The following is a 55,132-nucleotide window of genomic DNA, read 5'->3' as shown; positions in this document are numbered from 1 at the left end:
CAAGTACAGAGACAAGTATCTTCTTGGCCTGGTCATTAGGAATGGCAGATGGGATTAATTTTCTGTGGAGGAAATTATATCAACACGGATATTGGGAGAGGTCATTTAGCATTTGACAGTTGTATTTTTGCTTTTTTGTGACAGGTTTGATGTTGTGTAAGACACTGTGAATCTTTTGGAAGGAGAAGTAGTAGTATTATTAAAATTGCTTAGCCTGGGAGTGTTAGGCTACTTTGGGAAAGACTCTTCTGTCAGGTCTCAGCACAGACACTGCTGACTCAGACTTTTTGCAGAGGACGTGCAATTCACCTACCTCCCCTGACAGTAACACTTTTGTTACACAGTGGGTAACACATTTCCTCTGACAGTAACACTTTTGCTTAAATAGCTGATATTTCATCAAACATCTTTGTTTCTGATATTCACTTGGTTCTGTTACACAATTCCTGGGTCTTCTAAGTGTAAGATGCTACATAATAAACTTCATAAAATTGGTACTTCTTATCATAAAAAACCTAAGTAGAAGAGAACTAATAGTTCATTGTGGTCTCAATTTTCAATTACATTCTGGGGCAAAAAAAAACCACCTTGGTTTTAATAACTATATTCTCTCCTCAGCAATACTGATGTAGCAGAGCTCCAAGAGAAAGCCACCCAGAGACATGTTGAGACATACTGACATTACCACTGCTACTCCAGGACTGCTGAAGTGGTAACCTTTATTGCAGTGGCAGGCAGATTCAGTGATTAATATGAAAACAAGGAGGCAAAAAACCCCAGTGACTGTGGAAGCACAATTGATACTAGTCCAGTGGTCCTGCCTCTGCAGACAACTGCTCCTGACATCAGTAAAGCATGAACAAAAGTTTCAATAAGACTTGCCCATAGAAGCCATCGCTTAGCTCACGCAGACGGGAGAAAAGATAATTCAGACCATCTCAGTGCCCATAGCCTCGTGCCACCGAAGGCACCACTTATTAACCCTTCCACCAGATGGCCAGTTCTTTTGATTCAGAGTGTAAAATCACACATGTATTATGAGACTCTGTCACTTTATATAGTGACCTACATATATCCAACTGTGTCTTGCAAATAGTCAGATCAGGTGAACTGAAACTTCTGTGCATCCTGTTAACGTGGTGTGGTTGCACAGTGGTGACTCAGTGACATGGCAAAGTGGAATTACTGACATAGTGTATCTTAAAGAAAACCACTCTAACTGGGAACAGAATTTTGCAAGATTGTTTATAATCCAAAATTCAGTGACGAACAGTTACTCAGATTAAGACATAGCCCCAGCATTATGCACCTTGATTTACCAAGTAGCATCAGATTTCTCATGTAATAAATCCACACCATCCTGAGTAGTTTAAATAAAGTTATTCTGAAAGGAAGCAACATTATTTAAGGTGAAGTACTTGTGCCCAGACACTGCCCGTACACCAGCACTTCCACTGAGGCTCTGAGCTCAGCATCGTCTCCTGAAGGTGAACCCCTGACTGCTCAGTTATTCTCTATAACAGGGCTGCTAGAGAAGAAGGTGACAGTTCCTAAGTTGTTAACAGTAGCCTTCTAGTTAGTATCCATCCCTAGGAAGTCAACAGCCCATGCCCCAGCCCTTCCCAAGGTTATGCTATTGCCCATCTCCCAGAGAAGCCTCGGAGTCAGTGAGTTTCCTGTTGGAGCGGGACTATTGTCAAGAATGTGAGATTTATGGGGCCAAAAGGAGACCAAACAAAATAGCTACAGCCTAGCCCTTAGGATGATGTTTTCCTGGGTTGTCTGTTTTTAGCCACATGTCGTGTAAACAGGCTGGAGCCAGCTTTCCACTGGAAACACAAAGGGCACGCTCCTCACGAGAACACTGTTCTGGGAACTCCGGGACCCAACTCCAGCCGGTGCCACCAAGCCTCAGCACGTTTCCCTTGGCCCCACAAGAGACCTCAGAGTGAGAGCTGGGCACCCAGCTCTCCAGACCATGGTGCATCCACAGAGGCCTGTATGTGTGTGTCACACCAACCCAGTGACCAGAAAGGGACCTAGGAAGGGAGAAATCCAGAGTACAGCCTTCCTGGATCCTGTCAACTATTCCTATTCTACTTCAAGACTTGAAGTAGGTGCTTTGGAGACACCCCAGCACATGACAGTATTAAACAAAGTCACCTTGAACAAAAAACCTATTTTTTTTATATATATACACACACGTATATACATATGCAGACACACATACAGTACGTGTGCATATCAGATACAAACACAGTTTAAAGCTTTGAGGCCCACTCAAAACCTGCACAGGTCATTGCCTGTTATCTCAGGAAAGGTAAGCTGGCATAAATGTGAATCAGTCACATTCACAAAGCTGATGCACGCTTTGTCAATACCTCTGAAGAAAGCAGGGAGTGAGAACCTTCAGCTGCCCTTTTCCCCTCCACTGAAGAACTGTCTGTGCTAAGGAAGATTTGCTGCCATGACTGTACCACCAATCTCCCCCCGCAAAGAGCAAGTTCATACCAGGAAAATGAGTGCTTTTGCTCTTATACTTTTATTCCAGCCCCACGAATGGAAATAAACTGATCTAACAAAAGGTGTGTAAGCTGTAAACACTACCAGGCGTTGCTCGCCTTCCCAAAGGACTGTCAATCTCCAGGTGAATCTTGTGTGGTTCCTAGTCCTCAACCCTAACAAGACACTGCAGAACCACTGAGTGACATCCTTTACAGACAGGCAACAGGCTTATTATCTGGGAAGAGGTAAAGGCTTTTGAGAAGCAAGACTGGCACCAAGTCTCCTCTTTGTTGGCTTGCTGGGGGAACACTTTATTGACAGGAATACTGGGTAAAGGCTGGCCTTTTCCCAGCTGGCAGTGGTCAGTGAGGAGGAGACGGCTTATTTACTCCTAGAGGTGGTTGGGAGCTGTGAACCCCAGCAGCAAGATTCACCAGCAGGTATATCCAACTTGGGAGGAGGAGCTAAAGACATTCAATTCAATACTCATTGCCTGGGTCCATTATTAATGTGCTGGTTTTGTAAATCTTGACCTTAAGTCAACAAGCTCCCAAAGCCGTTTATTCCTTAAATATACCTCCTATTGGCAACTGCCTTCCTCCTTGTTTATCAGCTTGGTCTCTCCACTTCAAGGCTTCTAAGATTTCCTTGACAGAAAACAATACACATTCACTGTACAGCATACATTTGTAATTATTAATAAAGGGTGTACTTTTGAACCTTTTTTCCATGTCCAGCTAGCTGAAAAACACAACAGGAAACATGTTTGAAGGTTGGTCTGAAACATTCAGAAAAACAAAACAAAAAGCCCTCTTGAACATGGATAAAAAACAATAGCCGAAAGCAGGCACAAAGAATTTTGTATCTGCCTTGAAGACTACAGAAAAGCATCCTTCAGAAGCTTTGCACTAGCAGTACTCAAAAAAAAGTATTTTGTCTACATTTCTCTTAAATACTTCTGTCCAAAAGTAAATTCAGTTAGGACATTTCAGGCAAAAGTTAGAATTTGTTCAGATGGGAAATAATGTCATGCTGTTGTGTGGGACACCAGGGGCTTCCATTCTCATCTCTAAATTGGGTTTGTACCCCCACGCAACAAAAATGTGTCCCTCCTTTGCCACTTCTATCGTCTCCCTGGCAGAAATCAATATACATGTACCATACATTAGAGCGCACATATAACAAACCTACCCAGATGTACCAGACTCACAGTGCAACACTGTAAGTAAAATTGGCACAGATGCTGTTACAATATCAAATAAAATTCATATAAAAAATTATATAAAATCAGGCCTGCACAGAAACTCTAACAGTGCTGTCAGATAGCCACGAATCCCAGGCAAACCTAGAAAAACAAAAACAAAAGATTTAAAAAGACAGCACAGTTCATAAAGCTCAAATTACAGATACCACAGAGGAGAATTAATGGATAATGAGAGTTCTGGCCATAAGAATGTGTTGAATATGAAGAACGTAGACAGAAGACACCCAAATTAACCCACCCACAATACACTGCAGCAATATTCCCTCCTCAACAAAAATATTTCCATTTTTCAGCCATTAAGTTTTCCACTATAAAACTATAATTTTAGAGGAAAACTGGCAATCTGCATAAAGGCTGTTGTACACAAATACAGTTTCCCTTTCAGCAGAAACTTTCTGACCAACTATAACTTACATATTACATGCATGCCACAGAATAATCCTAGAAGTCCTCAACATAAAATAAAATACCTTCATTTGTTTCAAAAAACCCGCACTGGTAGGAAGCTATTGCAACGCACAATTTCTGGAAGAGTGGCCACTGTTTTCTAACACAATCAGTGCTGGATAGCACTCGCTCTTTAAATCAACACCTCTTTTGTTGGGGAATGGCCCTTTGGGCACTGCAGACTTCCAGCCTGTGTAGCACCCATCTGCTCTGGGTCACGATTCCGACTGTCTGCAGCCAGTTATGATTCCAAGTATCAACATATCTAGTTTTAGTAACTTATTATTTCTGAAGATCAGTTCTGAGGTAACACCTTGTCTTTCAAAAGTCCACAGATGTTCCAGCTGAATAGGTGAAACAGAGAACTAAACAGAGAAGTGCCAACATAACAGGTTCTACCAATTTATCTGGCGTAACTTGAATAGAAGCAAATCAAACAACCTTTTTTTATTTTCAGTAATATGCATACATAATTGTGTACAAAATCAAAATGTAAGCAAATGTGTACAAAATTCAAATTGCTCTTGTATAAAATTTCCAAATGAAGTAATATTAAAACTTCAAGCCACACAAGAACCAAACAGCCTGCTAGCTACCTATTTCCTCTACCGCATGTTAACTTGTTTGCATTACTTGGAAAGGTTAAAAAAGCTGTCAGCATAAGTCACAAACATTTTTCACTGTCAAAATCATAACAGTATTTCAGTCTCCCAGCAACAGGCAACTAGGAGGAGAGGTAATTAAAATGTTAAAGACAAGAAAAAATATTCTGAATTTACTTTAAGAGATCAACTACTCCTAAATACCTGAGCTTGAAGCAGGGCTGGGGAAGGCCACTGGTTAAGGTGGCTGAGGTTGCTTTTTCTATGAAATTAACACTAAGCACAGGTCTTGCCCACAAAAAGTCAAATGTTTGCATCAGTACGTCTGACAAAATGCAGCACTGTACACACTGAACTCTAACAGTCATCCTGACCAAAAAACTGCGGACAGTGAACAAACGCTAATGCTTAGTGTCCTTTTCTCAAACTCCTGTATGTTCCATGTTAGCTTTATTAAGAAATAGTAAGATTTTTTTGGTAACAGGTTAAGAGCAGTAAGTAGTTTTGTTGCAGCACTGTGTTGTACTGACAATTCATACAGTAGCATAAACAAATATATCATAGTTGCCTTTAAGGTAGCTGGCTAAAATCAAGCAACTGAGGTGTTTGGTGAACAATGGTGTTGCCCCTGAATACTGCCCTGGGTCATACTGCATGACTGCAGCAGAATACCGTGAAAAGTAACACACAGGTTGCATAAAAAAAAAATAATAATCTCAGTTTCAAGAGGTGCCACTGTAAAAAAAAAAAAGTAAAACACCACATGGCTGTTGTGGCACAGTGAACTGAGACATAACTCTCAGATATCAAGGAACTACATTTTCAACACAGGTTTAAATATTGAAATTTTAAATTGAGGTGGCAAGTCCTAAAAGTTGGGCCATTAGTGATAAGTGAAAGGATGCTTCATGATATCTACAATCATGATTTTTTAAAAATGTACACTACAAAATATAAAAAATAAATAATTTTACAAAACAGTTTCTACACATCAGGTGGGAGAGATTACGTCTTGCTCCAGAAATCCTTCCTCTTCTGAGCTCGTTCCAGTATCTGAGATGCAAGAGAGCTAGATGCTGCCGAGCGAGCAGAAATCTGAGACAACCTGTCATCTGTGGAGAAAGCAACAAGGGGAAAAAGTAAATAGGAAGGAAGGTAGGTAGGTAGGTAGGTAGGTAGGTAGATAGACAGACATTAAAAAAAAACCACAGTTGACATTCATGGCAGACTTTGAAAGTGCAAATATTTTTATGCCCTCTTTCAAAATGGATGCTGAAATAGTACCACAACACACTTTAATTCTATTACTTGGTAACTGACCTGCTGGAGAAGAATCTCTCTGGAAAGCTACTAGGATGCCAGGTAAGTTTAAAGAGAACACATGCCTAATTCTTGACTGACTCCAGAATGAGACCCCAATGGTCATCTGGGAATTGCCCAATTCTCCAAGTCATGTTTACATTTACTGTCCTGTATCAAAAGACCTCAGAAATCATTCCTCTGCCACTGAAGTCTGTATGGACTAGACTCTGATACTGACATATTCATGAAAGCAACCCACCACTTCAAGCAAAGCAGACAACTTTAGAATAACACAACTAATATATCACAACCTGTGCTGCTGGGAGAGCCCTTCTGTGCCAAAACCAGCTAGTGTGTCACAAGCTGTTAAGAGAAATGTGTCTTCTGAAGAAAACAGGAAGTTTAACACAAAGACAACAAGAAGCATGCTTTAAAAATGTACTTTTGAAATGTCTTCCTTTTGAATACAGGGTCCACTTCATGCCCAGCCAAACTCTTAAAAATAAGCAGCCTGGATGCTGCTGCTCTGATAAAGCGTGTTATACTTCTTTAACATCATTATTAAAATGCTGCTACAGCTCTGTCAAGACGCTCTCTATGAAAAATTACCTTAACTACACCCGTTCTCCTGCAATGGATTAAAAAGAACTGCATTACTACTTTCCAGCCCCTAACAACAACAACAACAACAATTCCACAACCCAATCCTAATAGGACCTGTACTTTCTCAGTGTTTCAATTAACTTTTCAGCAGCATTTCTAAATTCTTGAAATACAGTGATCCAAACAGCCTGAACAGGCTACACACGACGTATAACAACGATATTCCTATGTATGAGAAAACTGAACGCACTTCTGCCAACAGACATGTAATTGGAATAATTCCCTGTTTTGTATGTACGTGAACAAATACTGTTTCTGAAAGCTCATACATCATCACAGAGCTCATAGGAAAAAAAAACAAAAAGAAACAGCAGTTACAGCATTTAATCTGTGTGCAGAAAGCTTGTGGGAAGCTGCAGAGTACTATAGGATTTTGCATGTTTTATGTAGATACACAGATGCTTGGCTGAGCCATCTGCACAACCCACACATTTTCCAGCCAACTGCAATGAGTAAAATAGAGAATTGGTGTGAACCTTGGTTAAAACCAAGGAGCAAACAAGCACAAGGGGTACAGAAAAAAGCTTTTGGTTGCTCTGGGGTGTAATCTATAAATAAACTGCAATCAGATATAAGATTGCTCTGCCCATACTCTAATCTGAACCAAACACAGGTGATTGCGACTAGCACAGCACCACACCAAGCTCAACCTCATACACCATGCTAAGAAGCAATGTATAGCAGCTCAAACTAATGTGGCTACACTGCCTTTGCTCGACTCATGCCACTGAAAGAGTTTATTTGTGTCTGCCCACAAAAGGGCCAAGAAGATGCACTGGCGGGCTGTGCCCTGGCTGCTCAGAAAAAAAGGGCCAAAGCAGCAGGCAGAATAACAGCATGCATAAGTACTCCTAATACACTGAGCAGAAGAACAGATGTGAAAATTAAAGTCAGAGGAATCATTTTAGGCTGCCTATCTGGTGCTGAAGTCTTACAAGCAAAATCTTTATCTTAAGATTTTTGGTACTTTTTAAGTTGCATCCAAAGTTATTGCAGCTGCAACCTGGGCTGCGATCATTTTCCAGTTTGCTTCTGTTGCTATCAACACAAGGCTTAAAAAATGCGTGGGGAGGAAATGATTTTAGGTATGGAACTGAGCAAGCTATAGTAACCTCATTGGGCCATAATGGTCTATTTAATTTTCAGCCGCATTTAATGGTTTATTCATACTAGAATATACCTTCATATTCATCCTTCAGATTAGCAGGACGAATGTTTTCAAATTATCTTGATGAAACAACACAGTAGTTATTCACGCAAACACATAAACCAGGATTACTTACTGCATTCAGAAACCTCTTGCTTTAGTGCAAAAGTTAAAATTCATCTAGGTAGTATACACATGACGTACTATAATACTTTGGGACAAGAAATACCTTCATCGTTATAGTTTCTTTGCTGAAGTGGTAACTGGAAAGATCTCATCTTTGGATTGCCAACATTTCCTAAGGTAAAAAGTCAAAGGCACAGTTTTGAATCACTTCAAAACAGACAAAGGTAACATTTCATTTTAGAACATTTAAAAATGTTACAACAACATTTCCAAAACATGAGTCTGATAAATAGCAAACACACCAAAAACTCCATGAGACTCCTTTACTCTAAGCTGAGGTACAATAAACTTACTCCACTGTGTTCTTCTCAAGGCATCTATCTTCGGTAGATGCTACAAGTTACTTAGTGAACTGCACTCGAAGTGCAGAGCTAGAACACAGCACCGATTCTAGTCTCTTTCTGAGGAAATTCTCTGGATTTCACCATCCCACTTAACCTGACAACTACTTGTTCCATTCCAGAATGGAAATACTACTTTAATTTAGCTAATCTTTATAATAAAAGGACCAAGAATTGTGGGACCTTAAGCAGCTATAGAAAGTCTTTCTGGAATGGAGACTTAAGCACATAAACTTTATTTTGACTGTGGGGTAAAGGATTATTTTCTTCATCAAATTTATGTCCCCAGTGCACCTAAACGTTAAAAATCTTTAAAATGCTCCAGCACCAATTCCATGTCAGCCAAGAAATTGATTTTTTCAATATCTAATAAATATTTTATAGATGGCTTTTTTGTTTCTATATCCTGCAAAACTATTTAAGAAGCTTATCTCTCCGAAATCTACAACTCCTGCAAAATCATACCACGCTATAAAGGTCCCCAGTTATGCACCATTGCTGGTAATTGCAGCTGGAAAAGTGTCACAGCATCCAGTTGTAGCCTAAAGATTAAAATTACAACTGTTCATGCTAAACCAAATTATTCTCATAATGAGTAAGTAGTTTTTGAAATTAATAAGGCAAAATTAGACAACAGACCACTAGAATACAATGATAATAGTGGAATCTGAAACTAAGGTGGAGAGTTGTGCACATTTCCTCAGCAAGACTAAACATACAGTAGAAAAGCTTTTGTTTACAAACAACATATTCTTTGTAGCATCTGTAAGGCAGGAAGCCCAGCACTCTTGGTATGAACACTGCACTGTAGCCACTTCCATCTTGCAGCACTCTAACACAGCCAATTAATAAACAAAACCCACCGTTATGCTGGAATTCTGGGTCCTTGAGAGTCCCTTGAATACGACGAGAGGGACTCCAGCAAGGCATAGTGCAGCTTTTGGCTGACTTCAGCGCAGGAATTGTAGAGGTATGCTCTTGACGGGCTGAAGCAAGAGGAACTTGCTCATCAGAAACACTGACAGGAGGCCACTGATCCTGCCTAAGTGGCAGAGGATCCAAAGTTCCCAGCCCAGCAGGTGGAGAGGCAAGGAGTGAAACAGCTTCCACTTCCATGTCAGGCTAAAACACAATAGAAAGGAGGAAAAAAACAAACCAAAACAAAACAAAAAAGCCCACAAAAATCTAACACCGCATATACAGCCTTCCAGTACAGATCCTCACATATGCAGCAAATATTGGCTCTACACTGTTATACTTCTTGCGAGGGTACTGGAGGAATAAGTGTTTCAAGCTTGTGACACAGCTTAAAGAAAATCTATTCCTAATAACAAGTGGTTAACATGGTCTGAAAGTAACCTAGTCAGGTCAAATCAAAAGCTTATTTTCTTCACAGCAAAAAACTGGGTTCTTAGTTTTTAACCAACATAACCAACTTCTCATGCAATTGTGTTTGCTTCTATCAGAGAACTTACTACAGAGGATGTATGCAGTGAAATGCTAGCTGTCTTTGTAGAATTCAGACTAAGCACAACTTGACATAAAAACCACAATTTTAAGAGGAAGACAGTTAAACAACTCCTAAATGTTTCTATTTTTCTTTTAGTAACTATGCAAGCTGCAATGTAAAAGAAGCACAAAAGTAAAGGAAAGGGAGAATAAAACCACTATAGCACATTTACCCTATCTTGTACATAGGTACCCAACCCCTCCTTGAATTTCTTTCAAGTCAAGGGATCTAGAGCTGTGTGCCCTATGTCAGTAGCAAGCCACAGTAACATTAACAGGGAAATCAACAGCTCTTCATGGCACCTTTTTTTTTCTTCTTTTAAACAAATCCTGTGCATTTAGCAGAAAAAGCCAAAATGGAGCTCATCCAATCTCACTCCAACAATATCAACTCCTTTGCCTGATATCCCCCAAAAAATTCTTTATTCAGACATTGGCCTTTTTTAGCCACAGATGCTGAGAATTTGAGAATAGTAAACGACAAATCAAGAAAAAGATTTATTAAATAAATTATTCACAATTACTTAAAAAGCACATTCCTAAAATGCATAATGGTAATCGTCTTTTGTGGCTCACCCGGAAGGACCTTCCTTTTGAACCATCTCTTGCACCTTGCTTAGCTGAAGAAGGGTCTGTTCCTAAACGTCGTGTTTTCTGCTGTGAAGATGAAGACTTGAATTTAGGAGGAGACACTAGAACCGCACCTCCTATTGTAGTGGAGAAGATGAAAAATGCTTTATTACCTTTAAATAATCTAATAAATTAATTAATACATGTCTTTTCTGTTCTTTAGTTCTTAAATACTGCTTTGCATTTAAAAGTCTTTTTACCAATAGCTGGGGTAGTGAGATCATGATGAGTCCTCTGAGCTCCACCAAGTGCTCTCAGCTTCGGGGTAGGAAGCCTGCCACCTGTCCTTGAGGATACAGAAGAAGAATCTGACACAGCTGCAGAAGAATTCAATACTAAGGCATTCTCACTGCAAAAAATGAGAAATTATTAAAGGATTAGCTTGAGTCTTGAACTCAAGCTTTTTGTTTCTAATACATTCCTACAATGACGCCTAAGGCAAGACAGTTAGGGCCATGAAACACCAAAAGGCTATAGCTAAAACATCTGCTTGCAATAGGGAGTCCTGGATTCCAGACCTTGAGCCTCAGTTTCTGTAATGCTTTTTTTTAATCTAACTGGATAAAATACATGAACAGTCTCAAGCTGCAAATTCAGGCTCCCTCTGTCCTGATAAGCTTTGAAAGCATTGCTGCACAGTAGAAGAGACTTAACAAGAGGGCTGGAAAGAGTATTCGCCCAGAAAAACTTTGAACCTAGTTGCCACCTTAGAGGTGGGAATGTGGGTTTGACTCTTTTCAGTCAATGTGGTGGAACTGAAACCAAGTATCCCACATTTATGTAACCACTTTAGCCCCCAGGTTATTAAATAAATCAGCACTACCACTTCTGTCTTCCTCCTCCAGACACATTTCAAAAGGAGGTGGTAGCATACCCACACTGTGTAAGGAACTTGATCCTATCAGTGCATGCTAGACACATTCTGAGGACATCTGAGCAAAGAACGCCTCATTTCTAGCTCTCAAGCAGGCTTAGATAACAAGCAAGAGTTAAGCTGCTCTGCATGGCCAAATCCAGAGCATATCTCAGCACACAGACAACCACATTGCAGGATGACAGAAAACCTTCAGTGTCAATCAGAGCCACATCTATGAACTAAATAATCTCTACAATTAGATAGAAACTTAAGAAGGTTTTCAGGATGATGGTTTTGAAAGCCTGCATTTAATTTCTATTTAAGTCTAGCATCTCAATCTTTCTTTGCCTGAGTTTTGCATACAGGATATTATTCCCAAAGGAGACAATTACAATTCCTTACCTCTGATTCATGCTGCAAAATGGAAGGTAAAACCCAATGAGGAGCAGAAAATACTTAGATGGTATGGTAACAAGGGCCAAAGTTATTCAGATTTAAATATCTACCAAATTAAAATACTGTTTACCAAAAAATTATTCAGAACTTGCACAGCAAAAGCCAGAGACTTCTGTAACTAGATATAATTTGGATCTTTCAACTGCCAAATACAGTACTACGCACTGTGCTATGCACATACTGAACTAATCTCTCATTATTTCTAAATACCCCTCCTCCTTTTCCCCACCTGTACTCAGTAACATAATCACCAGTGATTACTGGATGCTAGTTATTTCCTTGTCCCAAGTCCTTTATCTTTGCCCATGATTTTTTTTTACGAAAAACAGGTGCTTAAGTACAAGATTAGCATGTATTCTATCCTTTCAATCCTATCAATCCTACACTGCCAATTTGAAGCAAATTGTGAGCTTTTATTTTCACTACATTTGGCTGCTGCATAATGAACAGTCTGTTCTGAGAGGCCCATATTGCAAATTTTATAGTTTTGGAAAAAACATTAGAATTGTTCATGCTTCTACAAACTTCTGTCTTGCAAGTTAGAAATGCAGTATTCTTAATGATAGATCCATTTCCATCAACCAGCAAAATGTCTTCAACTTTCTCATTCCTTATCATACTGTTAAAAAGCAAAAGTAGTGTCACACTACCTTACACTCTCTTAAGTAAATCTGATTTAAAAACAAAAATCAGTTAACCTACAAATTTCTGAGATGTTAGAGGAAAAAATTATACATATACCCCACAAAAATGTTCACTTTTACCCTTCAATTTTCTTATCTTCATTGGCATCCTTATTGTTTTCTTCTAAATGCTGAGTCACGACTGCAGCCTGTTCATCTTGTTTTTCTTTGTCTTCTGTTAATTGCTGATCCTCCCTTCCTTCAGGACCTTCTTGTTCACCCCAAACTAAACGCCTTTTGACTGGAACAGTTAAAGCATCTGACATGTCTTTCTTCTCAGAGCTCTCCTGGTGTGGCTCTTCTCTGGAGTCAGGTTGCTGCAGCATTTTGGGGCTTGGTACAGTCTCTTTTTCAGAAACTCTAGGTAACAAAGAAAGCAGTGTTTCATACAATTGATTTGCACGATATATACGTGTCTCTGTGGAACACATTCATCCAGTTCAGTCCTTTTCCAAAAGTACAGCTCAGATATTAAGAAGTGGTACAGTTGACATGATGAATGGTTGAATTTCCACTGAAGTTTAAGTTTAAACATCATTTAAACTGATGTTCAAGCAGAACCGATTTTCAAACTAGATTATATGAAAACTCTTTCTGGATTACCATTTCCAAAAAAATGTATTGTAAAATTAGGGCTCTATTTCCAATTTAAACAAGTTAGATTGTCAGAGGTGCTCAAAAACTAACTAGTTCCATGCATAGGGAAACTCTGATGGCACGATTTTGAAAGCCAAGCACTTTAGATTATGCTCTTTAGGCACAACTTCTGAAAGTCTTAAACTGTCAACTGCTCACGGAAAACAGTGCAAATTAGCCCAGTGCACAGAAATGAGATCAGTAAGAGGTTCTGTATTTCACAGGCAAAAAACCAAACCAGCAAACAAAAAATTTACACCATACTTAATATCACCCATTATAGTGTAATATTCTTTTATGTGTCATCCCCCAACCCTTACTAGAGCTACAGTCAAGGGAAAGGTATTGTCATTATTCAGTATTCAGGCATATTCTCCATCATATCAATAGCAATCAAAAGAAAATCAGTTTGTTAATATACCTAAATTTTACCAAGAAACTCTACTTAGAAGCTGCGAAAATTTATACATATTTAGATTTTTCTCTAAGTTCTATTTATCTAAGGATTTACAGTGCCTACAGACTTATTCTTATGGCTTCTTATTCTTTATAAGCTGTGCATAAAAAAAATAGTTTGCTTTTTAGATTCCACAGTTGTTCTTCAGAAATAGCACAATATTCACAAGCATCAATACTGAAACTATCTAAGTGATTTCTAATAGAATCAAATGGATTCACAGAACCATCACGTGTCATCCTCCAACCCTTATTAGAGCTACAGTCATACAAATGGATAGATCTCTCACACACACACAAAACAAGTAGAGCGCATACAGGAGTCTAAGTGGATTTAGAGACAGAGGCATCCAAGGCACTGTTTTTAAGTATCAGATGTCAGAGAAGACAGAAATGGCTTTTTTTCCCCTCTTTGCTTCAGCCATAGCTGTCCGTACCTTTTACTAAAATACTACTTCTAAATTTTCACACAATCACAGAACGGTAGGGGTTGGAAGGGACCTCTGGAGATCATCTTGTCCAACCCCCCTGCTTGAGCAGGGACACCCAGAGCAGGGGGCACAGGAACGCATCCAGGTGGGTTTTGAATGTCTCCAGGGAAGGAGACTCCACAACGTCCCTGGGCAGCCTGTGCCACTGCTCTGGCACCCTCACAGGAAAGAAATTTTTTCTCATGTTTAGCTGGAACTTCCTGTGTTCCAACTTGTGCCCATTGTCCCTTGTCCCGTCACTGGGCACTACTGAAAAGAATCTAGACCCATTGTTCTGACACACTCCCCTCCAGATATTTATAGGTATTGATGAGATCCCCCCTCAGTCTTCTCTCTCCAGGTTGAACAAACCCAAGTCTCTCAGCCTTTCCTGATAAGGGAGATGCTCCAGTCCCCCGATCACCTTTGAAGCTCTCTGCTGGACTTGCTCAAGCAGTTCCCTGTTCTTTTTAAATTGGGGGCCCAAAACTGGACACAGTACTCCAAATGTGGTCTCACTAAGGCAGAGTAGACGGGGAGGATAACCTCTCTCAATCTGCTGGCCATGCTACTTTTTATGCTGCCCAGGATACCGTTGGCCTTCTTGGCCACAAGGTCACATTGTTGGCTCATGGTCACCTTGCTGCCCACCAGCACTCCCAGGTCCTTCTCAGTGGAGCCACTTTCCAGTAGTTCAGCCCCCAGCCTGTACTGGTGCATGGGGTTGTTCCTCCCCAGGTGCAGGACCTTGTACTTGCTCTTTTGAATTTCATGAGGTTCCCCTCGGCCCAGCTCCCCAGCCTGTCCAGGTCTCATTGGATGGCAGCACAGCCTTCTGGTGTATCAGCCACTCCTCCCAGCTTGGTATCATCAGCAAACTTGCTGAGGTTACACTCTATCCCATCATCCAGGTCATGGATGAATATGTTGAACAGGACTGGACCCAGCACAGACCCCTGGGGAACACTGCTGGTTACGGGCCTCCATCCAGACTCTGCCCCATTGATCATGACCCGCTGAGTTCTGTTGTTGCACCAGTTCTCTGTCCACCTCACTGTCCACTCGTCCAACCCACGCTTCCTTAGGTTGCCTATGAGGATGCTACGGGAGACAGTGTTGAATGCCTTACTGAAATCAAGATAGACAACATCTACTGCTTTCCCTTCGTCGAACCAGCCAGTCACACCATCATAGAAGGCTATCAGGTTGATCTAGCATGATCTTCCCTTGGTGACTCTGTGTTGACTACTTCTGAAAACCTTCTTTTCCTCTACATTACTGGAGATGACCTCCAGAATGATGGAGATGGAGGTGATGCTGACTGGCCTATAGTTTCCCAGGTCCTCCTTCTTGCCCTTTTTGAAGACTGGAGTGACATTTGCTTTCCTCCAGTCCTCAGACACCTCTCCTGTCCTCCACGACCTTTCAAAGATGATGGAGTGACTCGGCAAGAACATCTGCCAGTTCCTTCAGCACTCATGGGTGCCAGGACCCATGGATTTGTGAGGATCCAGTTTGCATATGTGATCTCTGAACCAATCCTCCTCAACCAAGGGGAAGTCTCCTTTCTCCAGACTTTTTCTCTCTCCTCTGGGGGCTGAGATGCCTGAGGGCCCGCCTTAGCAGTAAAGACCGAGGCAAAGAAGGCATTCAGTAACTCTGCCTTCTCTGCATCCTCTGTCACCAGGGCCCACTCCTTGTTCAGCAGTGGGCCCACTGTATCCCCAGTCTTCCTTTTACTACTGATGTGTTTAAAGAAGCCCTTCTTGTTATCTTTGACATGCATTGCCAGATTTTATTCCAAGTGGGCCTTGGCCTTCCTCGTTGCACCTCTGCATACCCTGACAACATTCCTATATTCCTCCCAAGTGGCCAGTCCCTTTTTCCACATACTGTGAACCTCCGTCTTCCATTTGAGTTTCACTAGACACTCTTTGGTCATCCATGCAGGTCTCCTAGCTCCTCTGCCTGACTACTTCTTCCTGGGGATGCACCAATCTTGAGCTTGGAGGAAGTGGTCCTTGAATACTGACCAGCTCTCTTGGACCCCCCTGCCTTCTAGAGCCCTAGCCCATGGGATTCCTCCAAGCAGGTCTTTGAAGAGGCCAAAGTTGGCCTTCTTGAAGTCCAAGGTTGTAATCCTTGTTCTCCTGGCAAGGGACTGAATATCTGCCAGTTCTGATGGCCGTAAAAGAAAGGAGAAAACAGATGTACACCATTAAAGTTCCTAAGTCTTAATTTCTGAACTACAGTGTCTAAGACTCAACCACAATGAATTAATGACATGAATTAATTACTCCTGATAAGAACATGGACAACATCTGAGTAGGGAAAATATATTTCATATCATTCCAGTGGAAAGAAGAATATTACTTCAGTATGACTCAGTACAAAATTCTTCCAGACTTGATGAGACTACGGTTGCCACACTAAATATGCATTTGTAGAGAACTATAAAGGAGTAACTTCCTCTTCTTTCAGAAGACTGGACTCTGCCTCATTTTCAACTCCAGCACTTATCAACTGATACATCTATGAAAAGGTAAAAGCCCTCATCTCTTCTACAGTATTTACATATCACAGAATCACAGAACAGCCCAGGTTGAAAGGGTCCTCGAAAGACCATCTGGTCCAACCTTCCATGGGGAAAAGGAGCCTACATGAGATTACTGAGCACCCTGTCCAATTGCATCTTGAATATAGTCAAACATTCAGGACCTCACAGCCATGCCTCGCCTATATTCAGCATTTTGCTTGGTTTCAAAGCTGCAGAATAATAGGCAGGAATGACAACCTTACCCGGCAAGATCTAGCGCTCTGATGTTGTTGCTGATGCCTTCTTCTGAACTGGAATTCGAGGACACATCCCAAAGACTGTTATTATCAGACAGGATCTGATTGAGATGATGTCGGGAGAAGTGTGTTCCCTCTACTCGTTGCCTGTAAGCCTTTGCTCTTTCTCGAAGTTCTCTCACCTACACATCAAGGTTTCATAAGTTGCATGCCTGTTTGAAGTTTACTAAAAAGCTATTATAAAGTATTTGCATTAGCTAATGGCAGCTAAAGGAGAAAGGCAAGTTACTCATTATACAGGGCCACCCACAGCACAAACATTGCATGCCACAGTAAATGCAACAAAAGGAAAGCAAAAATAACAGAAGTGTATATTTAGTAAGCATGTTTGCCCCATGAAGCCAAAGCAAAATTGTCAATTGTTCATTCAATGAGCACAAAAAGTTATGCGGCAACTATGAATAAGTTTAGTGCTGGATTCTAGTTTTTCCATCTGAGTGCTCAGACACAGTGCTCCAAACACTGAAATAGGAACTTAGATGCAACCAACCTCCATATACCACATGGAATTTAGGGTGTTTTGAGATGCCTAAGGAGAGGAATACAGAATTATTTTTAAATGTCTTATTTTTTTCTCAACACGGTATTGTTATTATAACCCTTGTAACTTTATTTCAGTCTAAGTAAGAAATTAAATACTAAAAACCTGTCAACATAGCTCTATGCTGCCTCCCTGAGATTCAGTAAAAATCTGTAAAACAAATACATCAGTACTGGTATTTCACCAGTTTTTGACAACTTTAGGAAATTAATTTAGATTTCTAAGCATTAACACTCAAAGATATATTCACCACTGATTTATGATTATTTCAAGTCAACAGATCTATGTGCATGTGTAATACTGAGTTTGTATGCTGTGAACGCTGCAACTGTCTCTAGCTACAGTGAGGAGCTGATGATTACATGAGAACACTTGGTGCTATCGTATGTAAGACATAGTATCAAAATCATTCCTTCTAGGCTATTAGTAACTGTAAGAATGAGATACAAAACTGTTCAGATGTCAGGTTCAGTCTTAAAAAAAACCAGAAGTGATAAGCCCTCTCTTTAGACATTATACTGCTGATTATACACTATCATTTTTATGGTTGAAACTATTTGAACACTCACACTGTCTTGTGTCCTTCACTCAAACACAATTGAAGTGCAGGAAGAAAAAGCAACAACAAAACTTCTATGTTTAAATTATCAAAAATAACTTTGTGATATTGTTGTGTGATTTCTGGCTCACTAAAAATGGTTCACAGGAAATAAGTACTTTGTCAAAGAGCAGGAAAGTAATACTGACACTTCCTCTAGCACATTTTCATATCTTTTCTTATTTACTCCTCTTTCATGATAGACTTCACATCATTCTTCCTGCAAGGAACAGAGTTAGTGAGCCAAATTCTGCTAAATCCACTAAAAATAACTGGATACAGCAGATGGAAATACACTTAGCCCACACAGGCTAACATCCCACAGTTTGACCCACTAAACTTCCAAAGAAGAACCCATTAAAAATATATGCTTGTCATTTTAAGAGGAGAGTTTCAAGTTTGAGGTGCAAGTGATTTACCGGATTATTCACTTTAAGTAGAAGAATGAAAAATTAATTATGATGGCCAAAACAGAAGGAATATAAATCCAGAGCAACAGGACACTCCAATGGGAAGAAAAATACTATGTCTCCAGTGAAGCGTGAAGAAGTAAAAAGGACAACCGTCTCCTTTAGTGACTCAGCGGGCAGCATTATCTCCACAGCACACAGGCCCCAGAGGGTCCTACTGTGATCATGAATTGCCTGCATTAATTTTTCAAAAGCATAATTCAAAGATATTTTTTCATTCGACTGCTGAAAAGCAACCCTTAATATATTGCAGCAAAGCAGTCTAGGAGTAATAACTACAGCTAAGGTCATTCCAGGATTCTATTATGGGATTTGCCTGCTTGGGCTCAGAACTTCAGAAAGTCGGCTTTGGACCCAAAGTTGCCCATGTGTGGTCCCAACTAAGGGAGAAACCAGACTGGATCAGTCAGAGTTTATCATCTAATTGCTTGTGCTAAGCAAGAGATGTTCTGTAGGCAGGGGTGAGTCTCAACAACCCACCAGACATAGAGGTTAGATACAGCTTTGAAGAACATTTCTCTTCATGTCAGTGCATTAGTATGGGAACAGGTATGGAATCACGTAAAAAGCAAAAGGACTGTTGAGCAGCCTATACTGTGAATGGCCAAAGTACCTTTGTTGCTTTACAATAAAACCGATAAGCTTCACACTTGTTTTCAAGTTACGCATACTTTCATTAATCTGCTGTTAACATATTTCTCAAATAGCTAGATTCTTTCTTATGTCTCAACCATGAATGAAATATTTTATTCAGTCCTAATATTTTAGCCATGCTGGATCCCATCTTGTAGTTCTTAGAATAAAATAATGGATGCTACAAAAAAAAAAGCGCGCCTGGCCAAGATTCAGGTCTATCAGAATTTTTATTCTTGTATTAACAGAGGTTATAAGAATTAACCTTGGTTTTCTTCCGACCTGTCCTGAAGACCACAAAATTCCAAGCTTTATCCTTGCTCTTTGCCTTCACTACACCCACAAAGACTTATAACCTTCAGTGATACACATGGAAATATTAACAAGACAATAGCAAATTTAAAAACTCCATATAGAAAAAAACCCACCCAGTAACACATTTATACAGGCTAAATATTATCTTTGTCTACCAGCAAAACTAGTTTGATAGGCTGTACTGGTTTTGGCTGGGATTGAGTTAAATTTCTTTATAGTAGTCCTGTGATGCTATATTTTGGATTTGTGCAGAAAACAGAGTTGATAACAAAGGGATGTTTTTGCTACCGCTGAGCAGTGCTTACACAGAGTCCAAGGCCTTTTCTGCTTCTCACCCCACCCCACCAGTGAGCAGGCTGGGGGTGCATGAGAAGCTGGGAGGGGACACAACCGGGACAGCCGACCCCAACTGACCAAAGGGATGTCCCACACCGTATGACGTCATGCTCAGCATATAAAGCTGGGGGAAGAAGAAGGATGAAGGGGGGATGTTTGGAGTGATGGCGTTTGTCTTCCCAAGTAACCATCACATGTGATAGAGCCCTGTTTTCCTGGAGATGGCTGAACACCTGCCTGACCATGGGGAGTAGGGAGCCATCTGCTCCAGTTCTACCTTCCACATCAGCTTGGTCCCAGCTGATGAGGAAACACACATTTCCAAGCATTTGCCACATATTTAGCAGCACAGAGTGTCTCACAAAGGCTCCCTCCATCAGCTGGGAGAAGCCTGAGTCAATTCAGTGAAATCTGACAGTTGTAGAACTAGCTCTAGCAGTTTCTTAGAACACTGCTAATGCTTTTGATTTCCTTGACTGATTCAGGAACTCATACTCAATAATCCTGCTAAGAAATCCTACGGCCCTGAAGCTGTTCACCATTTTCAGTGTTCTGTCAAATGAGTTCTTACACAGTATAATACTGATCACAGTTACTGAATAAACTACAAGAAAATACTTAGATTGGCTGAAACTTGCAAGAGAAATTCTCGGGTTTATACTGTGTATGACTGAATTCAGCTGACTGCTTTGAATGGATTCAGCATGGCAAGCTAACAAACTGAGCCTGACTATCAAGCTGACCTAGGCTGATACATATGTTGGCCTTTTCCTTTAATTCCCTTGGAATCTCCTATCATCCAACTGTGCATTTTCAAAACTTCTGCTTGTTAAAACTAGGCTGATATCAATGTTGAGATTATCTGCTCCAAAAGTCTGTTCTGAATGATTCTGATTGTAAATGAAACAAAACTCCTGCCTCACTTCGGATGTCACATTAATATATTCTTTAAGTCACACCACGTCTTATTTTTTCTTTCTTTATATTATACTGACTTGTCAGAACCTAATTGTCTTTGTATACTCACCTTTGGGAACTTGAGTCGTTAGCATTATAATCTCAAAACTGTATCTTATAAACACCACAATTCAAAATTTTTCCACCTAAAAATCAAAATACAAAGCACACTCAGGCTTCAGATTTTTAAAGAATACTCACCTGATTAGGAACTTTACTCCTAATACGAGACCAAGCTCCATCTTTGTAGAAATACTGGGTTGGAGACAAGAATTTTGACCTGTATTCAGTGTTCATCTTCCTAAGAAATCAAGAATGAGGAGAGGAAAAAAGACAGAAAGAGTAAAGCTTGATATCCAGAACACTCTTTAAGAGCACTTTTAAAGTTACATCAACAATCATAAGTATAATTGCACTTAAATGCCAGGGCTGAGATGTGAAAAACGCATGCTTTGAAACACAGCTCATCCATACCAACACAACTAGGAAAGCTGTGACAAAGCTCATTCACAGCTGGTGGCTCTTCAAGCAGTTACTCCTGTCGGCTTTTCCTCACAACCCTTCTGCCAGAAGCTTTTGCCCTGACAGCCAAATCAGCAGAATGTAATACACACAGAAGCCTCAATTACTTCAATGCAAAGTGCAACATCTTGGTTTAAGTCACTGATGAAGGTGCATTTAAGTAAAAATGCCTGGTTTGACACTAATTTGTCCAAGACATTTCCTTCTATGAACTCTACTGTAAAGGCGCTCTGCATATGGGTGCGTGAACTGCTGGGGCTAGAAACATCTGACTACCAGAACAATGGTCAGTATAATTCATCTAACTATGTCCTACTGGCTTTGATCTTCAAAAAGCCTCAGTACTTGAAAAGATGTTTCCCTTCTGCCACACACATACATACACAGAATAATTAACATCATCTAACCCATAGCAGGCAATAAGCAATACTTCAAGTCCTTAAGCACTGAATTGTGGATTTATCAGCTTAAATCTAAAGAGGTTTTTGTTTTCAGTCTTGCTTCAGAACATTACTAACTTTATTCTAATACAGTCAGCACTGGGTGAAAAGCCCTCTTTTTCAGTCTGTCTTCAGAAATAGATCATAAAATCCTGAAGTCAGAGAATAAAATGCACCTTGTAAAAAGAAAAATACCAAAGCAAAGAAAAAGTTTATATTCCAAATGTCTTTCCATATATCCCTTTCTTTGAAACTGACAGAATTCCTTCAGTTTTGGTTGCAAAACTAATGGATGAGCTCAAAAAACACATCATTGCTATGCCCTGATCTCAGTCATTCTGCTGCAAAAGCAGGCCATGCAATGCAGCTTGCATACAAAGTGACAGTCCTGCCCACATATTGAGAACTTGCATGTTTTGACAACTATTTGCCCAGTGACCGTTTTGGAAACTTTTGTCTTGTGCTACCACAATGAAGGCACAAGAGGCAGAAATTTGCCCTTAAATGAAAGAAGTCATAGCAAGTGATCAAGAATTTTACACACTAATCACTGCAAAATTGACTACAATCTACTATGTCAAAAAGCTATGAAATCTAAAGAGTTAAAGGTTTTAACTAGACTACATTCACTCACATTTTCATACAGCAATTTTATTTCATAGAATTTTGAGTGATCATTTTGTAATTATCTTCCAATATCCAACAGCATTCAGACCTAGGTAAGTCTCCTCTCCCATGTTTAATCTAATGCCTCAAACACTGCTGGAAAGTCATGTGAATGAAAGCAACCACTGGGACATACCTTAAGCGCAAAGACAGCAAAGATGGATTAATCTATGCATTTTAAAACCTACATCTATTCTGGGCTTTTATTTCTCTTGGCATACCTCAGATGTTTAGAAAACGGAAGCATCAGTTCAGTTCCTGCAACGTAGGTATGTAGCAGAAGAAAGATACTTTGACAACGCTCAGTGACATACAATTTAATTTTATGTCTGTGCTTGTCAGATTACCCTAAATGGGACAGATTTCTTTACTCCCCTTTACCTCATGTGTTTGCTTTTGCTACTCTGGGAGAGAAGGTGGTATAGACTAGAAAAAGCAGACATCAAGTACAATCACCACAGTTTTAAGGCATACGAGCAAGCACAGGAGAGCAGTTTGAACGGTGACTACAACTTCCAAAGCACTCACTAGAAGTTTAGTAGCAGTACTGCACCAATTTAAGTTCATTCATGTTAAATTGATTAATATTATTATTGCATCAGAAGGTTCAACTGAACTAGTGTGGTTACAAAGCTTCCACTTCCACTGCCTGGAGAAGGGGATGGAAATCAGATGTACCCACAGGAAGTTCAATCCCAGCCCTGCAAGGGGGCGTTTGCCCCTGCAACTATAGCATGGCATGGTTAAAGGACCATCATCCATCATTCCAAATATTAGGTTGCCATATGCCTATTCACTAGGCGAGGTTTTCCTATTTTATACATACCCACGACTTGTACGTAAAGACAGGGGCTTTGGACTGATATGTTGCTTATTTTTTTGTTTAGGATGTTTCTGTTCTGATATCCCTTGTTTTGCTGCATCTTCTGCTGGCTTTTGAAATGGTTCTTCCCTCTTATTCTAAGGCAAAGATAATTTTAAAAATACCACATTAGCTAACAATCTGAAAACCCTCATATTCCTTTTGACATCAAGCTTTTGCAAAAAGTTAATTTACTTTAGTGTTAGCTGTTTTGCATATTTAATATGAACAAGAATATTACATTCCTTTGTTAATACAAAAATAAACAAGCCAAGTGCCAAAGCTAAGATTCTGAATGCAACATTCAGTTAGTTAGATTATGTATTTTGTACACTTTACAAAATGAATTTAACATGAAACATAGAAATAAAATAATATGATACCTGTGCATTCTAACCTGAATTGTGTAAGACTTAACATGTGTACTTCTGGAATTTGTAATAAATAAAAATATTAATTTGCTGACATTCTGGTTTATAGAGGGTCAGATTGACTTGCTCAGTTTTCACATCAAAGACTTTTTTTCCTGCTTATTTTATCCTCTTGGAAATCTCATGCCTGATTTCTGATTCTGCTAAAGGTCTTCACAGATATTGTTCAAATTCAAGAAAAAAAAAACAAAGGAAAGCAAAAAAAAAACAAAAAGCCCATCAAAAATCCCCAAAACTTTTTCAAGATATTCATCAAGGAAGAAGTAACAAAAAGTGTTATGAACAAAAAGTGGTTTAGACACTGTGAACAAAATTCCCTTCTCATGCCTTCTTTTCCTTCACTTTATTAGCCCTCTTGGAAAAACACAACCTGAATTTCCAATATTAAAAACAAATAAATGTTTCCTGAAAGCCTCATGCCTTCCAAGCTTTCTTCCCATCTGCTGAAAGAGGCAAAAAGGGACATAAAATTCCTCATTCCCAGATGAGATTTAAAGCAATGGGCAGGTCTGAGTTTTAAATTATAAAGCCTCCAATCCAACAATCATCTTTAAGAACCTCAAAAGTACCAACGGCTTAAACAGCCACAGGCACTCCATGTTATGTGTTTTGCTCAGTAATGGTCCTAGTTAATGTGTTATCTGACAACACCTCTTTCTGTTTTATCAAGGAACAGAACTGGGTACTGAAGAGACTTGTATGTGGTCCTTCTACCTGAAGGATGATTAGCTAACCTGCAGGAATTTAGACAACACTACACATGACACCTTGCTACTGAAATAGACATTCATACGTCCCCCTTGCAAAATAAGTTAGCTGCCATGCAGTCTAAATTGCTCTCACCTATTTTTAGAAGGTCTTAGTCTGAAACAATTCCTTTTCACTAAATGTGTCTGGTAAAACAGCCATAGCCATATTTCCTAAAAACCCACTGAAGTTTGTCAAAGCCAACAGCAAGACAAGGAAATGCAAAGCCTCAGACAGCTGAATTATGTCTTCATTAAAGATATTTTAATGTTTTGAACCGAGTAACAGAGCCTACGTAGGCTATACAATGTCCCGTTATAGCCCTGCGCTAAATATAGTTACTTACCTTTCAACTTATCAAGGCAAAGGCAAATTAATTGTAACCCTTCCTCCATGTTTCTTCCAGTTACAACTATTGGGTGAAAATCATTTCCACTGTGGCATCTTCTATACATCAGAATATTTTTTTTACTTCAGACTATGTCTGATTTATGAGATCCAAAAAGTTCCAGCCCTCCTACATACCAAGAGACTAAACCAGTACCAATGAGAGTATAAACCAGAGATTTAGATTTCCGAAACTAACCTAATGACTAAAAACAAAATTTCAATTTGAAAGGAAAAAAAAAAAGGAACCCACTCATAAATTGACAGGAAAAACACACTTAAAATATTATTGTAAACTGAACAAATGCATGACAGAAACTACAAACCCACTACAGAAACCCCTAAGACCAAACAGAGCTGTACAGCGTTATTTTCAGTCTTTTATAGCAAAACTACTACTGAGTTCAGTGCCATTAGCAACAGCTCTAAAATTTCAAAATAAACCCACCCCCGCATTATGGACAAGAACAATCAAATTTATAGAAGTATACTAATGCCTTTATTCCAGGGAAATATTTACTTGTTCACAAACCGGATTTTCTTTCTCTTCTGAACCACCTCTCTCTTGTGGGCTTTTAACAGGAGCAGACCCTCTGAAATTTCTCTCATGTGTAGTTTCAGAAGTAATTTCAGGAGATTTAAACAGAGGTATGGATTTACTTGCATTGCAAATAACCTTTGGGGAAAGAAAACAAACAAACAAGATCGTCATTTGCCTACCTGAAAGCTAAATTTTCCAAATCAGTTAACCAATCCATGCAAAAATACGCATATGAGCAGAGAGGCGATCATGTGTACAAATACAGCATGTGCAGACTAATTAACTTCTAGGACAAATTGAAGAGAAACTTAATCTGTTAAAAACACATTTAAAAGTGATGGAGTCAGACACAGTTAAACCTGTGGTTCAGTGCTGTTCTTACTGAAGCTCCCTAACGGAGGTTTTCTTTATTTGGGAAGACAGGCCACCTTCAAGGCTGTATGTAGGATCATATTTTTAAAACATATGACATAAAACTTCCCTATGAGTCCTCAGCACATGCCCAGTCCATCACTAACAATCGTTTTGTGTTTTAGAACTGGATACTTAGGGCTTGGTAATTTGAGCTATCCACTATTCTCCAGTCAATACTGTGTTATAAACCAAGGTAGAGGATTTGCCTGATACATGGTCAGGTATTATCTCCTCATGGCATGCTGAATTAAAAGACCATGCCATATGTCACAAGCATACATTTTCCCCAGCTTTGCATGAGAGTTTAGGTCTGACTTATAACCTAACTTCAATAACTTAAGACATTTTCACAGGATCTCTTCAAGGGAAAGGTATTGTCATTATTCAGTATTCGGGCATATTCTCCATCATATCAATAGCAATCAAAAGAAAATCAGTCTGTTAATATATCTAAATTTTACCAAGAAACTCTACTTAGAAGCTGCGAAAATTTATACACATCCACCTGCTTGGTACGCCAATAAGAAAAAGGCAGGAACAGTTTTTATAGCAATTGATCCTAGTTACTAACATTCATTGCCTCTGAAAGCAGTTACTGAACAAATCTGCTATCTGCGGTAAAAACTGAGAAAGCACGGTCTGTAATAATCCCATTAATGTATATGCTCCCAGTGAAGAAACAAGACAAAATAAAAGCCGAAGTGCCTATTTTATACTTTAAATGACTAAAAGATGGACTGAATCTCCTAACAACGAATTGAAAACACAAAGCAGTCTCACAATCAGGGTTACTCTTCGTGGTCTGACTAGAAATTGCAGCATTTCCAATCCTACAAAGTCCAAGAACACATGATATATATCAAAATACCCAAGAGTGTCTTAAAATCAGAAGATTCCATTTTTAAATATAAGCAGTTCCAATGAAAGAGAAAAATACTACAAAGACGCACTTTAGGGCCTACAAGTGTATGTGCACAGAGATGGAGACTGAGAATAAGAAACTGTGGTAACCTATAAAAGACCATGAGAATAAACAGTGAAACCTGAATGATTTCAGTGGCAAGACATGTTATTACAACACAGAACACCTGAACATTCACCTGTTGATTAGCTATATATTAGATAACATAAAAATTATAAAAATGAAAGGTAATATTGAGTAGGATCTTAGAGGTCCTAAGGTAAATTAATGCAAAGAGAAGAAAATGGTCCTGTTAGCAAGGACAGAATACAACCACAGAGAACAAGTAATTAGACCTGACTACAATAAAGAATCACAGGGAAACAAATCCAACTATACTGCACTTTTGTATCTAGGAAGAAAAAAAAATACCATGTAACAGAATTCAAGGGTGGACACACACCCCACCCTCACCAGAGGAAAAAAGGAGATCCTGGAAATGTGCAACTTTGCTGATACATAAAAGATACTGTTTGGATTCTTTAAAGTTACCTGTTCAGCTGCAAGAATCGGTGACTTTTCATGAGGACTCTTCCAAACAAATTGGCTTTGATATTCAGAATTTCTGGGGAAAGCGTTTAAACGTGAAACATTCATGCCTGCTTTCCTCTGAAGGACTCTGTGAAGCTGACAACATAAAAAAGAAAAAACAATTAACACCAATTGTTCCCTTTCCTACAACATTTTGCAAGTCATGTATCTTTCAATGCACACTTTCAAACCAATGGTTTGGGTTTTGGTTGTATGAATTAAATGAATGCAAAGTACATTTTCTCGTTATAGCCAACAACCCCAAAAAGTCTACACATTATTGGCTAAACCCTTGTTTAACTGAAATCAATAGAGACAGCATATGAAGGGTCAAATTCCTGTTGTCCTAAGTGGAACCAAAATCTGGTCTCAAAAGCACCGTTCTCCTAAGAGAGAAACTATAACATAGAAGAACATCGAAATACAGAACTAAGAAGAGAGTTAGACAACAGAGGGTATTTGCTGTAAGTATCAGATTAGTAATTTCTATGCTGGTCAATTAAAAAAATATTTTCCCTTACCCCATTACCCGGTTTTTCAATTTCCTTTTTTGGAGATGTAAATACTTCATTTTGATTTGGCGGAGCTGCAGAGGGTGATCTTTTCATGTTGTTTTCTGCAAGAGCAAGAGCTGTTTCACCTGTAGAATCTACCGAATGTGACTGAACTTTTGGAGGGAGTCTGGGTCCTTCTGGCGTTTCAATTTTTTCCTGATTCACATCATTGTTGTTGTGGTCCGTGTGCAACTCTGCAGTCCTAAGAGCCTCAGCTTCAAGTGGGTCATTCAAATCACAGTCTGCTGTCCATTCAAAGGACTTTGAAATCTGTGGATTATGGTAAGGTACCCTTCTCTTGGAAATGAAGTTTGGTTCTCTTGTGATTCCTGAAAAAGACCTATCAGGTTTAACAAAACCATTCTATTGAAGACATAATATCACTCTATTACAAGAGCAAACTGAAAGTTTATCATACAACTGACTATTAGAAAGAACTATTTCAGTATCTTTGAGCAACAACAGCCTATGAATTATGGGCACGGCTGCAAAATTCTGTCTTCCTTCCTATCTGCAAATGCCTTTCCTTTCCACTAAAGAGAGATGGGAACATGGTGCTCCAGGACCATGTTGTATAATACCCTATAAAGCAAATATGTCCACAGGACAATCTTTTGCAGGTTGATTCTGGGAGTTGAACCACAACAACAAGATAAATACAGCCAGAGAAAAGAATGTGGTTAACCCAGACACAGAATAACCAACCTGCAGTGATAAAAAAATGCCACAAGCACTTTTCATTGCACACGCACGGTATACCTTGTTGAACAGGTTCTCGCCTACTGTGACAGGACAGTGACAGATCCCTATCAATCTAATAAAATGGTGGTTTAAAACCATCTCAGATAGCTGGTGACTTTTTACAGTATGAACACAAAAGCATTTCCCAAATTCTGAAAAACGCTACGTAACAAAACCAGGTATCAAGTTATTCTAAAGAATTGCTAGCCATTATACATGCAGATGAAAATAAAATTACCTATCATTTTAAGAAGGGGATTGAATGACTGAACACATTTAAAGTGGGAAATTGTAATCCAGCTGTGGATGACAAATAAGTGAAGGCCCATAACTGGCTGAAAGAAACACTTTCTAGGAGAGAGAAACTCCTATCTCATGAAAAAGCTACATAGAAAGAGAGAACAACTTACAGTGAAAGGTATACAAAATGTCCGTATGTCCAAAAACACATACAGGTGGTAGGAAATAATTCCAATGGAAAACCACTGGAAAAGTAGCAGGATGGAACCCAGAGCACCTGCAGCTGTTAACTTTTTGTGGTGACGTTCCAGGCCATTCTTAAAATTGCCAACTACGCGTTTCAACATGAAGAACCATAAGTTAATTATCAAAAACAATCTGCAAACCCCATGAGGTGTCAAGAGTGACATTTGAAGATGCATATGGTTAAATGGCCAGAAAAGAGGTAGGAGTGAAAATGAATGCAAAAGTGGAGAAAAACTACACCAAGCACACACAGAAACACCATTACACTGTGAGAAGGAGGAGAAACTGCTGTATTGCTAACTCATTACTTTATTGCAGGTCCTGCAAAATTTGCAGTTTAATTCAACTGGAAAAGAAGCGTATCTTACTATTTTAAAAATTAGTTAATGCGTTTGGATGTTCAGGAGTTTCAGGATTCATGGAAATTGTCGTCTTCAGTACAGGTGCCTATACACAGAGCCATGTGCTAGGGAAAGCAAGGTTAAAGAAATATATGTTTTTGCAGTAATGGAAGAAAGCAGTAACATATATAAAGCATAATCTTTGGCAAGATTAAATTATTTATTAAAATGTCTAGTATCTCAACTGAAAACAAACTATACTCGCAGTAGTTGGTTCTTAATTACTAAGCCATCATTTAGAACACTTATCATATTGTAGGACTGAATATATTGCACTCTAATCACACAAGACTGCAGAGTGTGGTTGCACTGAATTGCGCATTTTTTTTAATCTGTCTTGTGCCACTACAACAATTCCTGTTTTTCTCTGCTCCTTTTCAAAGCACTGCACTTGCCATGACTCTGCAGCTTACTCCTTTCCTCAATTCTCTATGGGCCTTTCAATCCAGATGCCATTTCCTTTGTCGTCTTCTTTCCAATCCCACATTTTCCTGCCGTTATAATGTCTATAACCCCTAACTCCTAGAGTACAGCATCACAAGCTTTTCCATTTAGTGCCCACCTTCCTTTTCCCTAGTTACTTGCCCCTGTAGGTCTTCAAAAACTTTTAATTTGTATCAAACTTTGCCCTAAATTAGTCTCCTCTTAAATATGGAATGTTACTTATTGTTTCCATGCACCGCAGGCAACCCAATGCCCCCTTCTACACACCCTGTATGGGTTACCACTGCATCTGTGCTTCATGTTTAGGACTCAGCTTATGCTGCATGTTAGAAACCATGTATTTTTCATGTTTTATATATTCAGCACTAACATTAAAAGAAAGTTTCGGTGTAGCCAGAAAGAATACGACATTCAAAAACACATTCTAAATGATGACCAGGAATATACTTTTAACTGTATAAAGCGTGCAAACTGCGAACACCACCAGTTCACTGTGGTCATGCACTCAGTCACCGCAACCGCCTCTAGACCTCCTGCAGCCCAGGCTCGTCCTTACCAGGGCCAGCTTGGACAGCGCCAGGGTTGCGATCGAGGGGGCAGCTTTCAGGGGTGCTTACCGAACTGATCCGACCGAAGTCCTGCCCACAAGGATTTCTGCTGTTGGGACGGGCTACAAAATTCTGGGGTTTTCCATTTGAAGTTTCTTTTATATTCACTCAGTCCCTGCAGCAAACAGAGAGGTGTTTGTCAAGTGACCAGTGCACATCCTGCTTCCTTCTGTTGGTCGGAGATCTCCAAGGGGAGAAACACCAACAAAGCGGCTGCAGGATTCAGCCAAGTTGTCAGGTTGCTCCGCACCTTCCAAACCCACCCCCATCAAAGAACTGCTTGATTGCTCTCCGAGTAGCAGGAATCAGCATCGAGTAATTTCATGCACCAAAAAGTACACAAAAACTTCTTTATATCTTCAAGTTAGTAGAATTTCAGGAACAAATACAGCATGAACCCTGTCACCCACACGACTGAACTCCTCCTGTCTTTATTAGCCAGCGCTCCTTAGCACAAGGGTCTCCCCTTTCCCGCCTCGCCTGTAGTACCCCAGAAACGCCTGTACCCCATCCTTCTACCGACTGCAGGGGCCGGCCGGGCCCGCCGCCCCCAGGCCCGGGCCGCGCCGCCCGCGCAGGACACGGACACGGACACGGACACGGACACGGACACGGACACGGACACGGACACGGACACGGACACGGACACGGACACGGACACGGACACGGACACGGACACGGACACGGCGCCGCCCCGCGCCGCCTCACCCTGAAGCGCACGGGCATGGCGGAGGGCGGGCCGCCGGGCCGCGGCCGCCAACGCCACCGTTCCCCTGGCGAAGCCGCCGGCGCGGCCCAGCCCGCCCCGCCTACCCTCGCCTCCCTTCGCCGGGCGCCTGCGCGGCGGCAGCCCAGCAGAGGCGGGAACGGCCGCGGGCCGGGCGTGGCCGCTGCCGCCGCCTTCCCTCACGGCGCAGGGCTCGGGGGCCATGTTAGCGGGGAGCGGCCGCCGCTGTGCTCCCACTTCACAGCGCTGCTCTCGGGGGTCGTGTTGGTCGGATGCGGCCACCGTGTTATCCATATGGAAAAGCATTTACCTTCCCAACGGCAGGATAACGGCGCTATATCGCCGGTGCTGCCTGCCTGGAGAAGGACGACGGGGAGGCGTGTGAGCCCGCCAGCCTGTCAGTCAGCAGCGTGGGGCACTGCCGCCCAAGGCCAGAGGAATATTGGACGCCTGGTTAAAAAACAAAATCTCACGCCCACGTGTGTAGCATTATGTTGGTACAAATATAGTGTTTAGAGGAAGGAAAAATAAGTTCCCTCTACCTTTGTGAAGCCTGGGCAATGGTGTGCCAGCTGCCGATCCTCCTTTGCCACCTCACCTGACCTCACCGCCAGTCAGGAGATCCTAATCCGCCGCCTTCTGCAGATCTTCCCTCAGGGCTCGCTTTTTTGACTGCCTTCCCACTGCTAATCTCCATCCTGATTCTCTTTGACTGTATCAAAAAAGAACTGAGTGGGTGGTTAAAAAAAAGCAATAAGATAGATGCTCTAAACAAAACGGCTTAGGCAATCTCTTTGCGCTCCCTGTGCCTGACTGCTGACCATCCTTGTCTTCCTTCTCAGTAGGGCCTGTTGCTGGTTGCCGACGCCTCTAATGCAGTGTAAGCTTTTAGAGCAAGGGCCTGGTCACCTCTGCGTGTGCAAAGCACCCTGCCAGACTTGGGAGGAATGATTCGGTGCCAGTCCCACTGACATAAGTGGAGTTTAGGTCCAGTTGGTCCCTGTGTAGAAGGTGAGCAACAATTTTTTACTGTCAATGCAAGGGAGGAGAGACCACCAATCTGTAAGGAAAGGCTTGTGAGGAAAGTCAAATGTTCGGCTGCAACGTCAACAGCTGGGAGGGGGAGGGGAAGAAGAAATGTGCTGCATCAACAGTGTTCCCAAGTTTTGCACATCTTTATTAACAAACTTAAAGATCAAAACAATATTTTTTTTATAATTTGCTTGCTGGTTATGCTTGAAACTGATAGGTCCACCAAATAGTTTGGTTTGTTATTACAATGGTGTATTTCGTAATGTTCAGTCAGGTCTAGTTCAGTACCTTTTCTAAAGTAATGCGTAAACTTGTTACAGAATGTGAAAAGCCAGCTGGCAAACTCCTTGTTCAAAATACAGATTCCAGGTTTGCCAGGAATCTCTCCTCTTTGATATGTATGGAAGCCAAGCCAAACATAATTTTAGTATGTTTTTAAGGTGTTTTCCAATTAACCGAACTATAATAATGCATTTATAGATAGTTTGGGGCTGTCTGGATTCGATTCGGAGATGGGTTTGATTCTTTAATGCAGAAACATAACATGACAACATACCATCCTGAAATGCAGGATATTATTTTTCTTAACAAAGTCTTCCCATTTTTTTAAGATAAAGCAAAATTAATTCTTGTGAAACAATGGAACTCACACTCCTCTATATGCACTGCTTGATTTAAATTGCATTTTAAATCTTCTCCTTATAGCTAAGAGATAGGAATAGCTAATGTGGAAGAAGCACTTTAGTACATATGTCAACCACTGAGCTACTAGGATCTTTACTTCATGCTCTTTATTGCTGCTGATATATACTAGCTACTTAAAGTTCAATGTATATACATTACTGAACACACAGTAAAGGTAATATGATGTAAGAATGCTAAGATGCTTTGGCTGGTAAGAATATTTTCGTATGGTGCTGAATAAATAATGAAATCATAAAAATGGATCCATGGTAGAAAAAGTTACAGTGCATTCACAAACTCAAGGTCCTGAAAAGAAGGAAAAGATTGTTTCCAGATTTCTGGAAAATAAACTATCTGGGACTGATGTAAATGCGCATCCCTCGGTAACTGGTCTGTATTATTTATTGGATCCCATTGTTTAAAAAAATAAGCATTTAAAGCTTGTGATGTTACATAACACATTTCAGTAGTTTTGAGTTCAAGTCACATTTCTGTAACCCTTGGGCTGACCATCTTCCTCCCTTATTTCCTGTAAATCAAATAGAAGTATTTTATTTTGCCTTACTGATACTTACTCCAGATTTAGATCTTCTTGTTTCTGTTCTTCAAAGGAATCAACAGATGTGATTCCTCTTGCTAATCCACATATGAAATTTTTTTAATTTTATGTGTATAATTTCAAATGGCTCATTTGTGATCCGTGTGGTTTTCTTTTCACATTGTTTGTTTGCCTGTTAGCTTCACTACGTCTTACTGCATATCCTGACACCGATCTTTGACCTTCTCTGTCTCTTGACCCCAGCCCTCTTGAGTCCTGACTGCATGATTAGGTTAGATTTTCCCTGAGCACCTTTGACTTGGACATCAGCCTGTGAATAGCTAATTGTCTGTTACATCTAACTAAATGGGGACCTTTTTATGACCTGTTTCTCATGTTGCTTGTAAACTTGTACATCACAGCAACCCTGCCTTAAAGAGTTGGTAACCTAAAGTCTCTTTCTTTTCTTTTGCTTTAACGTTGATGGTCTCTCCTGCCAAAACTCAAAGCACGATGCTTCAGCAATCCTCCCTCCAGCCACAGAAGGCTAGACACAGCTTGCCGTGGAGCCTGTCAACTCCACTCCATGTGTCAGCCTGAGGGAATCAAATAAGAGCAATGAAACGTGTCTTCTACCTCCAGTCTGTAGCCTTTGGCACCTAATGGTACAGGAGCAAAGGAGGAGCAGTAGCACAGCTGGCCTGGCTCAAGTCCCATGGTTATACTCCTAATAGCAAATGTTTCTCATGCAAACTTGTCCCAGCTTATTTTACAACTCATTTAGAAACTGCTATGTTAAAACTACTTTAATTTTAGTACTCGTTTCAGTCCCTTTTTCAAGTTACAGAGCTGATCCAGCTGTCTGTAAAGGGCAGCATTTTGTTGCTTTCGGGGATCTGAATTCAAAAGTATCCTGGCTTCATGCCTCAGCAATGGTTCTCGAGCTTGGCAAAAGCATTAACTGTTATGATCTTAAGCTAATCTGTCCCTCATATGATTTCATTCTGAATTGCAGAGAAGCCTATGTAGTAAAAAAGTTCATAAAAGGAACATGAAGTGTGGATAGGTAAGTCCAACTCTCAGCCCACCATTCGCTTTTTGTGCATTGTGCACCATCTCTTAGGGCAAAACACCATCAAAAGTGACTGCTGCCTTTAAGAACATCATCTTTTACCCACCCAAGGCCAGACACGTACTGCAGAGCTTTCCATAACCAAGGGCTACTGGCCTCCTTGGCAACCCAGGGTGATCCTGAAAGTCCAAAGTGTCTCAGATCAGACCACTTTTGAAATCGGCATCCCTGGCTTTTCTGTCATTCCTCCCTCTCTAAAGTGAGAATAGTAAGAGATTCCTAACCATAGTTTGGTATCTGCTGATCATGAGCTTATTTTGATTATAAATCATGAGGTATTTTTTAAAAAGTGTAGAATTCAGGTTCAGAAACAGAAGAAACGATCTCAAATTTGTGTAGCTGATACAAGGGTGACATTGGCTGACTTAATTTCTTATATTAGAAGAAAAAGTAGGAAAGTATGTGTCATTTTGATCTAATTTTGATCTAATGTTTGCCTAGAGAGCACAGTGAAACCACAGCTGCTCATCCTTTAGCAAAGAAGCAAACACCCAACTTGTAGCTATAAACAGCAGTGATCTCTGTTTCTGTAGAAAGCGCAGGGTGTTACTTTGTGATGTTTGTGCGGCTCTGCACGCTCAGTCATTAGTACCAGTCTACGTGACTGTTCATGATGTAGAAATAACCTCCCTTCTGTTTTTAAAGATGCGTTAAGATTTACACACCACAGTAGCAAAATTGTGCAATGCTGGCATAAATAATCTGTTATGACAGCCCCTCAGGGAGGAAATCCTTTTGGCAGGATGTGTAACCCCGGGATGGGCTGATGCATTGGTAACTGCACTGTAACAATGGAGACGTGAGCTTGGCCTCGGGTATCTATTTCATGGCTCGGGTTGGCGGGCTCAGCTGTGTTGGCAAGGTGATGCAGCTCAACTTCGAAAGGGAAGGAGAAAAGGCTAATAGTCACTGCAGGGGGCCATCTGCTAGATGGCCAAACTCTCTATGATGTATTAAGAAAAGGTTCTGTAAGAGACACGCTGAACTTCCTGTTAAATGTAACTTTTGTCATTTTTCTTTTCATTTCTTACTTTGCCCTGCATGCCGTCTGTAACAAATACCTGCTATCACATTGTCGGTACTATATACATGCATCGATAACAATTCGCACTTATGGGAGGTGGGCTCTGACAGACACATAGCCATTTAGAAGGGAAGGCTTGTTAAGGGAGTGGGAATTAGCCACATTGTCCAAAGGAGGTTGTCCATTACTGTGTGGAATACAAACATGAGCAGCTCTCCCTCTTCCCTGGCACTCCTGGCGGTGTCCTTCAGGAGGTGGACAGGCAGAAGTCTATTTCAACAGCCCTGTAGGACAGAGTGAAAATGTTCAAACAACTTCAGGTTTTGTATGTCTAGGTCAACACAGAGGCAGATTTTTTTCATCTGACAACATTGTGGTAAAGGAACCTCTAAAAATTGTTCTTGCTCTGGTAATAACGATCTACGGTGCAGTTTGCCGCATTGTCTGTCATCCGTGCTGGTATCTGTATCTTAGCTGTTCTCTAGTAAAATGATGATAATGCAATAGAGTCGTGTTTTGAAAACAAGTTTGTAAAACTGCTGTGTTTTATAGTACAAATACTGAAAGGGACATTATTAATACCTTGAAATACACTGCACCAGCAGCTGTAACAGTGTTGAGGACAGACTGGGAAGGGGACAATTCGATCAAAGGGGAAACAACTTTGGCACCCAGCTGCAGGACAAGCCAGTAGTGGCATTTGCAGAGATCGTATATTCCCCCTCATTATCATTAACTCATTTGCTGTAGATACTGGGGTAGCTGGCTCCAGACAGAGAGCTCGTTGCCCCCTTCCTCCTTCACCGGTGGGATCTGGAGAGGAAGTTGCCTATCCCTCGGTAGTATGCATCTGGCCTTTGCCAGTTTCTTGGGTCACCGCAGCCGTTTATGGTGATGGCTTTCTGTCACAGAGATGCACAGAATTATTTTTATGAACTGGCAGTAGTTCTCAAGGTTCTGAGTCATATCAACTTTTTTCCCTGCCATTTTATCCATTAGCCCTCCAGTAACTGCAGTGCAAATGTCCTTGTTCTTCTTGTTTTCACTTTTTATTAAACAAAATATCAGCAGATGGCAAGCCTTCACTGGTACAGCTTGATAATATACCTATACTAAACACAGACCAGACATGGATTCTTCAGCCTTTTTCGATGGTTGCCTCTTCCCTCCTGACTGCTGCCAGCCACAGGATTAAGAATAATGCTCCAAAGCAGTTACATATACAGACCTACGTTCATCCACAAACTACAAAAATTGTTAGATATTACTGTGCCAGCTACTACCTGTCTAGGAAAACTAGATTTGTTGCTCTCAATTACTTGACTAGCTCCAGTGCCTTCTAATAAAGTGATTTGAAGGCACTGATTATAGTAGCGCAGCAGAGAGGATCCCAAATCATGTCCGTGCATTCTCCTCAAGTGTGTGTACTCTGCAGCCAGGTATAGGACCTGCCACCACCACTGCTGCCACCGGTGCCCCTGCCAGTGATGGTACCTGGCTTTAAAAGTTTGTGAAGGTTGGGTTAAGAAACTTGTCTCCTCTCAAAGAGTGCCAGCAAATATAGCAAGCAGGTGTGCCAAGTTTCACTGGGATAAAGTTAAATTTCTTCAGAGTAGCTCGTATGACGCTATGTTTTTGATTTGTGCAGAAAACAGAGTTGATAACAAAGGGACGTTTTACTTGCTGCTGAGCAGTGCTTACACAGAGTCAAGGCCTTTTCTGCTTCTCACCCCACCTCACCAGTGAGCGGGATGGGTGTGCACAGGGAGCTGGGAGGGGACACAGCTGGGACAGCTGACCCCAACTGACCAAAGTGATATTCCACACCATATGACATCACGCTCAGCATATAAAGCTGGGGGAAGAAGAAGGATGAAGGGGGGATGTTTGTCTTCCCAAGTAACCATTACATGTGATAGAGCCCTGTTTTCCTGGAGATGGCTGAACACCTGCCTGCCCGTGGGGAGTAGGGAATGAATTCCTTGTTTTGCTTTGCTTGCATGTGTGGCTTTTGCTTTATCTATTAAACTGTCTTTATCTCAACCCATGAGTTTTCTCACTTTTAGTCTTCGATTCTCTCCCCCATCCCACCACGGGGTGGTGAGCGAGTGGCTGGGTGGGGCTTTGTTGCCAGCTGGGGTTAAACCATGACAGCAGGACATCTGACTGAGCCCTGCTTTAGCTGCCCTCAGTGGATAGCCCAACAGAAATCTGCAAGTAGGCAGGATCTTGTAGTCCTGGACTACAGCTAGCCTGAATAGCTCCTTGTTCTCCTGGCGTTTGTCTGCACTAGGTACGGCAGCTGATAGAAATGTCTTTTAGCTGTATTCGGGTATTGCAAGGAATCTGTTTTACTGTGTACCTGGTTCTGATGGGCTGTTCACAAGGACGAAGCTTCTGAGCCTTTGGTTACTGCAGCTCAACTTTTCAGTTGGGATTATGTTAGGCCATACACCAGAATCTTTTAGGGCATTGAATACTGGACCAAAACACTGAAGCCTTACAGTGCAAAGTGCCTCATGCACATGATTTGAATGTGCTAAAAAAATGTTCCAGTTTATATTGGTTTGGATGTATTCTGTCCATAGCACGTGAGTTTTATGCCAGACTAGATATTGCCAGTTCCCCCCAGGCGATATAAAGCCAGTATCAGTACTGAATTTTGTACTCTGGATGATTCACCAGAAGTGCCATCATGTGCTCCTGCCCCATCCATTTGGACTGGTTGGTGATCCAGTGCCACACAAATCAAATCTTAATGGTCTTGTCAGCATGTCCTTAGTAAAACTGAGGTTCTTAATTGTCTCAGCCTCTCTTCTGTCTGGCATACACATGAGTGCAAACAAATCTAATATTTACCAGCGCAGCTGTTTCCTACCTCCTGCCCCGTCTGCAGCCCCCCAGGCCACCATTCTAATAGTTTTGTGTAAAAGGCAGTTGGCAAAAATCCTGAAGTCCCTCCTAAGGCAGATATGACATCACTGTGACACATGTATCTTGAGTTTCTTCAGAAAGTTATTTCCTCCAGATAATGCCCCCCAGAGAAACTGAGCAAGATGAGGGTGTTCCTGGAGGACCTCATCCACCTCTGGCTGCAGATAGCATCAGTGTTTGGGTTGGCTGCATGGGGGGCAGGCGTGGAGCTATAGGCTGAGCCTGGCCCTTCCCCTGCTGGTCCTGAGAAGAGGCCCAGTGCTCCCTGTTGCTCTTTGTCAACTTGCTAAGTAGGATTTGCCTAACGCAAGACTTGTGAAGTTGATCCTGACTCCATGCTTTCCTAGCTAAAGGAAAGCCGCTGCCTGGGGACAGGCTGAGGCCAGGCACAGCAGGAGCTGGCACTCAAGCAGGGACCAAGCACATAGCCTCGGCTGGAAGCAGCTCCCTGGGACCAGGGGTAGGTCCCAGGTGCAGCTTCCCTGCAGCACTGCCTGGGGGCCTCTCCCCACAGACACAGGTGGAAAGGGTCCACTCTTGGCTGCACAGACTCTGTGTTGTCCCCATGCCAGGGCAGCCGGACCTCCTGGTGAGGGGGATGTTCTCAGGGCCTTTACAAACCGGGCACAGCAGGCCTTTCTGTGTTTACAGCTGGTCTGCACAAACAGGATGCTTTCTAGTATTTTCTTTCAATCTGTAGCAAAATCTAAAGCTCTTAGTATGGTTGGAAAGGAAAATGCCACCCAACCAGCAATCTGGTCCTTATCGCAGCTGCTGAGTCTCAGTGCCCAAAAGTCAAGTTTCAGTCAATTCTGTCTTGGATGCCTTTTCAATTTCAGATAAACCAGAGCCTTCAGTACTTAACAGCTTTTAGAAAATATATGCAATTAAATGAGATACATTGGATTCATTTCAAAATACCTGACTTGCAATGGTACACTTCCAAAGATAATATCATTAGGGTTTTTCTTTCCATGACAGTACCTGGAACCAAATCCTGCAATTTCCTTCTCATAAGTAGCTCCCACCAAAATCAGTGGAGCAGCCTCGGAGGTACGGCATGCTGAAGGCATCCCTTTTCTTTCCACAGACCAAATTAATTGCCTTGCAGGCCAGATCCAGACATAGGGTCATTGGCTGATCATCTCTGCTAAGAGATCTAAAAAGAATCACATATTATAACCTTTTATGTTCTAGTCAGTGGCTTGAACTTGGCCCATGTGAGCAGTGGCTTGTGTCATTCACAGGAGCAGTCTGTAATTGTGAATTCTGGCAAAGCTTTTTCTGAAGTAAATAGACTGTCTCAGACAAAATCTGAATGAATTTTGTAGTTTTTTTAATCTGAAATATGGAATGGCAGCAAAAGATTTTGTGATTCAAATGTATACCTCCCCACCTGCAGATGTTCTGGGTCTCACCATCATCAGCTGGAGCGAGCTGTCAAAATCCAGCCCTCAATTACAATATCTAGTGAAGAGATGAAGTTGTAACTATCATGTCCAGAGAGTCCTGCTGACGTAAGGAACAACATTCCTGATGACCTCATGAGGAGGAAGAGCCATCCTGTTCTGAAAACAGGGATGGTGAAAGCATTAATGTAAAGAGCAATATCATAGTGAGTTAAAACCAACAGTGGTGGCACTTAACTGTTTTTAAAGGTTAGTTCAGGCAGGTGTTCCACCACTTCTGGTAGCACAACTGAGTTGAAATGCTCTCAGCAGAGCAAAACAGTTCATCATCCCCACCAGGATGTAAAAGTTGCAGGAAAAAAGCCATGTGAGCAGTAGGTAGATTTTTAAATATAAATTTTAAAATAGAAATGCGTAGGAAAATACTCATTCTTTTGGCTGACTTGAGCTGGAATTTTCCACTTGGTTTGGGGTTTTTACATAAAAAAGGTAGGGTTGACATTTTCAGAATATCCTACTGGTCCTCAATTTTTTTTTCCAATGTGTGAATACTTCCCTGACTGCACAGTCTCCAGTGTAGCAGCATGGTAGAGACAGGCTACTTGTGACTAATTAACACCTATTTGCAAAACCGTCACAAAGGCAAGCAGAAAACTATATTTTATACACCAGAAGGACGGGATGTCATCCAAAGAGGCCTGGACAAGCTGGAGAGGTGGGCCTGTGAGAACCCCATGATGTTCAACAAGGCCAAGTGCAAGGTCCTGTACCAGGGTTGGGGCAACCCCTGGTATCAATACAGGCTGGGGGCTGAAGGGATTGAGAGCAGCCCTGCAGTGAAGGACTTGGGGACACTGCTGGATGAAAAGCTGGACATGAGCCAACAATGTGTGCTTGCAGCCCAGAAGGTCAACTGTATCCTGGGCTGCATCAAAGGCAGCGTGGCCAGCAGGTCGAGGGAGGTGATTCTGCCCCTCTACTCCGCTCTGGTGAGACCCCCCATGCAGTGCTGCGTCCAGCTCTGGAGCCCTCAGCACAGGAAGGAGATGGAAATGTTGGAGCAGGTCCAGAGAAGGGCCACAAAAATGACCAGGGGGCTGGAGCACCTCTCCTGTGAGGACAGGCTGAGAGAATTGGGGTTGATCAGCCTGGAGAAGAGAAGGCTGTGGGGAGACCTTATTGCAGCCTTTCAGTACTTAAAGGGGGACAACAGGAAGGATGGGGGCAACCTCTTTAGCAAGTCCTGTTGTAACAGGACAAGGGGTGATGGTTTTAAACTAAAGGAGGACGGATTTAGACTGGATATAAGATTTTTTTTATTTTGAGGGTGGTGAAACACTGGAACAGGTTGCCCAGAGTGGTGATAGATGCCCCATCCCTAGAAACATTCAAGGTCAGGTTGGATGAGGCTCTGAGCAACCTGATCTAGTTGAAGATGACCCTGCTCACTTCAGGGGGGTTGGACTAGATGACCTTTAAAAGTCCCTTCCAACCCAAACCATTCTATGATTCTATGATTCTGTGATTCTATATCCCACCTTATATTTGGAGAAAAGTGTCCAGGGCAAAGCATTGTTGAACGGTAGTAAATACTTAGCTGTGTATCCACATGTAGCCTCCAGTGTGACATTAACCGCCCACAGTATATTTTCTCTGGTGGATACAATAGTACGTGGAAATAACTGCAAGTTAAGTATTTCATATGCAATCACCTGATTTTAAAAAAAAATCAAATTTTTGAATTGAAAAGCTTCAGATTTTCAAAAAACTGTACTTTTTTATTGGGGAAAAAAAGAAAGATACAGGAGTCTCAGTCTGCTCTGGTTTTATCAGAAATTAGACTTTGTAGAAATAACATCAGAAAGGAATTTGAAAATCTTTTGACATGCTAATTGAACAGTAGCAACAGGATCCAAGAAGGCAATTCATCTTGATTGCATTATCACAGCTGGTGTATTGGTCTTGCTTAAGGAAATGGGTATTTTTTGTTTTCTCTCCATTTTGCATCTCTTCTTTAAGCGTGGCTCATGCTGGCAGTCTTTGTGAAGTTGTTGCTTTTTCAAGCTTAGGAAAATTGTTTGAGAATTGTTTGATTGTTTGATTGATTGTTTGATTTTGTTTCTGCTCACAGTATTATCTCCCTCCTAGACATAGTCATCCTCAAATAAACAATTTGCTGTTAAAGAAGATGTTACGTTGGTTTCTGTCATAACGTGCTGCATCTGTCCTTACTTTAACTTTAGAATGTAACTCTAATGCAGCAGCTCTTCCAAATTATTTTCTTCCTAATGTTTTTACATCTGCACTTGCTCCACCCCTGATACTCACTGAACACTGAAAGCGTGGTATTAAGCCAGCCTAAAGAAGACATATTTCTCACATTTTTTCTGTCTATCCGATATTTAATCCTCAATAAATTATGCTTTTCTAATCCATTTTTTACATTCATTGAGAACCACAGCTCATCTCTCAGACTTACTTCTCGTCTTTTGAATTGGATTATTTAGGAAGCCCTGATAAAATGCCTAAAAGCCTTTATTGACATGGTATCACTTCTGTTAGACTCAGAAGTTGTGTTTGCTTCCAGGGTACTCTGGCTAATCCCAATGGCAGAAAGGCTTGCTGGAAGAAGGGTGCAGAGCAGAAAGAGTCTGGGGACCACACATCACACAGAGAGTGGGACCAACTGCTGAGGTGCTGGCATAAAGGTTATGTATTAACAAGAACTTTTATCCACAGTTTCTGTCAGAAGAACTCATAGGGGATCCCAGCATTAATTTAAAGCTAATCTCCTAACAATTAAAAAAAAAAAAGTGGCAGAAGTGCCATATTTTTCTGTGCTCCTGGGGAATGACTTGTGAAGCAGCTGAGGGTGTCAGATGGCTTCCTAGCTCCTCACCAGGGCAAGTCGAATCTTCAATCTCTGAATGGGGACCACGCAGATTTTATGGCATGACGGTTCCTCTGAACACTTTTCAATATTGGCCTGAATCCATTAAACTGTACATGAATGCCCAATGCTAGAATTTTTCCACCGCAATCTAGTCATTAAAACTGCAGTCTGTTCTGTGGCTTGCTCAGTGCAGAAAGATTGAAATCAACAATTTCTTCTGTTGTGTTTTGGTCAATAAATCTGCTGGTCCAGATTCATTCCTGGTACAACTCCAATGCTGCAATGTGGATAGATGTTGTCTTTTTTCTCCCTCCCTGAATTAAATTGCACAACCAAAAAGATGAGAAGTCTTCAAAAGCACTTTGCTTAAGCAAGGCTGAAAAAGTCACTGAACAAAGACAAATGGAGAAATTTTAATTAAAAAATTTACTTCAGGTTTCCTGACAACTGGTTGTTAAGCAGCTCTACTCCGGGTTAAGTGTAGACAATAATCGTAAATCAAAGTGAAATACAAAATCAGTTAAATAAAGAAAAGAAGTAAAAAGAAGTATTTATTTTTTAAGCTATACCTTTCAAGGCTTCCAGGTAATGCATGGACTGTTGACAACCGTATGATGACTTGGGCAGATGAAGAAGTGGCAATGAGCGAGAACGGCCAAATGAAGCACTTCCCTATTCTTCTGTTTTATTACTGCATTGCCTCTGGCTTCAATACCCAGGCAGAGGCCAGCTGAGGTGGGCGGGCAAGCTTACAGATGTTAACGCTTGCCTTTGGCATTTTCTTCCACTGAGGCCCGGGGTATCATCTGCAGTCTTCTGAGGGTTAACGTGCAGTTTGGAAGCAAAAGACAAAACTTACCTGAGCATCCAGGGTACAGATTAATAACCTAGGACACTGTGCTTTGTCATTTGAAAGCATACTCTGATTATTATTGTTTTACATTAAGAGATGTGAAATCCATCGGTCTGCGTGACCGATGGGACTCAGCACGGTGGGACTGTCACCGCTAGGTGGCACGAACCTGATGCAGCAGAAAACATGTCTGAAAAAATGCTGAAACAGTGAATGCTTTGCCAAACAGCTGCCGTCCAGCAAGTGAAAAGAATACCGTCACCACGCTAGCCATCAGCACAGGCCTCGTCTGGAAAGTCCACTTCATTCTGGTTTGCACAACCATCTTCTAGATAACAGGGAAAGGAGGACGTGTTTGAAACAGAACCGCTGTGTTGCCTCCTCCCCCGAGCAAAATGAAAATCCTTTGCTACTAATAAGTTTTTTCTGTATTTCTGCAGCCAGGTATTTCAAGCACACACTTTTTTCCCCACTTGGAGCTACAGTGGTGTAGACAGCTAGGACTGCACCATAAAAATGAGGCTCGCTGGATGCCATTGCTATCCCATTCCCTCTGGCTGTGGCCATGCAGCTCACTTGGTACAACCTTGCTTTTAGACCTTGAGGTTGTAAACTGAAGTGTTTCAGCACTGCTTTGCCTCCAGGCCAGCGCTGACACTGCACTGCAGGTCTGGGGAGAGCTGCTTTCATGGTGTCCTCTGAGTGTTATGTCAATCTGGAAGCCTTGGGTGGCTCTCCAAGTAGGTATTGGAGATCCCAAGATACTTCCAGTTAAAGCAAGTGATCCTCAAGATTTCTTTAGGGATATGCACTCTGATATACTGTTTTCTTAAGATTTGCTAATATCTAATCCATTACTTCAAACAGAATTTTTAGATAAATGTGATAATCGATCTTTCTTAAAACACAGGAAAGCTGGCCTCGCTGTTCGTGACACAGGAGACTGAGAGCTACAGAAATATGTTCTGGTTGGGCTTATAACTCTTGGTTAAGCTTTTGTAACAATTTTTTATTCCTACAGCATTATAGATGTGGAAAGAACTTTAAAGAGAGAGAATATGTGCGTTAAATGTGGTGTCACATATACAGAAGACACTCAAAATACAGAAAATTGAAGGTCCTTGCATAAAGCACCTATATTTTAAATGAGATTATGTGCAGGATAAGATGACAATAAACAAAGGGCTGAATGAAAGGCTGGCAATGGTGAACAGTCAGACTTAATAATATGGCCATATCTTATTTCCTCCTCAGATTTTTTTAATACAGTCAATTTATTGTAATAGGATTTCTGGACAGCATCCACTTTTAAAGCCTGCACAGAGGTTAGCAATAGAAGATTGGCTGAAAAAAATTGAGGCATGTTAAAGGATTTTAAGGGAGTCTGAGGTGGCAGGAAGCAAAAGATCAGAGGCTACTTATACAGACAGCATATTTTGATATATTACTTTTATGTAAGTTCCTGAGTCATTCGTGTCGAATGTGAATTTGGTTTGGTTTCCTGGAAGTGTGATGCTACGCTCAGACGCTATGGTGACGGAGGTTATACACGTGAAGCCAATCAGAAGCTGTGTGCAGGGGTACGAAAGAGTTTCCTTACAGGAAACCTGCTTTTTGGCAGGAAACGAAGAAAGTTCTCAATTTTGGCCAACGAATTAAAAAAAAGGAAATGTTCTTTTTTATATAACATAGAGGAAAGCAAACTATTTTTGAGAAAAATCTTCATTTTGCCAAAACCTGATTTTTCATCAGCACAAGTTTCAGTCAACAATTCTCAAACATTTCTAAAGCATGTATGTGAATTCTCGCACTGTAAGTCCCTTGCCTGTGAAGGACCACAATTTACTTGCACTTGTCAATTATATGCAATTTAACTACAGATTTATTGTGGACAGCACTTAGAAACACATGATAATAGCCACAGAAGCCCTGAAGCTTGAAGCTTGCATAGGGGCAGAAGCTTGCTCGAGGGTTTTTGCTTGGAGCGGGCTTTCCGCCCAGGCAGAGATGCTTCGCCAGCCTTTTCCCCTGTTCTGTGGTCAGAGCTTGGTTTCACTGTATTTCGCATGGGCAGCGCCCGGCCCTTGGGTGGCACCAGGCTGCCGTGGCCCCATGGTAGTCACAGGGACACAGGCAATGCAGGGGAACAGCCCAGGGAGCAAACCTTGAAACAGCACTTGCAAAGTCAGAGAGCGAATTACTGGGATTCAGTATTTGCTGGAAAAAAAAAAAAAAAAAATTAGCCTGCCAGCTCACATCAGGGATGTATGATCAAAACTCTGCAAATTCAAAACATCCAGTATTCACACTCTTCCTTTCTAAAGAGAGGCTGGAATTTGGGCTATTTCACAGACAATCGTTCTGTGCTATTTCAGAGCACCAAGAGTCAGGAAGAGGTACGCATTGTTGCCACTAGAGCCCAAAACACACAGCCCTGGATTTCCTCATAAAAATCTGCTTTGCCCCTTTCCAGCCCAGCCCTTCACATGCTCCCACCCAGAGTGCAAAAAGATACAGCATTTCTTTTCTGCACAGCTTTCCTGAGCGAAACAGCTTGTTTGTTATTGCTGGGCCTATTGCATTTGGATCTGTGTTACAGTCAAAGCAACAAATTTTGACCAAAGCTTCCTGGGAGAATGTCCCTGATGATTAGATCTTTTTTTCTAATGTCTGTTGCTTCTAAAATTATATAGAGAGATCAGCAGCTGGGAATCTATTGTCCTAGTAGCAGCAGTTAAATTATTAGTATTTTATTTTCCTGAAGGAAAGTGTTTTCTTATGTCAAAATATTGCATGATAGTGCTGTCTGAGGTGCTACAGAAAACATCTGTACTCATTTCCATTAACTGCTAGCGCACTGGATCAATATTCAAACGGGGTCATTTGTTCTCTGCGATACCACCAAGCATCTAAAAACTGTCCCTAAAAACTGGGTGGTTAATGTGAACCAGGCATTTTTAAATAGATCAGCCGGCCCACCCATGATTATAAGCCTGAACATAAGGGAGCATGTTTTACAAGGTCAATTCCAATTAAAGCTCCTCTCCCAACCCAAATATCTTTAATCTCGGAAGACTACTTGTATGCATCGTTTCACTTATGCAAGTCTGTTTTGTGATTGCTTCCAATTACTTCCCTGCCCACGTAGCTTTCTCACCCTCATCCGCCACGGTTACAAATACATACATAAAGATGAAACTGGCCCTAGCGTACTACAGCTGCTTTCCTCGGGTGCTTTTTTGTAGGGCAGCCTTCATGATGTGATTTAATACTTGAGAACAAGCCAGCACACGGGAGAAGGGGAAAGAACTGCTGAGAGGATGGTGCTCAGTAGATCACGTTTCTGCTATTTTAGTAACTAGTTTTACTCTTTTACACTGCAGTTCATACACAAGCGTAAAGTTGCAAAGATGCTAAAAAGAGCACAGGAGAGGGTTTTTTGATAGCAGAAATTCTAGTCGTAAATATGGATCAGAGTCAAAACTCCTGATCTAAACAGGAGGCAGGCTCAAATGTCAAGAGCAGATTTTGATCTTAATTCTCTGCATGGAAACCTGAAGTAGCTCTACACTTTGTCAAATGTAGTGTTTTGTTGGAAACCTCACAGAGAGCACAGCTTGAATCAAAGTGTGTGTATTTGGTCTTCAATGTTTTGATTTGGGTTGCGAAAGAAACCCACTTGTGAACTCTGGCGCAATCCAGGACCGAGAACGGAAATCTGTTCCAGCCCATTTTAATTAAAAAATATGTTTTAAAAATGTTAATACTGCAAAGGTCAATCAGGACACAGACCATTGTATTATTTGAACAGAGTAGAAAGGCATCTTTCTCCAAACTCTACCAAAATATACTGATTTCTCTCTCACTTTTCAACAGGCCTGAGAAACGATGGGCTTCTGCAACTCTTTTATACCAGGAAAGGGGAGTGATTCTGTCTGATTCAATATTTGCTTCCCTGCTTTGCATCAACCCGGTAGTACAAAGGGAGGTGGGAAATGGATGGTCTTCTGAGCTGGCTGTCTGCTCCCTGGGGAGCTCCCAGCTAGCACTGAGCTGCCACATACCCCTTGGCACATGGGAAGAGGAAGGGTGGGGAGGGGGGTGGCTGAGCCTGCCGTGCTCCCATCCCATCCCATCTCATCCCCAGCTGCTCTCCAGTCCAGTGGGACACACATTCCCCCGGATAGTGGAGCAGTCTTCAGGCTATAACTGGCTTTTTTGAGGCATTTCTTCCCAGCCCGGGCATGCCAGAAAATCAGGCCCAGTCACACCAGTATGCGTGAGAGTAAATTAGGGCTCTGGCTCTTTAGTTTCATTGTTTCATGTTGGTGATGCAATATGACTAATTTGTTAGGAATAATAGCACTGCACTCAAATATGTCCCTCTCGGAAATAGCTTACCCGCAGGCTTATTAAGGGTAACCTTTTTTAAAAAATGAATGCATTTGCCTTAGCTCCTGAGAGCAGAATAGTCCTTTAAAGTCACAGATACTCCTTTCAAACTATACCATCTTGCTGATGTATTATACAAAAGTATTAGGTGGCACCATGCTACATTTGAATGGTGCTTTTGGACAGGCTGTTTCTCCACCCCCTCAAAAAAAGTACATCTCCTTTCTACCAGACATTCCCTCTGGTATCAAGGCTTGGGGTTTGCTGGTGTGGGACTGCCAATGCACCGTATGCTGGTAGTGCCAAGACCTTGAATTAAAGGTCTGAATTAAGGAAAGCAGATGTTGAACTGAAAGGAGATCACAAGCATACACAGAACATTTCTAATCAATGTCCATAAATACAAATGATGGTAAAGGAATCCTGCCTCTGGACTGATTGCTCTGATCAGATTTTGTTTTCAGTTCAGATGTAAACAGTTTTTAAAAAGGAAGCAGTACTGTAGAAATAATTGGGGTTTGTGTACTTCCAGTTGGGATCAGTGGTGAATTTTGAAATTCCTCTTCTACTTCTCTTTGATGATTGTGTCGAGTATGTGAATTTCTAGCCTATTTTTCTTTCTTTGGTGTAGGAAGATCACAATATCTGTATTAATCCACCTCACCCAAAAAGGCTTCACACATATATGTCCTACAGGTTCAGTCTCCATGATTTCTGCAGGTCTGGCAAATCTAGCCCCAAGTGTTAAGTGTGGGTTTCCTAGGAAAGCTGGTGATTGGATGAACATGAATAAAAATGCATAAAATGGCAAATGTTCTGGTACAATATGAGCTTCAAGATAAAAGGAATTCCTTTGAACATGGAAATATTTTTGGGAATGCCTGAGAAATTTTCCGTTGCCCTCATAACAGTTAATCTGTAAACTCTGCCTCACTGCTTCCCACCGTATTTCAATCTGAAAAATTTATAAGGTCATATTAAAAAACAAGAGGTACTAGGAAAGATACCATATTAAATTGGTGCATTTATTACATATACCTACACAGTGAATTTAGGTTTTGAGGAGAAAAAGAACATATACATTTGAATGAAGCAATATAGCTTACATTTATCATCAAAGTTTGCTGTATTGAGCATATATTTTCTGCATCTTACAATCTCCCAGACAGCTCTGATCTTTGCAGAACTTACTACAATAAGTGGGTTAGCAGGCAAACTGTACCTGAAATGTTATTCCCAGTAAGCACCCTTGATTGGAGACTATGTCTGTACTTACTTTCTGCAGGAGCTGCCCATGTTCCGAGGAGTCAGGAGTTATACCTGTTTTGACTACGGTAGACCTTTGAGGCAGATGTTGTATTGATCAGATTTCTAGGACACACATCACTGTAGAGTCCAAGTCACCTTAGGCAGCATATTTCAGAGCTATGTATAAAGAATATTGATTTTTGGACACCTATTTCTAAATGGAGAAAACGCAACATCTGCATCTTTCTTCTCCGTGAACTTGCACCTGGTATTTCCAGTTCTTTCTGTGCAGATTGGCTGTAAATCACTTTCTCATATCATCCCCTCTGCATGTTTCTAACACCTAATCCCACTGAAGTCAACAGCAGCCATCTTCATGTGGACAAGATGAAACCTTGAAGATGTAGATTAAGACCAAGATGAAGGAGAGAGGCATGCACTGCTGCTTCACGGTTTCACACTGAAAGCCTCTTTCCACTAGTAAACTGTATATATTGCTTTGTCCAGATAAATGTACTTTGGAATAAGCCACGCTGTTGCAAAGGATCGGACAGCAAACATCTGTCCTTCACCCATTACCCCTACCAGCTCATTCTTAACTGATTCCCGGATTAGGAAGTGGAGTGTCATCATAGAAATAGAGAACACAATGGAACAAAACAATGGTCCTCGTGAAGAAAGGAGATGTCTGAGCCCAATCACTTAGATCACAAGGCAGAAGAAAAGGGTTATGCTATTATTCATGCCCTCGTCACCTTGGACACCAATATTTAAGAAAGTCTGCCTGAAAATTATTTTCCTCGCACATTTTTGCAAGTGCAACTTGCAAGTGCGACAAAAAACATGACCGCAGAATAAGTTTAGGTTTAAATTGGCAATAAACGTTGTGGAGTAGAGACTATTGCTACGTGATGGTGCTCAGTGACTCTTGTGAATTAAGATGGTCCCTGCAGGGAGCAAACATTGCACATGGCCACGTGTAAACACACTGTGCTCTGCTTCTTTGAGCAACATAGGCATGGCCAGACTCTCTAATAAGTCCAAAGACTGGGCCTAGATCACCAGGCAAAGGCATATAGCATATTGAAACTCACGTCTGAAACCTTTATCCAATGTTGAGAACTTTATACAAGCTGCTCTTGTAAGCTACACTGATAGATACAGGGGACTTGCATGAAAATCCTGGTCTCGTTGACAAATATAGGCTATTAAAAAAATCTTGCATTAGTAGCACTGGAGTTAGATGATGTATGACTAAGTCAGGTGATTATGGAGAGAGAGAGAGACTCTTTATACTAATTGATTGGTTATATTCTCTATTAATGTAGGGAGCTCATCCACTATGCTTTATCTAGACATATGGAAGGTTTTGGAAGTGCCTTTGGCATTAGGAGCTAATATGAAATTTATTGCAACATAAAATTCTTTCAGAAAATCTAGCCCTGATTATCACAGTGAGGTTAGGAAAGTCAGTAAAGATTATTTTCATGAGCAAAAGGTGAAAAGGTGCAGAATTTGGCCCAATTTTTGATTTACTGCCTGAATGGATTGATGCGATTGCTGCTGCATTTATTTCTGTTTATAACTGAAAGCAAGTTGCTTTCTGTGGGAATTTGAATTGTGCCCAGTGTATTATTTACACGTGTTGAAAGAAGCATTGATGTACGATAGGAGCCAGTATGAGGCTGTAGCAGGGGAAAGCTATTAAAACATATACACGCTGAACTCATTAGCTAAATTTATCTTGTATTATTTTTAGTAAAAGTCCAGATGACTGTGTATCCCCATTACATCTCCCCAGGCTTGTAAATGATCTATTTGGTTTTTTTTAAAAAAAAAAAAAGACTTAATACAAATTTATCAAATTATCTTTCTTTCAGAAACAAGTTTCATCCACAATCGAATATAACAGAGGGGCCACAGAGGCTGCCTCTGCAGCTCAGTGGTTGCAGCAGTAGGAAGACCCACATCAAATCCCACCTTCAGCCTGTATATCCTGCCTCCCCGCCTGAGCGCCCTTAATTAAGGCACAGTCACTCTGTGTACAAGGTAACCTCTGTAGTAGAGGAGGCAGTGTAAGTTGAAGCCTGGTGTCTTCCTGGTCTCCAGCAGAGGAGGTGTGGAGTCAAGCATCCTCAGGCAGTGGAAGACGTCCAGCCTGCATTCACCACATCTTAGGCGTGTTTGCCTCCAGGAGAAAGAAAGGCAGCAGAGATCATGCAGCAAGAAATCCTGAACAGACATGCTTGTACCAGAGTCCCTTAGAAAGACAGAATCCCTAGCTGCTGTGGCTTTTATAGCTCCCCTGGCCAGGTACCTTATTGTCCCCTGCCTCCATGCAGTGCCGTGGCTCAGAGCTGTGGCTCCAATAGGTGACACCTGATAATTTAAAGTGCATTTCATCTTGGCCTGTAGCAGGGATTTTTCCATGCTGCAGTGAAAGTCAAAACTCAGTTCTAATGAGAATACCATTAATTTCTACCCAGACCTCCCAGCTGAACTAGGCCTTCTGCACCAGTGCTTGCTCCACCCAGGCATCACACTTCCATGCTCGTCTTCCCCACCGCTCAAGTGTGAAGCACCCTCAGGATGCCAACAAGCCAACGTCTTCTTCCAGCACCCTTTCCTCTTCTTAGATGCTGTTCAGTACATGTCATTCAAAACCAAAACAGGCAACAAGCACCCTGGCTAATTATGCTTTGTCCCACTGGCTCCTGATGACTTTACTCTTGGCAAACAATGAGATCCTGACTGTGGCTGGGGAAACTGGGACCTGCTTGAGGAGTTCTACAGCAATTATATCTATTTCAGGATAATTCAGGCACACCTCATTATTTCTGGTGTACCACTGATCTTATTGCAGTTAAATCCTGGAGGTTTCAGACCTGGTTGAAATGTCAAATATCAAGTAAAAAAAAAAATCTCAGACATTCACAAAATGGATGCTTCCTGGAGATACTTTAGCATCTTCACCCCTTCCCCCCTTTTTGATCACCAGCTTCAATAAACCTCAAACAGGAATCTTCCTCTGATAGTGTCAAAATGTTGGCCAAAATGGCTGGAATTCATTAATACTCCAACCTTACCAGCTAAATTCATACCCATTAGCCAAAGAGAGGTAGGTACCCTGTTGCCAATGCAGGCCAAGGACAACATGGAAATGAGAAAAATGGTGTTACCATATGGGAGCCACTGCAAGGTCAAATTAAAATGCATAATGGGAGATGTTTCTCAGGAGTCAGGCAAGTTTTGACACAGAGGAAAACATAAGGTAGTGAAGATAATGCATTTGTGTCCCTCCGAACTAGAGCTGGTGCCTCGTGAATGGCCCCATGCAAGCTCTGTGGACCAGCTGTGTTGACTGGGGCTTGTCTGTGGACTTAATGCAAAAGGCCATGTTGGCTGCTGCTAAAGCCAGGCTCTGGGCTGGAGGCTCCCATAGTCCTGCTTCCACCCCCCGGCTTTTCTGTGTTGGTGAGTACATCACCCAGACCCTTCACTGGGAATTAGATCATTGTATCGTGTTTACTTACCCAAGAAGAGCTCATTACACCAATACCACTATCATGCTCACGCAGGAGAATATGTGTTTGTTTCCAGTGCACATGTGCTACAAATCCCTCTTGCATCCTGCCCACATCCTAGGAACAGCTTCCCTTCCTGCTTCTGCTCCTGCAGTGGAGAAAGAAACAGCGTTTTCATAAAGGACATGATAAACATCACTGATTGCGCTCGGAAGATCTAGAGGGTGAATGTTTAAAGTATGGTGCTCATTTTGTTAGACACTGTTTGAAAACATTCTAGATGGGGATTAATGAAAACCAATACTTTACTAGCTATGTTTATTGTTTTCTCATTTAATTAGGGACTTAGCTCTACATTCGAGTGTCAACAGAGCCAGCAAATATTTAAATGAGATAGATTGGGATACTCATTTCTTCATTGCTTTGCTATCGGGGGAGGGGGAACTTTGCTCTCTGTCTCTCCATTTAATATTTTATTATGAAGCAACAATGTAAAGTTTTTTCCATCATCCCCATCTGTGTGTTGAAAAGAGGGGGGTGGCTAGAAAGCGAGGCAGCAAACACTACTTAGGAGGCTAAACCCCCTTGTCCCTGCATTATACGGGAGCACAACTGGATTATGGCAAATTGATGCCCTAGGCAAAATACAACACAGAGCTCCCTGAGGCTTTCTCTGCTTGCCCAAGGACACGCTGTGTCTCCGCTGCTACATGGAGCAGCATTGACAGGGGAGTTTGCTTCTCTGACAGGCAGAGACTTGCCTTCCAGCCACTCCTGGCACCATGCTAGAAGCCAGGGGGACATCTGACAGCATTTTCCTGCTCCTGAATGGGGTGGCCTGGGATGTCACACTCCTCCAGCAATACGTTCCAGCTGAGGTGCAGTCAATCCTGGCTTTTAGGGCTTGCACTCTAATTTGCCATGGGCTAATCTTGCAGGTGCCAGCAGGCTCAGGCATCACTGCATCCATTACACACTCATCACCCTTCAAAGATTTTCCTCCTGACCATGAGGTCTAGAAATATGTATGAGCCTATGTTCAGATGCAGCCATGCAACTCCCAGACACAGACACCAAGGCTTAGACTTAATGTACAGCTGCTAGCACCACATCTAGCATGGGGGCAGTTGGGAGCATTTGCCGTGGACCCGTTTCACGGAGGGCAAGATGTACCCCAGGTATGAACAGAAAGTACAGACAGCAGCACTGGCAGACTGTTGCAAGGCTGGGCTTTCTTCCTTCATGCCAGCATTCCCCTGGCGCACTGAAAGACTGGGAATGGAAGACTGCTTCAGATGTAAAGGTAGCATCCATTTGTATTTAACAGCTAGCATTGATTTCCAATTTCATATCTGCTGAACGGTAGCCACCGGCCACATTAAAATTCATCATTGTTTTCACTGCCCCTTCCAATTCAGACTCTACCATCACCCTTAATGAATCAATCCATGTCAGCATACAATGCATATGTTTTTAAACTATTCTTGGTGACTTTATGAAGAGAATTCGGCTAGACTCTGAACAGTCTGATTTTAGTTCATGGAGATACAAGGAAGATTTAAATATAAAACACTCAAGCAGTTGAATGACATGTTCAAACTGTATCAAAAAACTTAGTTTTAGACTACTCTGTGTCTTTAAGCCACATATGTTTAATGCATGCTAATAGTGTTTATCCATCATCATTAAGTTTTACTGCTCCTTAAAGCAACATGGAAAACACCAGATCATCTGTGTTATTCTTTGCCAGTATTGCAGCACAGCTCTCTGCGTGGGTCACCCTGCGCACACCGTGAGCATGCACCAGCACAATCCACCTGGGGGCTGGGTGCTTTGGAAGGAGGAGGGGATCCCAGTTTTTGTCCTTCAATCAAGACAGGGAAATTAATATTTAATTTCGTGGCTCTGTGGCTTTGCAGCCAGTGGTAGGATTTGTTCCTTTTTGAGAACGTTGCAGAACCTATCCGGTGTCCTTGCTGGTCATGCCAGCAGAAACACTGGAAATGTCAGCAGGACAGAGGAGGGAGACCTGAGGCTTTTCCAGCCTGCAAACAGAAACGTGGCATCTTCAGCCCAGGGATCAATACAGGCTGCTGATTGCTTTGTTTCATGTGACCTGGAGCCACCCTACTTTTTTCACCTTATTACAG

At 41.4% G+C, this 55,132-nt stretch overlaps 1 protein-coding gene across 6 annotated transcripts; it reads right to left on the bottom strand.

Moving 5' to 3' along the window:
• Positions 1 to 4,638: 4,638 nt before the first annotated feature.
• MDM1 (Mdm1 nuclear protein) lies at positions 4,639 to 31,420 on the bottom strand. 6 transcript variants are annotated; one of them, XM_075080853.1, is made up of 15 exons: positions 31,301 to 31,420; positions 30,602 to 30,707; positions 27,880 to 28,241; positions 27,320 to 27,454; positions 25,432 to 25,587; positions 23,311 to 23,444; positions 21,058 to 21,157; positions 17,497 to 17,535; positions 16,953 to 17,128; positions 12,673 to 12,951; positions 10,797 to 10,945; positions 10,543 to 10,673; positions 9,321 to 9,579; positions 8,160 to 8,228; positions 4,639 to 5,930 (listed from the first exon to the last, which is right to left on the bottom strand). In XM_075080853.1, exons 1-15 carry the CDS (start codon positions 31,316 to 31,318, stop codon positions 5,824 to 5,826), a joined length of 2,220 nt encoding a protein of 739 aa, XP_074936954.1. In that variant the 5' UTR covers positions 31,319 to 31,420; the 3' UTR covers positions 4,639 to 5,823. The 6 variants fall into 6 exon arrangements, with proteins under 6 accessions (XP_074936954.1, XP_074936958.1, XP_074936955.1 ...); XM_075080857.1 differs by having other exon boundaries at positions 10,797 to 10,882; XM_075080854.1 differs by having other exon boundaries at positions 25,444 to 25,587; positions 31,301 to 31,408.
• Between the last annotated feature and the right edge of the window lie 23,712 nt (positions 31,421 to 55,132).

This window comes from Phalacrocorax aristotelis, chromosome 1, assembly GCF_949628215.1.
Source record: "Phalacrocorax aristotelis chromosome 1, bGulAri2.1, whole genome shotgun sequence".
NCBI classification, from domain to species: domain Eukaryota; kingdom Metazoa; phylum Chordata; class Aves; order Suliformes; family Phalacrocoracidae; genus Phalacrocorax; species Phalacrocorax aristotelis.
This window is presented reverse-complemented; position numbering and strand designations above follow the sequence as displayed.

Excerpts from the sequence above, each read along its gene's own strand:
- MDM1 (XM_075080853.1), bottom strand. Across the intron at positions 28,242-30,601 it reads ACTTCGGTCGGATCAGTTCG|GAATCACAAGAGAACCAAAC; the intron begins GTAAGCACCCCT and ends GGTCTTTTTCAG. Across the intron at positions 27,455-27,879 it reads TTGAAAAACCGGGTAATGGG|CTTCACAGAGTCCTTCAGAG; the intron begins GTAAGGGAAAAT and ends TTATGTTGTCAG.